General features: G+C 40.0%; 3 protein-coding genes and 1 pseudogene across 7 annotated transcripts; all 4 read left to right on the top strand.

Moving 5' to 3' along the window:
* The first annotated feature begins 2,639 nt into the window (after positions 1–2,639).
* Positions 2,640–3,965, top strand: LOC120108016 (pectin acetylesterase 5-like). 4 transcript variants are annotated; one of them, XM_088713619.2, is made up of 5 exons: positions 2,640–3,136; positions 3,244–3,321; positions 3,411–3,516; positions 3,622–3,767; positions 3,832–3,898. In XM_088713619.2, exons 1-5 carry the CDS (start codon positions 3,122–3,124, stop codon positions 3,844–3,846), a joined length of 360 nt encoding a protein of 119 aa, XP_088569745.1. In that variant the 5' UTR covers positions 2,640–3,121; the 3' UTR covers positions 3,847–3,898. The 4 variants fall into 4 exon arrangements, 2 of the variants coding, with proteins under 2 accessions (XP_088569745.1, XP_088569747.1); XR_016398924.1 differs by having other exon boundaries at positions 2,643–3,136; positions 3,629–3,767; positions 3,855–3,965; XR_015974431.2 differs by having other exon boundaries at positions 2,643–3,140; positions 3,855–3,965.
* A 9,415-nt stretch (positions 3,966–13,380) lies between these two features.
* LOC148699590 (uncharacterized) lies at positions 13,381–57,558 on the top strand. Its single transcript, XM_089928263.1, has 8 exons — positions 13,381–13,619; positions 15,071–15,334; positions 17,040–17,091; positions 17,866–17,931; positions 18,032–18,038; positions 24,312–27,468; positions 30,959–34,858; positions 57,161–57,558. The coding sequence occupies exons 1-7, from the start codon at positions 13,503–13,505 to the stop codon at positions 34,808–34,810; spliced, it is 7,515 nt and encodes a 2,504-aa protein (XP_089784389.1). The 5' UTR covers positions 13,381–13,502; the 3' UTR covers positions 34,811–34,858; positions 57,161–57,558.
* LOC103697381 (uncharacterized) lies at positions 47,891–48,529 on the top strand. The gene has a single exon (XM_008779221.1). It carries the CDS (start codon positions 47,891–47,893, stop codon positions 48,527–48,529), a length of 639 nt encoding a protein of 212 aa, XP_008777443.1.
* On the top strand, positions 53,159–57,558 carry LOC113461325 (fasciclin-like arabinogalactan protein 8 pseudogene; annotated as a pseudogene). Its single transcript, XR_015974498.2, has one exon. The product of XR_015974498.2 is annotated as a fasciclin-like arabinogalactan protein 8 pseudogene (transcript).
* Positions 57,559–72,089: the final 14,531 nt, after the last annotated feature.

The raw sequence follows: 72,089 nt of genomic DNA, 5'->3' as shown, positions 1-72,089 counted from the left end.
GGCAGTGACGGGTGTTTGACAAAAATTTCCATCACCAAATTTAATTTTTAATTCTAAAAATATTAAAAATATTATTTTTGAGTAATTTTAAATTTTAAAAAAAATAAAGGGAGGAAAATTCAAAATGAAACTAAGTGTGCCCGCCGTTCTGCCCAAATTTTTTCGATAACCTAAATTCGGCCATGATCCATTTGCACCCCTACTGCTACTTTCATGCAATGGGATTGGATTTTGGAAGAAGGTGTGGGATTTTTTTTTTGTCCTCGTGAGTGGGGAGCTGGGAGACATCAAGTTCCGTCCAATCAGCTTTATAGATAAAAAATAGTTTCATATGAAATTTGGCTTGCAGACCGACTTACCCAGTCCCGATTTGGAGCCAATTCGAAGCACTTCCCTATCAGCCCGGTCAGTATAACACATTGGCGTCACCCGATTGGAGGTTTAGGGATTTTGGCATCGCGGCTTCCCCTTTCTTCTCCCCTCTCCTCTCCTCCACCTCTGCCCTCTCCTCTTCGGCTCCCCCTTGCCGACCATTCCTGCCTACCCGTCGACGGCGACCACGGCTACATCACGCCCCCCGATCGGCCGATCCAACTCTCACCCGGGACAAGATCATCGCGGCTACATCACCCCGTCGACGCCCCCCTCCTTCTTGCTCGCCGTCTAGGGTTTTCAGAACCCACATTTGGTTCTTCCCGGAGCGAGGTAACCCCTAACCCCATTTCCTTTTACCCCATTATAACAAAATAAAAGAAACGAAGAAGAGGAAGAGGAAGGGGGAAGGAACCTACCGAGGGTCTCCACCTGTGGATCCGGCGCCGCGCTTGATCGCCGTCATGGCCGCAGTTGTCGACGGCCGCGCTAGGGTTCTTCTTTCCCTCCTTGAGGGGTTCTTTTCCTTCCCCTGCTGCAGGTAGGCAAGGCAGAGAGGGTTATTCCTCCCCCCTCTGCTGCGGGTAGTCCCTTTTCGAACTTCTCTATCTGGAAGGGGGAGAAAAGAGACAGAGTGGCATTGGTTTGTGCTATGTATCTGATCTGATCTATTGTTGGAAAAAAATGCAAAGACGGTTGACAGGGTTTGTGCTCTATATGTTCTTTGCCGATATAGTTGAATATTTTTGTAACTAATACTATAATAAAAATCTTATTTTTCTTTTGGATATATGGTCTTGGACCTAAACCTATTCTAGTTTTAGAAGGAGGTCATTGTTAAATGTCTTGCAGATGCTGGCTTTTTCCTTGATGAGTATGTCTCTGACAATATTTTGTGCACTTTATGACTAATTCTTGCACAACACTTCATGGCTATCTCTTGCATGCACTGTTTGAGAGTGGATTTCTCACGTCTTCTAGTTGGTTACCTTAAGACATTTAAGTTATCCACCTCAGGGCATCTAAATGTAGGTAGATATTGTGGCTTGTGTAACTTGGACGCATATGCACCTCTCTTTTGAATACATTCCATAGTAACTTTTTGAAGAGTTGAATATTGCATTGTTTATTTGTTTCTGTCTGGCCATAGTTGGCCATGGTTGACTGTGACATTATTTTGGTTGGTGATAGTTGACCATATCTAGTCATGTTGGACCTTAACCTCAGAAGGTTACTAAAAGCTGACAATATCAGTATTTGTTATTCCTAGATACCCAAAATTTGAATCCACTTTCTAGAAACTAACTTGAGATGAACACATTTTCAGAGCCTACCAGAACTTGACTCTAAGCTTAGTTTTCATCTTGGTGGCATTCAAATCCTAGAAATTATTAAATAGGGAGACATGCTTGTTTGTAGGATCCAATCTTGTAGTACATGAATTACAGATGTAACTTAATTCAATTATGCTTACTGTTTTTCTATGTGACAGAGTGTTCTTCTTTCTAACTAAAAGTTTATTTTAGTTCAGATAGTGAATATGGGTAACTTCACTCATTCTGTACTTTATGTATATGTATTAATCAAAGCTTGACAAAATATGTTCAGGTTAACTTGCCTAAGTCAAACTATTTGCATTTTGATCTGATTTTGAGTTCCAAATTTTTGAATCATGGAATTTGTCTGTTTCTTTGATCATTTTTCGTGAAGAGTTTCAAGATAAAGTGCAAATATTACTGGCCAAATTGATACATCTGAAAATTCAAAGGTGGTGTTTGTGTTCATATTGACTAGATCTACTTTACTTGTTTTTTCCTCTCTTCTTGCAGGATGGATATTTCTCAGAGAAGGTTCATCTGATCTTTCTATGATGATGTTATCCGCCTTTAGGTCTTCTCTCTCAATGAATTCATGTTACAAATAGAATATTTATAGCTTTTCTTCTGATCTATATTTGTTAGGTGGAAATCGTGTAAACTTTTATCTACAATATATCAACACTACATCCTTGCTCTTTTGTTATTCAGTGCATGTTTCTTTGTAAAATTTCAATGTCTTGTCTGTCATACCTTTTTAAAAGTGAAGATGACCCATAATGTGAACTCAGTGATTAATATTCTCCTAGACAGCATGTTTCAGATTCTAAATATATAGAATGGATCATGTGTACCTTTATTTACTGGAAATATGCTGGTCTGTAAGCTGTTCTGATATGCACAGAGACTTAATGATGTGGAGTCTGAAAATGACTTATGAAACCACGTGCTGTATTATTGTTGCATTTTTTTGGCTAGGCTATTTCTTTTGCTATGTTCATCGATTCTATTTAAATCTGACTATATGATGTAGCGGCTTATGCACCAGAATACCAATAACTTTAATATATTTGTCCATTCTTGTGTTTCTTGATCTTCTCTTAACATTCTTTTGAGTATGTAGAGACATATGATTATTCTAAGGGCTACTGGTTTCATCATCAAGCTGCATTTATATATATTCTTGTTTCAATACTGTTTTATTAAATTTGAGCTCCATTCCTGATAGTGTTCTGTGCATAGTATCTTTTTTCTGGTCTACGGTTAACTTTCGTTCTACCTCTGAGATTTCATGCAGAACTACCACTAGTTTTAGTCACTGGCTTTAGAAGTTAAAGAATAGTTTTAATCTTCTTTTATTTGCATAAATGGAACCATCTTGACCAATTTGATTTCAGGATGTAGAAAAGAAATTTCAGGATTGCACCTCAAGGATGGAACCATCTCAGGCAGGTCTTCATTCTGCTTTTTGTTATCATCTACATTACCACCAGTTGATGAAAGCACCCTCTTATGCATTTTTTTTTTCAAATTTTGCGTCGAATTTTCTTTTCAGTGTTTCTTTGCACATGAGATTATTAAGAACATAGACACCCCACTCTTTATTCTCAACCCAGCATACGATGTTTGGCAGGTAATGCTTATCCATTATGCTTTCTTTTGTTTATCAATATGTGTAATTTCTCAAATATCATTTCACAATATGGTTTACAATGTATTCAGATACAACATATATTGGCTCCAGAATCATCTGATACTCAACAATCATGGCAAAGGTGCAAGCTGAACATTCACAATTGTGATTCCAACCAGATTGAATCTCTCCAAGGTCATAACTTGCAAAGTTTCATTTTGCATGATTTTTAACTTTCTATTTCTGTTGGCACTGATGATTAGTACAAAAAAATATCTCCCTTGCATTTTTTATTGGCAGGATTCAGGGTTGCCTTGCTTAATTCCTTGAGTGATTTTCAGCATAACAGGAATGGGGGCATGTTTATAGATTCTTGCTTCATACATTGTCAGACAATAAGCAATATCACATGGCACTCTCCAAATTCTCCAAAAATTAATAATAAGGTAGATATCGTTGCCTTATTTCATTACTTTGTCCACTTGGAAATGCTAATATAACTAATTTTAGACTTATAAATTATAATTGTGCAGACATGAGGAAGAGCAAAGGGAAAGCAACAGGTCCACTGATTGTTCTTTACTTTGATTGGATTTGTTGACATTTATATTGTGAAATAACTATAACTTTTTATTGTTGTGCAGCTATGGTGTTGACCCCCTAATGGATTTTGATGAATACAAAACACTAGAGTATAATTCCATTTATCTTAACAATTTAATTGAGGATTTCATGTATTTTATTAAGAATATTGTTAAGAAATGTCTAGGCAAGTTCCCATGATTTTTTAAGGACTTATTGAAGAATTTTTGAGATGAAAGAAAAAGTTCAGGGACAGCCGAGACATCTCCGGGTTGTCTCAGAGACGTCTCTGGGACAAACAGAAAGAACTGGCACATCTGGAGACGTCCCCGGCACCTGCCGAGTCGTCCCCGCGATAGCGGAGTCGACTCTCTCAGTAGCGGAGTCGACTCTCTCAGTGGCGGCAGAAAGGCAGTTTTCAAGAGATATGCGCGAGACATCCCCACCGTACGCGAAGTCGTCCCCGCAAGTAAAAAGCAGACTTCTCGAGTCGTCTCCGAGGTAGCGGAGTCGGCTCTCTCAGGGTTTTCCAGAGGATGTCATTTTCGGTGATAAGGCAGCGGAGACGTCTCCTGAAAGAGCGGAGTCGACTCTCTCAGAGAATTGCAGAAGACATGTTTTTCGGAGTTATAACAGCGGAGTCGTCCCCAAGGCAGCGGAGTCGTCCCCATGCAAAAAGTGCAAACAAGCCGAGACGTCCCCGTAAAGTACAGAGACGACCCTCTTAGAAAAACAGAAAAACAAGGATTCAAACAATACAATTCCAGAGTCGTCCCCGTAAAGTGCCGAGTCGACCCCAAACAAAGTAAAAAGTAAATTTATACAGCCGAGACGTCTCGCGTTGAAGCGGAGACGTCTCCGGAGCGCCTGGGACGCGACTGACAACTTTTGCAGGTTTGGTTTGAATTTCAAATCTCTTTTACTTTATCTCTAACGGCTATATTTGCTTTTTGGGCTATAAAAGGGAACTCTTAAGTGCTTCTCAACAACTCTTCACCAACCAAAAGCTAGATCATTTAAGAGAGAAGCAAGAGAGAGAAGTTCAAGGGAGTGAGTGCATTCAAGTGAAGAAATCAAGTGCTTTCAATCTTTCCAAGTGATTTCAAGCTCAACCACTCTCTTCCGCTCGGGATTCAAAGCTCATACTCAAGCCTACGCGATTCACATCGGAAGAATCATCATTTCCCACGCTTCCAACGGCAAAAGGATTCTTCCGGGTTCTATTGTTTATCATTGTCATATTTGCTTATTTAGAGCTTTTCAATCCTTTGTAAAACCTTTCATTGTGGTGCTTGTTCCAGTCAAGAGACTTGGAACAAGGGAAAGGCGTCCCAAGCCTAAGTGAAATTGGGGGTTATAGGGTTTGTTGTTAGCCCGGTGTAAAACAACGAGTTGGGTAGTGAACTCGCAAAACTACCGTACTGTAATCGTGGATTATAGTGGAAATTCCCAAAGGTGCTTTGGGGAGTGGATGTAGGAGCAGTGGAGGCTCCGAACCACTATAAAAGCTTGTGTTTGCGATTGTTGGTCTTCATAGCTTTATTTTAGCTTTAGCTTATACATTTGTGTGTTTTATTTTTTAATTAGACAGAAGTTTTAAAACACCCAATTCACCCCCCCTCTTGGGTGACCATCTCTGGGCAACAAGTGGTATCAGAGCAGGTGCTCTGTGTATTTCTTGAAAGACCTAACCGTCTTAGCCAAAGATCTAGATGGCAACACCCTTTAACAATGTTCCTGCTGAGGGGCAAGCAACCAATAGACTTCCACTCTTCAATGGGACAAATTATACCTATTGGAAGACTAGAATGAGAATCTTCATTCAAGCACAAGACTATGCCTTGTGGAGGGTTATAGTCAAGGGACCACAAGAACCATCACACATGGTTAATGGCATTCCAGTTCCCAAACCTGAGGAGGATTGGGATGAGAATGATGATAGGATGGCTCAACTCAATTCAAGAGCCATGAACTCATTATTTTGTGCTCTAGATGTAAATGAGTTTAATAGAGTCTCCACATGTAGTTCCGCTAAGAAAATATGGGATAGGCTTGAAGTTACCCACGAGGGTACAAATCAAGTCAAAGAGTCCAAAGTGAACATTCTAGTTCACAAATATGAGTTGTTTAAGATGGAACCCAATGAAACCATCACATGCATGTTTACACGCTTTACCGATATAACTAATGGTCTAAAGAGTTTGGGTAAATCTTATACTAATCCGGAACTTGTAAGTAAAATTCTCAGGTCTTTGCCGAAAGCATGGGAAGCAAAGGTCACGGCGATCGTAGAAGCCAAAGACCTCAACACCTTGGGGCTAGAACAACTCTTGGGCTCATTGATGACGTATGAGCTCACGATGAAGCAACATGAAGATGATTTGCCAAAGAAGAAGACAATTGCACTCAAGGCTACTTCGAGTGTGTGTGAAGAAGAAAGTAGTGAGAGTGAGGAAGAAAGTGAGGACGAGGACTTGGGTTTGATAGTTAGGAAGTTTAAAAAATTCATGAGGAAAAAGAAACCCTTTCCAAGGAAAAAGTTTGGAGGGAGAAATGATTGGAAAAAAGAAAAAGAAAAAGAAAGAGACCCAATCATATGCTACGATTGCAAGAGACCGGGACACATTCGTTCCGAATGCCCTCAACAAAAGAAGTTTTTTGGAAAGAAGAAGAAGAAGGCATTGAAAGCAACATGGGATGATAGTGACACATCATCCTCCGAGGAAGAGAAGGAAGAGACCGCCAATTTGTGCTTCATGGCATTCGAAGACGACGAGGTATGTCAAAACTCAACTATAAATTTTACTGTAGAAGAATTGTATGAAGCTTTTCAAGAACTTATGGGTGATTGTAGTATGTTAGGAGCAAAGAATAAAGAGTTAAAAGCCTCCAATCAAAAACTGAAAGAAGATATTGAAAACCTATTGATTGAGAAGGAGAGCGTTAAAAATATTAACACCATTGACCTAGAAAATAGAAACTTAAAACTTAGCATTGAAAATAAAACGGGAAAAACACTAATTAAGGAATTAAATCTAAAAGTAAAATCTCTACTTGATAATAATACCTCACTTGCACAAAATGTTGAATCCCTTAAAAAGGATAAGGAAGAACTAGTTAAAGAAAATTTAAATCTTAAAAATGAGGTACATAAATACAAACCAATTGTTGAAAAATTCACACAAAGCTCTAAAAAATTAAATCTTATTCTTTCAAATCAAAGAGCTGTTTTTAATAAAGCCGGATTAGGATATAAAACTAACAAACAACAAAAGTATCTAAAGAATTTCTTTGTAAAAGCAAAAGATGTAAAAACTGAAAAACCTACATGCTTTCATTGCGGAAAGAATGGACATAAAGCCTACTCTTGTATTCAAAGAAAGATCCCAACTAACAAGAGTACATTTGTGAAAGCTAAAAACATAACTAAAGTATGGGTGCCTAAGGGAACCAACTACACTAACCACGAAGGACCCAAGAAAACTTGGGTACCTAAGAGCTTCACATGATCATTTTGCAGATATGCCTTGCAGCCGGGAATAAAAGGAGAATGTGGTATCTTGATAGTGGTTGCTCAAGGCATATGACCGGTGACAAGAGTCTCTTCGTCACTTTGAAATCAAAAGAAGGAGGAGTAGTCACATTTGGAGACAATGCTAAAGGTCAAATCATTGGTGTTGGTAAAATCTCCATTTCACCCTCCTCTTTTATTGACAATGTATTGTTAGTTAATGGACTAAAACATAATCTATTAAGTATAAATCAATTTTGTGACAAGGGATTTAAAGTGTCATTTGAATCATCACTATGCATAATTAGTAGTCCAATTGACAATGAGATCATACTCACAGGACATAGGCATGGAAATGTTTACATGGTTGATCTTGATGATCTCACCATGAAGAATGGCCAATGTCTTGTAGCCATGAGTCCCAAAGTTAATGAGACTAGTTGGTTATGGCATCGTAGGTTAGGACATGCTAGCATGGATTTAATTTCTAAATTGATTACAAAAGATCTAGTCAAAGGACTACCAAAGATAGATTTTGAAAAGAACAAAATTTGTGCTGCATGTCAATTAGGGAAACAAACGAGAAGCTCTTTCAAGTCTAAAAACATAGTCTCAACAACAAAACCCTTAGAACTAATCCACATGGATTTGTTTGGACCCACTAGAACTGCTAGTCTAGGGGGTAAGAAATTTGGTCTTGTAATTGTTGATGATTTTTCACGTTTTACATGGGTTTCATTTCTTGCACATAAAGATGAGTCCTTTTCCGCTTTTATCAAGTTTCATAATAGAGTTTCGAATGAACTCAATCTTAAACTAAAAGCAATTAGGAGTGATCATGGTACCGAGTTTGAAAATCAGCACTTTGAAAAGTTTTGTGACGAAAATGGTATCAATCACAATTTCTCGGCACCTAGGACACCCCAACAAAATGGGATGGTAGAAAGGAAGAATCGCACACTAGCAGATATGGCTCGTACCATGTTGTGCGAATCGGATCTACCAAAATATTTTTGGGCTGAAGCAATAAATACTGCATGTCACATTTTAAACCGTGCATTAGTTAGATCCATCTTGAAGAAAACACCTTATGAGTTAATAAAAGGTAAGAAACCAAATATAAGCTATTTTCATGTTTTCGGTTGTCGATGCTTTATTTTAAATAATGGAAAAGACAATCTAAGCAAATTTAGTGCTAAATCAGATGAGGGGATCTTCTTAGGTTATTCCTCATCTAGTAGAGCATACAGGATCTTCAACAAGAGAACTCTCGTTGTTGAAGAATCCATTCATATTGTTTTTGATGAAGCTAATGGAGATTCTTCTAGAAAAGAAGAAGATGGTGATGCAGGTATACTTGAAGACCGAATGAAGGAATTCTCCATACAAGACAAACAACAAGAGGATGAGATCAAAGAAGATACAATTCAGCAAGATGAAGAAGAAGACCAACCTCCGTTGAGAAATCAAGATCTTCCTAAGGAATGGAGGTATGCACATGGTCATCCAAGGGATCTAATCCTTGGTGATCCCTCACAAGGGGTAAGGACAAGATCCTCTCTAAGAAATACTAGTAATTATCTTGCATTCGTTTCACAAATCGAGCCTAAATCACTAGAAGAAGCTGAAAAAGATGATAATTGGATGAATGCTATGCAAGAGGAATTAAACCAATCTGAAAGAAATGAAGTTTGGACTTTAATGAAAAGACCCCCTAATTTTTCAATTATAGGCACCAAATGGGTATATAGAAATAAACTAGATGAAGATGGAATAGTAATAAGAAACAAAGCTAGGCTAGTGGCCAAAGGCTATAATCAGGAGGAAGGAATAGATTTCGATGAAACTTTTGCTCCTGTTGCTAGGTTAGAAGCTATTAGACTGCTTTTGGCATATGCATGCTTCATGAATTTTAAACTCTATCAAATGGATGTAAAAAGTGCGTTTTTAAATGGTTATATAATGGAGGAAGTTTATGTAGGACAACCTCCAGGTTTTGAAAATCACTTACATCCAGATTATGTGTATAAATTGCATAAAGCATTGTATGGACTTAAGCAAGCCCCTAGGGCATGGTACGAAAGATTAAGTAATTTCCTAATTGAAAACAAATTTAAGAGAGGAAATGTAGACAAAACCCTCTTCATTAAAAGAAAAGGAAATGACTTACTGCTTGTACAAATTTATGTGGATGATATAATTTTTGGTGCTACTAATGATAGTCTTTGTCAAGAGTTTGCCAAGCTTATGCAGGGAGAATTTGAAATGAGCATGATGGGTGAGCTCAACTTCTTCCTTGGGCTACAAATAAAACAATCAGAGGAAGGCATCTTCATCAGTCAGTCCAAATATGTCAAGGAAATGTTGGAAAAATTCAAGATGAAGGATGCAAAGAAAATCAGCACACCCATGGGCTCAAGTTGCAAGCTTGACAAAGATGAAAAAGGTAAAAGTATAGACTGCAAATTGTACAGAGGTATGATAGGCTCATTACTTTACCTTACTGCTAGTAGACCAGATATATTATTCAGTGTTTGTATGTGTGCTAGATACCAAGCATGTCCTAAGGAATCACACTTGCAAGCTGTTAAAAGAATTTTTAGATATCTGGTAGGGACATCTAATGTAGGCTTATGGTATTCTAAACAATCTGACATAAATTTAATTGCTTATTCTGATGCTGATTTTGCCGGATGCAAACTCGACAGAAAAAGCACAAGTGGCACATGTCAATTCTTAGGTGCTAATTTGGTTTCCTGGTTTAGCAAGAAACAAAATTCAGTTGCCTTGTCCACAGCTGAGGCTGAGTACATTGCAGCTGGAAGCTGTTGTGCCCAAGTTCTTTGGATTAAGCAACAACTTGAAGACTTCGGTATCAAAATGGATAATATACCAATTAAATGTGATAATACAAGTGCAATTAATTTAACAAAAAATCCTGTCCAACACTCTAAGTCAAAGCATATAGAGATTAGGCATCATTTTATTAGGGATCATGTGCTGAAAAATGATGTGATGATTGAATATGTATGTACTGAAAATCAATTGGCCGATATCTTTACAAAGCCCCTTTGTAAAGATAGATTCAACTTCTTAAGGAATGCTTTGAGCTTGTATGATCCTAGCAAATAAATTGAACTTGTATTGCATTGCTTTGCTACTCAAACTAGTAATCCACCTCAAGGTAAACATAAGTGAAAGCATGAATTCATCTAAGCTAAATGACGAACTGTTTGACTTTTCGGAGGATGGTTACCCTCCCTTGGACTCTTCATGGAGATATTTTCAGAGCCTATTTCATAGGTATTCGAAATTTGGTCAAACATTCCTCATTTCAATATTAATAATTCAAAAATCATTATCAAATTATTATAGGATGTATTATTAAGGGGGAGGATCACAAACAAATTCACTCTGTGTTTATCAAAAGAAATCATGTTGATTAGGGTGATTAAATAAAAAATTGGAAAAAGATAGAATTCAGTCTGAAATTTTTCAGTGCCGGAGACGTCTCTGGCAAATCGCAGAGACGTTCCCCCAGGCGAGACGTCTCGCCTTAGTCACGGAGATGTCTCGGGGACCGAACGAGGATTTTTAAAATAGGTCGAAACAGCTCGAGCCGACCCGAGCTTTCCCTTTCATCCCCGACAAAAACAAAAATCCTAGCCTCCATTTTTCTCCAACACAAACCCTAGCCTCTTTCTCCTCATTTCCCTAGGATTTCCATTCAATGGCACCCAAAAGAGCTAGGAGGACTGGTGGGAGGCGTCCTAGGGCAGCGGCCGACGGTGAGGAACGGAGGGAAGAACCTTCCGCGCCGTCACCTCCGGTTGCTCCGCCGACCACAACTATTTCCTGTGCAAATCGCACAGTAACAACCGGGAGGTACATAGATTTTCATTTTCTAGATAATGAGGGGTTCTCTATTGGAGAGAGACTCCGAGCCCAAGGGTGGGAGCACCTTTGTACCCTCAATACCTCGACCTACCCCGGCCTTGTTAGAGAAATGTTTAGTAATATGGCTTTAGGGGACTTAGGGTACACTGCATATGTCCGGGGGACATTAGTAGAAATTAATGAGGACATCTTATCCACTGTTTTGCAAATCCCTAAGGACGGTGAGGCTCCAACCTCACATCCCCAAAGGAAAATAGCCCTAAACTTACTTTTAGGACGAGAGGACTGCGGCCCTCTTGATGTAGTGAACTTACAAGACCTAAATGCCGAGATGAGATTACTTTTAAGTATTGTCAACCGGGTCTTGTTTCCTAAAATCGGTCGCTTCGATTTTGTTTCGGAGCGAGATTTAGTTATCATGCACCATATCCTACTAGGGATTCCTCTAAACCTCCCTAGACTCATGTTAAACTACATTGCTCTATGTCATAGGTATTCTAGGTTTAGTATACCCTATGGCATGATATTCACCCTAGTATTTAAACACTTTAAGGTTCACATTCCCGAAAATGAACCTGCAAAACCCTTGAGAAACACCGACTACTATAATGAGGGCACAATGCGAAGAATGGAGTTTCAAAAGGTAGATGGGTCTTGGGTCAAGGTACCAAAAAGAAAAGCTCAAACCCTAGAGCCTGAGATCCCACATCAGGAGTCTGACCACCACTCTCCTCCACCCAGCCACATGGATTTTTCTGATATACCCTCCAGCTCAGCTGGACCTTCCACATCCATGCCACCACCTCCTCCAGTCAGTGGGCCCTCCTTCCTATCAGAAGACCAGATGCGTACCTTAGCATCTGTCATTTGCCAGCAGATGAGGGAGGAAATGAGATCCATGATCTCTACTGAGTTGGCCCCCATCAGAGCTTCACATGAAGGGCTTCTACAAGAGCTGAAGGAAATTAGAGCTCAAATTGAAGCTACAACGCAAGAAATAGTTGGTGTGGGTGCCACCCAAACATTCAGATCAATTGAGCTAAAGGACAGCCTGAAGACCATTTCAAAGAGTCTTAAAGAGTTGACAAGCCCAGAAGGAAATGTGGGCACCTTGGTTGCCCAACTTAGAGGAAGAATTGAAATGGCAACCATAGAATTTGAAGCACTCGTGGCAGCCTTCCATAAGTCACAGGGAGATCAGTTCAAGACCCTAATGGATTCAATCAATGCATTTATAGATGCAGCTTGTAGGGCTTATGAGCAACGTCGCCGATAAGGGACTTTGTGTAGACATCTAGGGATCTTCTTTTTGTATACCCTAGGCTATTTTGAAACACTTTTTGTAGTAGAAATCAATACTTGTAATGATTTCTTCTTTTAACTATGTACTGACTTCAAAGGTTTACAATGATACATGAATACAATTTCTTTTGAAACCTTGTGTATGTGCTACTGTGTATGTGATTCTGTGACTGTGTATGTGTTTCTTATGATGTGCCATAAAAATCTCATAACATACCTTAAGTATTCAAATTCAACACAACTTATCCATGCATATGACACAGGGGGAGCACATCTTGTGATAACTATGTTAAACAAAAAGAGGAGTCTAAAATGAATTCCAAAACAAAGGGGGAGTGATATGAATGACTAAAATTCTTTAATAGAAATAACTTGGACAGGGAGAGCACAACTTGAATCTCCTTGAGTAGTTCATGGAAGGATAATTTGTCCCCTTCATTGTTGATGACAAAAAGGGGGAGTAGATATATAGAAGGGGGAGTAGAACCAAGAGTAGAACCAATATGGATATTGGATACATTGGAATGCAAAATACGAAATTCATACTCCAAAGTTGAATTAGAAAAGATAAAATTGAAAAATATTGGCTTTTAGATAATTGCCCTTCTGGGAAAGAAAGGGGGAGTCAAAAAGAACTTAGCTTTCAAATTTTAACTTAATTCAAATTCAGTTGATATGCTAAAATTGCTTAAGAGCTATAAAGATCAATCTTATGCATAATGATAGAATTGAAAATTGACTATTTTGAATTATGCACACTGTATCTAGCTCTAATCAAAACATTATGCTTGTACATCTGATCAAATACTGTGTATATGTTTAAAATTCGAATTTTGCATATACTCAGTGTTTTGTCATCATCAAAAAGGGGGAGATTGTTGACCCCCTAATGGATTTTGATGAATACAAAACACTAGAGTATAATTCCATTTATCTTAACAATTTAATTGAGGATTTCATGTATTTTATTAAGAATATTGTTAAGAAATGTCTAGGCAAGTTCCCATGATTTTTTAAGGACTTATTGAAGAATTTTTGAGATGAAAGAAAAAGTTCAGGGACAGCCGAGACGTCTCCGGGTTGTCTCAGAGACGTCTCTGGGACAAACAGGAAGAACTGGCACGTCTGGAGACGTCCCCGGCACCTGCCGAGTCGTCTCCGCGATAGCGGAGTCGACTCTCTCAGTAGCGGAGTCGACTCTCTCAGTGGCGGCAGAAAGGCAGTTTTCAAGAGATATGCGCGAGACGTCCCCACCGTACGCGGAGTCGCCCCGCAAGTAAAAAGCAGACTTCCCGAGTCGTCCCCGAGATAGCGGAGTCGGCTCTCTCAGGGTTTTCCAGAGGATGTCATTTTCGGTGATAAGGCAGCGGAGACGTCCCCTGAAAGAGCGGAGTCGACTCTCTCAGAGAATTCCAGAAGACATGTTTTTCGGAGTTATAACAGCGGAGTCGTCCCCAAGGCAGCGGAGTCGTCCCCATGCAAAAAGTGCAAACAAGCCGAGCCCGTAAAGTACAGAGACGACCCTCTCAGGAAAACAGAAAAACAAGGATTCAAACAATATAATTCCAGAGTCGTCCCCGTAAAGTGCCGAGTCGACCCCAAACAAAGTGAAAAGTAAATTTATACAGCCGAGACGTCTCGCGTTGAAGCGGAGACGTCTCCGGAGCGCCTGGGACGCGACTGACAACTTTTGCAGGTTTGGTTTGAATTTCAAATCTCTTTTACTTTATCTCTAACGGCTATATTTGCTTTTTGGGCTATAAAAGGGACCTCTTAAGTGCTTCTCAACAACTCTTCACCAACCAAAAGCTAGATCATTTAAGAGAGAAGCAAGAGAGAGAAGTTCAAGGGAGTGAGTGCATTCAAGTGAAGAAATCAAGTGCTTTCAATCTTCCCAAGTGATTTCAAGCTCAACCACTCTCTTCTGCTCGGGATTCAAAGCTCATACTCAAGCCTACGCGATTCACATCGGAAGAATCATCATTTCCCATGCTTCCAACGGCAAAAGGATTCTTCCGGGTTCTATTGTTTATCATTGTCATATTTGCTTATTTAGAGCTTTTCAATCCTTTGTAAAACCTTTCATTGTGGTGCTTGTTCCAGTCAAGGGACTTGGAACAAGGGAAAGGCGTCCCAAGCCTAAGTGAAATTGGGGGTTATAGGGTTTGTTGTTAGCCCGGTGTAAAACAACGAGTTGGGTAGTGAACTCGCAAAACTACCGTACTGTAATCGTGGATTATAGTGAAAATTCCCAAAGGTGCTTTGGGGAGTGGATGTAGGAGCAGTGGAGGCTCCGAACCACTATAAAAGCTTGTGTTTGCGATGTTTATCTTCATAGCTTTATTTTAGCTTTAGCTTATACATTTGTGTGTTTTATTTTTTAATTAGACAGAAGTTTTAAAACACCCAATTCACCCCCCCTCTTGGGTGACCATCTCTGGGCAACATATGGCCAAGAAAAAAGGAAAACCAAGAGGTAATGGAAAGGCAGCTTTAATACTGGCTGCTACTCAAGTTCCTCCTCAACCTCCTAGGTTGCCTGAGCATGTCGAGGAATGTCATGATGATGATGATTACATTCCTGATGGGGACATGAATGAAGAGGTAGATACAAATGGAGAAATAAATGATGAAGAAATGAATGGTGCAGTGCAAAATCATGAAGAAATGGCAAGAGGAGGTTCTTCAAAAGATGAGAGAAGAGATTGGCTTTGGACCAAGGCATGCAGATCGGGGGAGTAATGGTGATTCTGGTTCTGCTGATCATGCTTCATTAATTATGATTGCTTTTGCCTTAGATGATAGGTCTTTGCATTTCTAGGAAGAATGAAATCTCTGTTGATCTTTATGATATATTTTTAGACTTTAATTTTGATGGATTTAAGACATGTTGATGCCTATTTTGAATGATATTTTAAATGACTTTTGCGTAATGTTGAATGCCTTTGTTATTAATGATATTATTATTATTGTTATTATTATTATGAGCCAATCAATGTACCAAATATACCAGGTTATTACATTGTGATTAGTGACCAAATTTTTGTTACTAAATTGTTTACCAAGTATTGTGACGAGCAGTCATAAACTTAGTGACAGAATTTTGGTTAATAAAAATTGATTTTGCTCAGAGCGTTTGTAATAAATTAGTGACGGTAATCTTGTCTTGAGGGTCAGTGACGGGATTAATGACAAATATAGTGACAAAATGTGTGACCATGTTTGTGACGACTAAATCTGTCACTGAAGGTTGTGACAGATCAGTGACCAAACTTGTGACCATATTCTGCGACAAAATCAGTGACCAAGTTACCTTCGTCACTAACGCCGCAATTGGATAGTGACGGAAAATACGTAATTTCTTAAATATTTAATTCTTGAATTTGTAACGGCTTAGTGACGGCGGTTCTGTCACAGAGGTTAGTGACGGGAATCGCCGCCGTCACTGAGAATTTAGTGACGCGTGTTTTTGTAACCAATTCAGTGACGCAAGCTCCGGTCACAAATTCCGTATTAGTAACCGGAAACACGATATAGTGACGGGAATCTCTGTCACTATACGCGTGTTTTCTGGTAGTGTTATAGATTAGAAATTTATACATTGTATAAATTACATTGTTTATTATTTTTCGGGGAAGACATATTCCAATATTGGTAGAACTGCTCGAGCATCGCAGACTGTTCCTCATACTTCAGGCTCCATGAGTTATGCGAGGCGTAGAGCTGAATTCGTAAGTTTTTTTGAAACTCTTTAAATTTATCTTAAATTATTCTATCATATAGCATGTATACTCTTGAAATATATTTTTTGTTGTAGATGGATGATAATGGGAGGGAGCCTGGTAGGGTGGAGTTTTATAAGATGACTCGCACCCACCGAGATGGCAACTTTGTTCGGGAGGAGTCAAGAGATATAATTGTATGTATTCATTTTTGACTTGTGCTGTATTTTTTTTGGTTCTATTATTGGCATACATTAATTTAAATTTTTTTTGGAGAGATATAGGATAGGGAAACAAATCTTATTTCAGAGCGTCGCGGGGTCATCATCATCCGACGCGACCAATCATATTGAAGCTCAAGTGCTCGCTGAATTGATAGGCCCAGAGCGTTATAGTCGAGTGAGGGGTTATGGCGTTGGAGTTACCCCCACTCAGTTGTCTTCAGTGGGCACATATACAAGAAATGCCAAGAAGATAGTAACACTATAGAAGTTCGTCATCTTCAAACAACTATCGAAGAGCTAAAGCAAAACCAAGCAAATTTGCAGTCTCAGCTTACGAATATTTCATCCATGTTACAACGATTTCTCCCTTCTCAGGTAAATAACTATATATATTTGAATACTTTACATATTATCAATTATGATATATAAGTTAATGTATCACATTATTCCTAACTTCTAAGGTTTTTTTTTTATTTATAGATTCCTAATACTTCAAATGCTTGTAGAGATGATGATGATGGAGCTGAATCCTGTCTCTAATGCATTCTAGACTATTTTTTATGAGTTTGATATGTATATGTTTCTTATTTTTCAGAGAACATTGTAATTTGAAACTTATTAAGCAAATTTTTAATCAAATATGACAATATTCATATTTCGAATGATCTAAGTGTTTATCTCAATGTATCAATATAATACAGGTTTATATTGTTATAATTCATGTTTTGTAATGTGTGTTTTATAATATGAATTGGTATTTTTATTTTTTTTTAAAAAAAATAAGTCCCGACGCTTTTAAGTGTCGGTAAAAGACGTCGTGACACAGCACCGGCACGCTTATGCCGACGCTTCAAATGCTTACATTAATGTCGGCAAATGCGGATGTGCCGACGCTTTAAAGCGTCGGCAATTTTCGACGCTCTAAAGCGTCGGGGAAAACCAGGAGGAAAACCGTGAGGAATTTGTCCGTCGGGTTATCGCCGACGCTATATAAGCGTCGGCAAATCCTGGTTTTTGCCGACGCTTTCGTCCTGCATCGGCAAAAGTTTTTGCCACTCTGGTATCGCCGACACTTTGGCGACGCTTAGCGTTGCGTCGGCGGTACTTTAGCCGACACTTATAAGCGTCGCTAAGGGTCCAAAAAAGCGCCGGGATAGGTTAGTTTTCCTATAGTGTGTAGTTGCCTTCACTTCTCTTGATTCGCTGTCAATTAGAACCAAGTTATTTTGAGTTTTTAGAAGTTTAATTCTTTTATAAGGATACGCCTCCTATGTTACTTGTCATTTGGTTTCAGTTATTTCTACAGCTTATGCCATGCTATCTGGGGAAGCACAATTACACATGGTCATCATTTATGAGAAAACCAGCCCAGGTATATTTTGCAATGGCAACTTTGTGGAAAATGCTGAACCATTTTAATGCAAACATTTTAAAATGTTCTTCTGTTTGCTCTTCATCTTCCCATCTTTCAGGAATAAAGTAATCCAGGACATATATTGTCAAGTGGTTGTGATAGCCTTTGCATGCCAGTTAGTGTTGTTTGCTCGTTTCCAAATTTAAATGAGCCTTTTAAGTAATACTGATCCAGTAAATCCCAGTTATAGTTAGTCAATGCCATTCTAGCGGAACCAAAAAAAATCAACAAAACGGCTTTTAAAAAATGAAAATGCTTGTATTAATATTTTTTAATTTAATATGATGATTTTTAATAAGATGTGGTAGCACAAAGTAATTCAAATGGTTCTTGCATCCGTAGCTCGAGTCTCTTAGGCATTGCATCAATTATGGAATCTATCTTTAAATCCCAAAGCCACTACTGTGTTTGGTCCACAAGAAATGGAATCGGAATCAGAATAGAACATGAATGGAAGACGGAGAATTAGAATCATGATTTTAATCACTTTTTTGGAAGCAGAACAAAGAAATGCATGGAAAAGGAATATTAAATTAAATTCTAATATTTGTTTAGCTATATACTGAAATATATCAGTTTTATATTAATCATTAACTAAGGAACTAACTAATTTTTGTTAACAATCACTATAATTCTTTTGGGGGACCTTCTATTGTATTACATAGCTATATGATGAACATTTTTTTATGTAACAATCAATATAATATTATAATTTTACATTTTCATATTTATTTTGTTATTATTTTTGTTTCTCTTTTTGCTTCATTTTGAATTTTTCATTAATTTAATTCTATTTCATTTCCTTCTCATTCGGATGTGCCGTGGGACAAATTGGTAGAGTCCTGTTTGAATGTGCCAGAAGAGATGGTGACAAGCCAAATGGTGAGGATAGATGTATGCGAGCATGCTGCTGACGCTGGATCAGCTGGAAAGGTAATGGCGATTGAAGGAAGGATAGAGAACGACATGAATCCAAGTGCCTTAATCTTCAAAAACTTTTGCCACCATCACACCACCATTCGAAGGAGATGAATGTAAATAGGAGTAGGGTGTAGCACTTGGCTATAGCAGTATAGATTTAAGTTAAGTTACAATGCCTAAGGTATGAACTATGCTAAACTTAATTAAGATAAAATGCATTGATTTGATTATCTAAAGATTCTAATATAAAGTACAAATTTATTATTTATATTAAAATATAATAATTATACATTCTGATAGTTGCTAGCCATGTCTAGCCTCTACATTTGGTAGTTCTTGTAACTGACACTAGTTATCTTTCACTATGCATATTTATTAGTACGGTCATCTTGTATCAACTATCTGACTGATAATCATATTTTATCAATCTTAGCTTATCCTAACATGACCTGGATTGGTTCTTTTTTTTTTTGACCCATAATACAGTTCTTGTACCTGGTAGTATCTCTATGATTGCTTCGATCGTGTGGATCTACTCATGCATATTATAGTTGTTGCTCAGCTATGCAGCCTAAGAGGGAGGGGGGGTGAATTGAGTTTTTCAAAATTTTAGACTACAAGTGTAGCGGAATGATATTACTAATATGTATGTGATGCGCAATAAGAGAAACGAGCAATATGTAAAGTGATAAGCAAAATGAATAAGGCACACAATCAAAACACCATAAATATAGAAGTTTATGGTGATTCAGTGCCAAACTCAATACATATGTCCACTCCCCAATCTATCTACTTGGGAATTTCAATCCATTAATCGTACTTAAATGATTACAATATCAGATACTACCAACCAAACAATCCTTGCTCTCTAAGTTAGTCACTCATTTTCCGAGCACGAGCCAGCCTTCCACACACTTCATTAATGTACGGAACAAGCTCGCTAAATTTCAGCTCAATCGAAACTTGCCCCACAAGTACAATGAAATACAATGTAACAACAATCAATATACAATGAATACATTTAAAGCTCCTTAGTGAGCAGAAATAAATCAATTAAGACCTCTTTTGAAGTGATGGGAAAAGCCTCTTGATGTCCACATCAGTAGGAAAGGCTCAATAAATTCTTTTGAAAGGATTGGTCAAGTTGGATCTAATGTTTCTCACTCAATGAATGATCTGAATGCTTTCTCACTTAATTTTTCTTATTTCTTCTTGATTTCTCCTTATTGTTTTTCATAATTTGGAGGCTTATTTATGAGAAGAAGCTGCGAGAGAGAGATTACTAGCCATTGAAGACCTCTGAAGAAAGGTTAGAGGCCATTTAATGCTCTTCGTTCTTGCTGAAAAACTAGCCATTACAGCCTACCACCGCAGAAGGGTTGACCTTTGGTCCAGAGGGAACCAGAAAAAGTCATCCTATTAGAAATATAATTTATATACTTTTACTACCTTTGAGAAAATATCATACTAGCAAATATCATGATACTAGGAACATCATTGCACAATCAAAATACTTCATTGAAATAAATATTTTGATACAATTCATTTACAAAAAGTAAATGGAATTTTTTGATTGCTTACATTGTGGCATCCAAACCATTCAAGAAGAAGCTAATGAAATATAGAGTACAAATAAAACAATTATGTCGTTCATTGTATTCCTACAATTAAGTTTCATATCTGCATTATAGTTTGAACCTATAAAAAAAATCCCAAATAAAACAATCATGTCGTTCGTTGTATTCCTACAATTAAGTTCAAAGTAAGGTTGGCCAAAAAAGGGTTATCAACATTATCCCCCTGCATCGATCTCATCATCCTTCTATTTATGAACAACCTGCAAAAAATAAGAGAGATAATTATAAGTTAGACTACACTTTCATATTCATTATTATCAAAGAGTCAAAATGTAGAAATAGCAAGCATATAATTTGATGGTGAAGCGACTCTTGAACTAGTTGCATCACCAATAGTTTTTGTAATGGCCATATTCTCTTATTAGCGGTTCATCACGCTTCATTGTAACCATAATCAATACTTCCCAGAATTCAAGTCTCAGTGCTACCTCACCAATAACTATTGTAGGACTCCTACTAAAAAGAATTCCCCCGGCATCGCAAGAATTAGGTTTCCTGTTGAGACCCAGTAAATAAACTTCACATCCATCCTACAATTTGAAACCCTTTTGTTGATATATTAAACTCATAAGTGATATGACATTTTCAAAGATAAGAAAAAGCCTGTACCTGGGGGATTGTTTTGTTTTGCTCAATAAGAGATCCTTTTCTCTGCTTCTTTTGACTGCCCTGTAAGCTCTTATATTTTGTAACTTATAATTCTAATTAAAAAATTAGAACTAAAGCCAAAAATATATTATGCAAGAATTGATTATTTTAACAAGTGAAACTAAATTTTTGAAGAACTAGTTATCTGATTGAGTGGATGCAAATGGCCGGATGACGAGGATTGTGTCTATTGTTCAGGCAACTCTTTATGGGTGCTAGCAGCATCACCAACCTTACAAAAACCAAAAAATTCAATCAAAAATTGAGGTTTAAAAAATCTAAAGAGCAATATAATTGGACTAGGGAAGCACTTGCTTGTGTTGGATTATCTGGTTCACGTTCTCTTCTCCCACTAGATGCATCCTGGTCATGATTCCTCTTCTTCACAACTTCTAGCCTTGTTGTTAGTTTAGCAATAAGAAAATACAAGAACTTAATTTTCTCTCTCGAGTTAGCAAGTTCCGTTTCAATCTCTGAAGCTTTCCTTTTGCATTCTACTCGGCTACAAGATTCCCTCTTGAAAATGGGTCGGACAAAGCCCGAGTATATGAACATGGCTACTTTTGTCTGCTCCTAGGACTCAAGTATCATCTAATACACTACCAATTTTTGAGCTCTCTTGGCAATCCTTCATTGGTTGCTGTGTTCCTAAATAAGATAAAGATATTAATACATAGTTAGTCATTTGAATTTTCCATTTCATTTATGTGTGTTAAATAACATAATGCATAAAAAAATTGTAGCGTACAATAACATTTTTCAAATATATGTTCATCAAAGATCCATCTTTGCATCGGTGTGTAATAATAAAAACTATCCCTTGTTGGTTCTCTACCATGCTTCTTCCTCTATCATCATGTATAAATTGGAAAGTTTTTGAGTTATCATGGGAATAGGTAATAGACATATAGTAAATCGAAAAATTTAAATGCACAACAATGTAACCATTCTTCTCGAACATATGTAAAGTTTTTACTACTTATCGCATGCGTTATTTCTTGCTTTTCACGACTAGCTTTGTTCTGCACAGTGCGTGTCCGAAATCATTGAGGTTTAATGAACACACTTGTAATATATAAAACATACTATTGATAGGATTGGTAGAATAAGAGAGAAAAATTAACATGTTTTTTAAGTGGATAGAAAACAAATTTAACTAGCCTAAATATTCAAACAACAACATAAGGAAGCACAACTAAAATAATTTGATGCATTAGACCAGCAAGCAGGGCACGTACTGCTAACACCAAATACTTTTAAGAGTGTCCCTTTTCTGCTATCAGATGTTTAGAGGTCTTATAATACTAGTGGAGAATCTTTCTTTGCAAGAAAAAAAACCCATAAATATTTCTTTACTTTCCTTACGTGAAGTTTTTTTTTCTAAATCACAAAAACTGCATGATTTAGTATTGAAGGCATAGAATACTTAAAAACATTTCCTTGCTAAAGAGGAATAATAAGAATTAAAACAATTTTTTTTTGAGAATTAAGAATTACACATGAAAGGCCTGGGTGGCAATACGGGATTAGTTGTTTCAAAGAAAAGTTTCAGGAAAAACATATATCTGAAGTTTTTAGAAACCATCATGCATTTAATCAAAAAAATAAGCAAAATTATATATACATTAAAAAAATAAGATACATCATCAGAAAAAATATAATCTGATGTATCTTATTTTAATGATGATTGATCTGATTCTCATTGTAAATAAGATACACTACCAAAAAATAGGATTATAGTACATCAGATTCTTATTCAATCTGATGTAAAATAAATATTTTTCAAACAAATAAGATTCTAGGCAGAGTTTTCTGCGTATTCTTCTTGTTCAATGAAAAATAGTCAATCTGACAATATCTTTTATTTTTTACAATGAATCATCTTAAGATCACCATGCTAAATGGAGCAAGTGTTATTGTGCCCATCAAGTTGTTAATCCTTTGATCGTAAATCACAAAACGTCCAGAATTATATGACAATAGAACATCACATTGTACAACATCAATCAGGCTTTGGTTAGTCAAAGAACCACATCCTTTGATCAGATAAAGAGCAACATAAGATAGTTTTGGGAAGTAACTTGTCTGTTAAAAATTATTATTCTGAAAAGTAAGATTGTAGACATCAGAAAAAAAAAATTAATTATTTTTTCTAGATTAATGTAAATAAGATACATTATCTCCTTATTTTAATCTGATGATCAATGGGATGCATAATCAAAAAAATAAGAAACATTATTAGAATCAAACAGATAAAGAAGTGGAAGAAATAGAGATTAGATTTTAAATATGCAACTTGGGGCTCTAGGCAAAGCTTGAGCATATCAAAGAAAAAGTGAAAAAGGATCTCTTGGATTGATGATGTGGAGAAGGCATGGAAGGCTATAATTTTGTAATTAGGAGACATTCTAATTAAACCCATAAGTTACACTCATATTCTAATATAGATTCTAACATAATTAGGATGCATAATTGACATGAGATCTAGTAGAATTAAAATGAAAATCCTAGTAGGGATGGGATAAGAAATGCCGGACACCATACCTTTCTGTATTATACATAGAAGAAAAGTCTATCTCTATAAGCTTTGTTTATTCCGATAGCGTGTTTTAATTTGTCCCCATGAATACAAGCAAAGAATAATGAGTTGGCAGACCAAATAAGGATAGACTTAATTTGACAAATTTTGACTTATGTTGGCTAGAAGGGTATATAAGATTGATGGATATTAATTTTAATATGCACACAATCTGCATTTTAATAACAGGAGGATAAATATCATAAAATATATGCGACTTCGTATGGTGTACCTCGGCAAATGCACGCTAGCTTTCACCTGGGCACATGGGCGGTCAATAAAATCAGCTTTCGCAAGTCATCATCCATCCGCTGCAAGTCATCCATTAGGTGGATTTGGGGATGCGGCAACTTGAGTCGGTTACGATGTCGGGCCCAGAAGTTCCCAATTAGCTTTCACGCGGATTCGGATTGCTTTCATATCTGTGTCGAGGGTGATCTAACGGTGGATTCGCACGAAAGATCGAAACCCGATTCATCTTGTCGGGCATAGCCGCATAGCTTCGGAAAAGAGGAACCTGATGCCTTTTCCTTTTCCCATCCACTTCTCTGAAGTGTTGTGAAATCAAGGAGAAGACGCCCAACTCCCATTTTGCTCTTGTATTCCCACCTTTCCCATCTCTTATTCGTCTACCAAGTCAGGATGGACGCCATGTTCCTTTCTCCCCTTGTGCAGGGGGTGCTGGAGAAATCCGTTCTCGTGATCCAGGGTCGCTTGGTGAATATTTGGGGCGTCGAGACGGAGCTGGCCAAGCTCCAGAGCACGCTGTCCGTCATCCAAGCTGTGCTCGAAGACGCCGAGGAGAAGCAGACTACAGACCGGGCGCTGACAACCTGGCTAGCCAAGCTCAAGGATGCCGCCTACGACGCCGAAGACATCCTGGACGAGTTCTACTACGAGGATCTGCGGCGGGAAGTAGCACAACATCACAGGCAAATGATCGAAAAGGTGAAGGGCTTCTTCTCCTCCTGCATCAACTCTCTCTGGTTTCGCATTAGAGTGGCCCCAAAGATCAAAGAGATGGTGGAAAGACTAGATGACATTGCCGCGGAGCGGTCCAAGTTTCACTTGAACACCGCTGGTGGTATTGGTGGTGGTGGTAACGTTGTTATGCGGCTTGGAATGACTGATAGACTGCAAAGCCATTCCTTTATCATCGATTCAGAAGTCATTTCAAGGGAAGAAGACAAAATGAAGATTGTGGAGCTGCTCATCAGTCAAAGTGGAAGCCGGAGTGCTACAGTTGTTCCAATTTGGGGGATTGGAGGCCTTGGAAAGACGACGCTCGCACAGATGGTGTATAATGACGAGAGAGTGGTACAACATTTCCACAAACGGATTTGGGTCTGTGTTTCGGATGATTTTGATGTCCGGAAGATTGTTAGGGCAATTATTGAATCGGCTACTAAGAAAAAATGCAGGGTTTCAGATATGGATCCGTTGCAGGAGGAGCTTAGAGAAATCTTGAGCGCAAAAAGATTCCTTCTGGTGTTAGATGATGTATGGAATGAGAATGAAGAGAAATGGTACGGGTTGAAAGATTTGCTAACCGTCGGCGCAGATGGCAGTTCAGTTATAGTGACTACCCGCAGTAAGATAGTTTCATCAATTGTGGGTACGGTCGAGGCTTATCAATTGGCTCCCTTGTCTGAGCAGGACTGCTGGATTTTGTTCAAGAAGCGAGCATTTGAGAGCACAGAAGAACCCCAGAAGTTGGCAACAATAGGCAAGCAGATTGTCAAGAAGTGTGGGGGCTTGCCCTTGGCAGCAAAAACACTAGGTAGCTTAATGCGCCTCAAGAGTGAGGAGTGGGAATGGAGGTCTGTGATGCAGAGTGAAATTTGGGAATCACGAGATGATGGGATCCTACCTTCTTTGAGGCTGAGCTATAATCACTTGCCTTCCCATTTGAAACAGTGCTTTTCTTATTGCGCCATCTTTCCAGAGCATTATGAAATAGACAAAGATAATCTAATTCAATTATGGATGGCTAATGGTCTCATTCCATCCCAAGGAAATATGGAATTTGAGGAGAAGGGCCATGAAATTTTTACTGAGCTGGCATGGAGGTGTTTCTTCCAGGAAGTAAAGGAAATTAAAAGATGGTATGATAGTGATACAAAAACGATGTGCAAGATGCATGACCTCATACATGACCTGGCATCATCCATCATGGCAAATGAATGTCATATTTTTGACAATCCTAAAAGCATTTCAAATAGAAATAGCAAAATCCGTCATTTGTCCATAAATTATTTTGCAGACCTATCAAACATAGACACCTTATCCTCTGCTAAGACCTTGCGGACGCTATTGTTATTGAGTCATGGTGCACTTGTCAATCCTCATTCCCGGGCCACCTTGTCAAAAAACATGTATTTGCGAGTGCTAGACTTGAGTTACACTAGCATATCAGATTGTCATATATCTATGGAGCGTTTCAAACTATTACGGTACCTGGATATCTCTTTCAGTGATATTGAAACCTTACCTGGAAACATATGTAGCCTCGTTTGTTTGCAAACTTTGAAGCTCATCCACTGTGAAGGTCTTCTCCAGCTCCCAAGAGGAATGAGAAACATGACCAATCTAAGACATCTGTACCTTGATGGTTGTTATAGTTTAAGGTGTATGCCCAAAGGGATGGGGCATTTGAAACATTTACGGACACCCACAAGGTATATACTTGGCAATGAGTCTGGAAGTGGCAGCATAGGAGAGCTGAAGAATTTAAACCTCCAGGGAATGCTAGAGTTGTGTAACCTTAAGAATGTAAATAGTGAAGAAGATGCTCGCGATGTCAATTTAGGTTCCAAACACTATCTTCAAGTACTGAAGTTAGACTGGGGGATGTCAGCTGATCTACAGGAGGAAGGAAATGTGGAGAATGTGCTTGAAGCCCTTCAACCTCCCCACAGCTTAAAAAGGATCACATTGCGGAATTACAGAGGCACCCAGTTTCCAGCTTGGTTGATGCAAGATCCAATGCTCTTTAATAATCTAGTTGAAATCATTCTGACAGGCTGCAACAGATGTGAGCATCTTCCTCAGCTTGGACAACTTCCTTTCCTGGAAATTCTAGAGATGGAGAATATGGATTCCGTGAAGTACATGGGTGGCACCAGTTTCTATGGCAGTGCAGGCACAGACCAAAACAGTACACTGTTCCCTTCACTGAGCAAAATCAGATTGCATAATATGGCTAATTTGGAAGAATGGGAGGGCATTAGAGAGAGACCATCATTTCCTCAGCTTGCTAGCTTGAAAATCAGCAGCTGTCCTAAACTAAAGAACATTCCACTGTTTCCTACAACTCGAAATCTTGAGATAGAATATTGCTCAGCCCTCCTTCCTGCCAAAGGGTTCTTCGGATGTATGAAAACTCTAGAAAGATTAGAAATGCATGAGTGTCCCAAACTGACACTGCATGTGGAGCAGGAGGAGGTTGAGACCTGGGCATCCCTTCAAGAATTGATGATTAGAGGTTGCCAGGAGCCTATGTTTTCATTATCATCACTGGGGCTCTGGAAGAAAATGAAGTCTCTCCAGTCTTTATCAGTAGAATGGTGTGATGGCCTAAATTTCTTGCCAGTTGAGGTTCTCCAAGGTTTGAGCTCCCTCATGTCTGCGAATTTGTTATTGTCGCAACCTAATTGGCTCATCATCATCAGAAGTAGATGGTGGGTTGCAATTGCAGTACCTCACTTCCCTTGAAATGCTTGCCATTACAGGATGTGAGAAGTTAGCCAACCTTCCACAGGACTCACTAAAGCACCTCACCACTTTGAAAGTAATAGAACTAGGTGGATTCCAAAATATGACAATATTACCTGAGTTCCCAGAATCGCTTCTGCAAGCAATGATTGCCAAATGCCCTAAGGTCTTCTGCCTGCCGGCAGGGCTGGGATGCTGCATGGCACTAGTACGCCTTAGAATTCAAGACCTACCAAACCTCAGCTCATGGCCCGAGGGGAGGCAAGGCCTTAATGCACTTGAGGATTTGACTATTATCGACTGCCCTAAGCTGATCTCATTGCCAAACTGTTTGCTACAGTGCCTTCGTAACCTTAAGTGCTTGTGGATTAAATATTGTCCAGAATTGGAGAGACAATGCATGAGGGGAGGAGCGTATTGGGGTTTTGTTTCAGATATCCCAGTCAGGTCAATGATGGCAGCAGCAGAACATAGCGGCAGCAGCAGAACATAGCAGCAGCAGCAGCAGAGGTTGCTCACTCCTCACTCTGATGAGTAAATTTGTTGCCTACTATGGTTATGAATGTAACAGAAGTAAAATTAAACGAACTTCATTCATTTGGACTGGCCAGGTCAGCGATCACGATTATCGACAATTGCGCTGCAGTGCTGCTTTGTTGAAAGCAGAGAAGGATCTACCGTCTGATCTCGACTTCAACGACATTGACAGCTTTGAGGATACCAATCCTGCCTAAGCACCCATGATAAATTTCAGGTTGTTCTTGATGTGTTGTGGTGCCCTTCATCTGATGTGTTCCAACTGTTTGCAATACTTTGTACAACCATGCTGCAATTCTTCTCAAGGTTTTCTCTTTCCTGTTCTTTCTGTGCCGCCTCTAAGTATTTTTAGTTTAATTACAAGGCTCATCCTTTGCAACCATTAAACTTCTTCACCTCTGTAACTTTTAGAGACACTTCTCTCGTTTCCTTTTCTGTAGTTCAGTTTAAGTAAATGTTAGGAAAACCATCAGCAGCTTTCTATAATTTATTGCATGACTGATGATTAGGGTCCTAGATGGCACTCAGTAACCTGACAATTTGTCCTATTATTTGCTAATGATTGGGTAGGCAATGAGTTGTGGACTCAATTTTCAGTGGATCTGGGCTGCAGGTAGAATTTTATATTCCCTCTAGGTTTGGGTTTGGATCATGTCAAATTGAACAACCTGCAATGAGTATTATTCTCACGCCCCGAACCCAGCACCCGGGTCCGGTACGCGACCGGCCGCATGAGCCCTAGAGCAGTGCCCTAAAGATCATGCAAGGCCTAAGATTAACAAAAATTCCAATAAATTCACAACTAATTAATTAATTCAAATAGACAGATTCGAAATGTCATTTGAATTTTCCATTTCATTGTATGTGTGTTAAATAACATAATGCATAAAAAAATTGTAGCGTACAATAACATTTTTCAAATATATGTTCATCAAAGATCCATCTTTGCATCGGTGTGTAATAATAAAAACTATCCCTTGTTGGTTCTCTACCATGCTTCTTCCTCTATCATCATGTATAAATTGGAAAGTTTTTGAGTTATCATGGGAATAGGTAATAGACATATAGTAAATCGAAAATTTTAAATGCACAACAATGTAACCATTCTTCTCGAACATATGTAAAGTTTTTACCACTTGTCGCATGCGTTATTTCTTGCTTTTTATGACTAGCTTTGTTCTTCACAGCGCGTGTCCGAAATCATTGAGGTTTAATGAACACACTTATGATAAATAAAACATACTATTGATAGGATTGGTAGAATAAGAGAGAAAGATTAACATGTTTTTTAAGTGGATAGAAAACAAATTTAACTTGCCTAAATATTCAAACAACAACATAAGGAAGCACAACTAAAATAATTTGATGCATTAGACCAGCAAGCAGGGCACGTACTGCTAACACCAAATACTTTTAAGAGTATCCCTTCTCTGCTATTAAATGCTTAGAGGTCTCATAATACTAGTGGAGAATCTTTCTTTGCAAGAAAGAAAACCCATTAATCTTTCTTTACTTTCCTTGCATGAAGTTTTTTTTTTCTTTCTAAATCACAAAAATATAGCTTTCGTGCTACAAACTTCATGATTTAGTATTGAAGGCATAGAATACTTAAAAACATTTCCTTACTAAAGAGGAATAATCAGAATTAAAACAATTTTTTTTTGAGAATTAAGAATTACACATGAAAGGCCTGGGTGGCAATACGGGATAAGTTGTTTCAAAGAAAAGTTTTAGGAAAAACATATATCCTAAGTTTTTAGAAACCATCATGCATTTAATCAAAAAAATAAGCAAAATTATATATACATCAAAAAAATAAGATATATTATCAGAAAAAATATAATCTGATGTATCTTATTTTAATGATGACGAACTGATTCTCATTGTAAATAAGATACACTACCAAAAAATAGGATTATAGTACATCAGATTCTTATTCAATCTGACGTAAAATAATTATTTTTCTAATAAGTAAGATTCTAGGCAGAGTTTTCAGCGTATTCTTCTTGTTCAATGAAAAATAGTCAATCTGATGATATCTTTTATTTTTTACAATGAATCGTCTTAAGATCACCATGCTAAATGGAGAATCAAGTTGGTAATCCTTTGATCATAATTCACAAAATGTCCAGAATTATACGACAATAGAACATTACATTGTACAACATCAATCAGGCTATCATTAGTCAAAGAACCACATCCTTTGATAAGATAAAGAGCAACATAAAAAGTTTTGGGAAGTAACTTTTCTGTTAAAAAATATTTTTCTGAAAAGTAAGATACTAGACATCAGAAAAATAATTTTAATTATTTTTTCTAGATTAATGTAAATAAGATACATTATCTCCTTATTTTAATCTGATGATCAATGGGTTGTATAATCAAAAAAATAAGAAACATTATTAGAATCAAACAGATAAAGAAGTGGAAGAAATAGAGATTAGATTTTAAATATGCAACTTGGGGCTCTAGGCAAAGCTTGAGCATATCAAAGAAAAAGTGAAAAAGGATCTCTTGGATTGATGATGTGGAGAAGGCATGGAAGGCTATAATTTTGTAATTAGGAGACATTCTAATTAAACCCATAAGTTACACTCATATTCTAATATAGAATCTAACATAATTAGGATGCATAATGGACATGATATCTAGTAGAATTAAAATGAAAATCCGTCCGCTGCAAGGCATCCATTAGGTGGATTTGGGGATGCGGCAACTTGAGTCGGTTACGATGTCGGGCCCAGTAGTTCCCAATTAGCTTTCACGCGGATTAGGATTGCTTTGATATCTGTGTCCAGGGTGATCTAACGGTGGATTCGCACGAAAGATGGAAACCCGATTCATCGCCAGGCATGGCTTCGGAAAAGAGGAACCCGATGCCTTGCTTCCTAAGGGAGAAAGGGGCTTCGCCTTTTCCTTTTCCCATCCACTTTCTCTGAAAGTGTTCTGAAATCAGGGGAGAAGACACCCAACTCCCATGTTGCTCTTCCATTCCCACCTTTCCCATCTCTTATTCGTCTACCAAGTCAGGATGGACGCCACCATGTTCCTTTCTCCCTTTGTCGAGATGGTGCTGAAGAAATCCGTTCTCGTGATCCAGGGTCGCATGGGAAATATTTGGGGCGTCGAAAAGGAGCTGGCCAGGCTCCAGAGCACGCTGTCCGTCATCCAAGCTGTGCTCGAAGACGCCGAGGAGAAGCAGCCTACAGACCGGGCGCTGACAACCTGGCTAGCCAAGCTCAAGGATGCCGCCTACGACGCCGACGACATCCTGGACGAGTTCTACTACGAGGATCTGCGGCGGGAAGTAGCACAACATCACAGGCAAATGATCGAAAAGGTGAAGGGCTTCTTCTCCTCATGCATCAACTTTCTCTGGTTTCGCATTAGAGTGGCCCCAAAAATCAAAGAGATGGTGGAAAGAATAGATGACATTGCCGCGGAGCGGTCCAAGTTTCACTTGAACACCGCTGGTGGTATTGGTGGTGGTGGTGGCAACGTTGTTATGCGGCTTGGAATGACTGATAGACTGCAAACCCATTCCTTTATCAGCGAGTCAGAAGTCATTTCAAGGGAAGAAGATAAAATGAAGATTGTGGAGCTGCTCATCAGTCAAAGTGGAAGCCGGAGTGCTACAGTTGTTCCAATTTGGGGGATTGGAGGCCTTGGAAAGACGACGCTCGCACAGATGGTGTATAATGACGAGAGAGTGGTACAACATTTCCACAAACGGATTTGGGTCTGTGTTTCGGATGATTTTGATGTCCGGAAGATTGTTAGGGCAATTATTGAATCGGCTACTAAGAAAAAATGCAGGGTTTCAGATATGGATCCGTTGCAGGAGGAGCTTAGAGAAATCTTGAGCGCAAAAAGATTCCTTCTGGTGTTAGATGATGTATGGAATGAGAATGAAGAGAAATGGTATGGGTTGAAAGATTTGCTAACCGTCGGCGCAGATGGCAGTTCAGTTATAGTGACTACCCGCAGTAAGATGGTTTCATCAATTGTGGGTACGGTCGAGGCTTATCAATTGGCTCCCTTGTCTGAGCAGGACTGCTGGATTTTGTTCAAGAAGCGAGCATTTGAGAGCACAGAAGAACCCCAGAAGTTGGCAACAATAGGCAAGGAGATTGTCAAGAAGTGTGGGGGCTTGCCCTTGGCAGCAAAAACACTAGGTAGCTTAATGCGCCTCAAGAGTGAGGAGTGGGAATGGAGGTCTGTGATGCAGAGTGAAATTTGGGAATCACGAGATGATGGGATCCTACCTTCTTTGAGGTTGAGCTATAATCACTTGCCTTCCCATTTGAAACAGTGCTTTTCTTATTGCGCCATCTTTCCAAAGGATTATGAAATAGACAAAGATAATCTAATTCAATTATGGATGGCTAATGGTCTCATTCCAACCCAAGGAAACATGGAATTTGAGGAGAAGGGCCATGAAATTTTTACTGAGCTGGCATGGAGGTGTTTCTTCCAAGAAGTAAAGGAAATTAAAAGATGGTATGATAGTGATACAAAAACGATATGCAAGATGCATGACCTCATACATGACCTGGCATCATCCATCATGGCAAATGAATGTCATATTTTTGACAATCCTAAAAGCATTTCAAATAGAAATAGCAAAATCCGTCATTTGTCCATAAATTATTTTGCAGACCTATCAAACATAGACACCTTATCCTCTGCTAAGACCTTGCGGACGCTATTGTTATTGAGTCATGGTGCACTTGACAATCCTCATTCCCGGGCCACCTTGTCAAAAAACATGTATTTGCGAGTGCTAGACTTGAGTTACACTAGCATATCAGATTGTCATATATCTATGGAGCGTTTCAAACTATTACGGTACCTGGATATCTCTTTCAGTAATATTGAAACCTTACCTGAAAACACATGTAGCCTCATTTATTTGCAAACTTTGAAGCTCATCCACTGTGAAGGTCTTCTCCAGCTCCCAAGAGGAATGAGAAACATGACCAATCTAAGACATCTGTACCTTGATGGTTGTTATAGTTTAAGGTGTATGCCCAAAGGGATGGGGCATTTGAAACATTTACGGACACTCACAAGGTATATACTTGGCAATGAGTCTGGAAGTGGCAGCATAGGAGAGCTGAAGAATTTAAACCTCCAGGGAATGCTAGAGTTGTGTAACCTTAAGAATGTAAATAGTGAAGAAGATGCTCGCGATGTCAATTTAGGTTCCAAACACTATCTTCAAGTACTGAAGTTAGACTGGGGGATGTCAGCTGATCTACAGGAGGAAGGACATGTGGAGAACGTGCTTGAAGCCCTTCAACCTCCCCACAGCTTAAAAAGGATCACATTGCGGAATTACAGAGGCACCCAGTTTCCAGCTTGGTTGATGCAAGATCCAATGCTCTTTAATAATCTAGTTGAAATCATTCTGACAGGCTGCAACAGATGTGAGCATCTTCCTCAGCTTGGACAACTTCCTTTCCTGGAAATTCTAGAGATGGAGAATATGGATTCCGTGAAGTACATGGGTGGCACCAGTTTCTATGGCAGTGCAGGCACAGACCAAAACAGTACACTGTTCCCTTCACTGAGCAAAATCAGATTGCATAATATGGCTAATTTGGAAGAATGGGAGGGCATTAGAGAGAGACCATCATTTCCTCAGCTTGCTAGCTTGAAAATCAGCAGCTGTCCTAAACTAAAGAACATTCCACTGTTTCCTACAACTCGAAATCTTGATATAGAATATTGCTCAGCCCTCCTTCCTGCCAAAGGGTTCTTCGGATGTATGAAAACTCTAGAAAGATTAGAAATGCATGAGTGTCCCAAACTGACACTGCTTGTGGAGCAGGAGGAGGTTGAGACCAGGGCAGCCCTTCAAGAATTGACGATTAGAGGTTGTCAGGAGCCTATGTTTTCATTATCATCACTGGGGCTCTGGAAGAAAATGAACTCTCTCCAGTCTTTATCAGTAGAATGGTGTGATGGCCTAAATTTCTTGCCAGTTGAGGTTCTCCAAGGTTTGAGCTCCCTCATATGTCTGCGAATTTGTTATTGTCGCAACCTAATTGGCTCATCATCATCAGAAGTAGATGGTGGGTTGCAATTGCAGTACCTCACTTCCCTTGAAATGCTTGCCATTACAGGATGTGAGAAGTTAGCCAACCTTCCACAGGACTCACTAAAACACCTCACCACTTTGAAAGTAATAGAACTAGGTGGCTTCCAAAATATGACAATATTACCTGAGTTCCCAGAATCGCTTCTGCAAGCAATGATTGCCAAATGCCCTAAGGTCTTCTCCTTGCCGGCAGGGCTGGGATGCTGCACAGCACTAGTACGCCTTAGAATTCAAGACCTACCAAACCTCAGCTCATGGCCCGAGGGGAGGCAAGGCCTTAATGCACTTGAGGAATTGACTATTACCGACTGCCCTAACCTGATCTCATTGCCAAACAGTTTGCTACTGTGCCTTCGTAACCTTAAGTGCTTGTGGGTTAAGAATTGTCCAGATTTGGAGAGACAATGCATGGCAGGAGGAGCGTATTGGGGCTTTGTTTCAGATATCCCAGTCAGGTCAATGATGGCAGCAGTGGAGCATGACAACAGCGGCAGCAGCAGAGGTTGCTCACTCCTCACTCTAATGAGTAAATTTGTTGCCTACTATGGTTATGAATGTAACAGAAGTAAAATTAAACGAACTTCATTCATTTGGACTGACCAGGTCAGCGATCACGATTATCGACAATTGCGCTGCAGTGCTGCTTTGTTGAAAGCAGAGAAGGATCTACTATCTGATCTCAGACTTCAACAACATTGATAGCTTTGAGGATACCAATCCTGCCTAAGCACCCCTGACAAATTTCAGGTTGTTCTTGATGTGTTGTGGTGTCCTTCATATGATGTGTTCCAACCATGGTATGCCGTATCGTACTGAACCGGACAGTACCGGGTGGACTATACGGTATTGTACCGGTTTGGTACTGGTATTGGTACGGGTGACGTACTGACACTTGGTATGAAAAAAAAATTCCGTACTGTACCATACTGACACTTTACTAGTGCGGTACCGGTATGGGGTCCCGTACTGAGACGGCGAACCTTGCTTCCAATTGCTTACAATACATTGTACAAGCATGCTACAATTCTTCTCAAGGTTTTCTCTTTCCAGTTCTTTCCGTGCTGCCACTAAGTATTTTTAGTTTAATTACAAGGCTCATCCTTTGCAACCATTAAACTTTTTCACCTTTTTAGTTTTTAGAGACACTTCTCTCATTTCCTTTTCTATAGTTCAGTTTAAGTAATTGTCAGGGAAACCATCAGTAGCTTTTTGTAATATATTGCATGACTGATGATTAGGGTCCTAGATGGCACTCAACAACCTGACAATTTGTCCTATTATTTTTGCTAAAGATTGGGTGGGCAATGAGTTGTGGACTTAATTTTCAGCGGATCTGGGCTGCAGGTAGAATTTCATATTTCCTCTAGGTTTGGGTTTGGATCATGTCAAATTGAGCTATCTTGAATGTGTATTATATTTGTCATTAAGGGACTTGCTCCCAACCAATTAGTGTGACTGGGAAATCTCTGAAATAACCGTTGTTTTAACTGTCATTTTAACTTCCCCATGTCTCTTGCATCTCTGAAATCTGATATCTGCTCTGTTCTCCACTTCAAGATTCTGAGATATACTAGAAATAATGTGAACTTTCAGGTTAACTGAAATATAACATAATGGATAAACTGCTTAAGATGGTGTAAGTGTAGTCCGATAAAGATCAGTGGAGGCCTTGATGCCAACAGGGGTTCTATTTTGAATACAAGGATCTGAAAGATGAGGGGAAAATTCAGCAATATTAGATGGGAAGTTACACCGAGGATTTCAAAAGCTTAGATTGTCTGGAAACACAGACGTCGATTGGACTAGATGGTGAAGATGGATTCATAAAGACATTGGACGGCTTTGGGTTATTTCTTGTTGACCCATTGTTATAGTTATGGCAACTGAGCATGAATAGTTAATGCTCCTTTTTTTCATATAAATATTTTAATAATTATTTGTATTCACAACAATGTCACATATCTGACATTGTTATCCACTACTGCACCTCCTCTGTCTCATGCATACACCCACCTATTCTTGTTGGTGTGAGCTCAATTTTGTTTTTTCATTTGTTAACTATTGATATCTGTTCATATTATTTTAATTTCCAATTTTCAATATGAACTTTCTTGATGCCCTGCCCTAGTTCTTTTTATTAAAGTTTTTCATTACAGATTTTTTATTACTTTATCTGCACTCTATGTTCTTCTCAGCTACGATGTCAGTGGTATGCCTTCTTTTCTTTTACTGTCCTTCATAGCACATATTCTCACACAGTGCCTCCTTTCTTTTTGCTTCAAGGGATATATTTCCCTTGGAACTGGATTGACTGATTTAAATGGGAAGAAATAACTAATATTTCATACCAGTAGTTTCTTCTCATTTATTGTATTGTTTTCGTATGTTTGACTTCAATTGTTTATCTAAGAGTGTTGCCCAAGGTGACAAGCCAAGAGGGGGGGGGGGGGTGAATTGGTTTCTCTTCTTACCTCTGTCAATTGATGAGTGAGTGAAATTAGAACAATGTACAATACAAACACACAAGAAGTATAGTGGTTCGGTGCTCTCCTAAGCACCTACGTCCACTCCCCAAGCGACCCCTTGGGAATTCACTATAATCTCGTGGATTACAATTGGATTGTTTTCCGGGCTCATAATCCAAAAACCTTTACACTTTGGTTTTCCGGGATCACCAAGAACCTATGTTGGTTTTACGGGCTCACCAACGAACCTTCACAATTGGTTTTACGGGTTCACCAATAAACCTACACCGTTAGTTTTGCGGGCTTACCAACAAACTTTTACAAGGTGATTAATAAAAAGAAAGAAGAAAGTTGAAGCTCCTAGATGAGCAAATATAACATATATAAGCTACAAAGAAGAGTTTAGAGAATAGTTATCGCTTGATGAGACTTCTCTCTTCTTTGTCAAGAATGCTTCACTCTTCAAGGGTGGATGGAGCTCTTAATATCTCTTGGAATCTGCTCCACCACTTTCTTTTGACTCTTGAATGAAGCACTTGGATGAAGAAGATTAGGGCACTTGTCTTTCTTGTGTAAGCTTTGATATTTTTCAAAAGGATGTTTCCTCTGATGAATAGTGTCACTTTAAATAGTTTCCTTCATCCATTGGACAAGCCCCAATGGTTAGAATTCAAAAACTAGCCGTTACTCACTGTTGGGAGGTCAAAAAGTACTTCTGCAGAACTAGCCGTTATGCTTCTGCCCGTGCTTGGGTCGACTCAACTTTTACTGGGGTCGATCCAACTTTCACTTGGGTCGACTCAACTTTTACTGGGGTCGACCCTCTCAGAACCACAGAACCTTGCATTTCAGCCTTCCTTCACTTGGGTCGACTCAACACCTTTTTGGGTCGACTCAAGGTTCAGTTGGGTCGACTCAACTTCCACTTGGGTCGACCCTCTCAGGATTTCCAGAGAACCTATTTTTGAATGTCATTGCCTTTGGGTCGACTCATGTTTACTTGGGGTCGACTCAAGTTTCATTTGGGTCGACCCTCTCAGGGTTTCCAGAGAACTGTTTTCTTGAGGCTTGAGGATTGGGTCGACTCATCCTTTTCTTGGGTCGACCCAAGTACTGTTCATCCGTGCCATTTTTGCAGAAGTGTGCCAGATGGTTGCTTGATGTGCCGGGGTCGACTCAATCAATCTTGGGGTCGACTCAATCCACACTTTGCTGCAACTTAAGGTTAGATTCATCCATATAATCAATGAAATAACCTTTAAACAATTTTGAATATATGTCATGGTAGTGCTACATACTCCAAATAATGGAAATTACTATTGTCCACTTAAAAGTATGTTTCACTTGAAACTTTGCCGAATTAAAATTTAGAATTCACTATCCCTTTCCTATCACAAATTTTATCTCATTAATAATCATTGAAATACATCTTAATCTCATTATACTAATGTATCGAGAGTGACAGACTTATTAATGATGTATCGAATTAACTTGTAACATACTCTTAATCATTGTATTAATCATCAAAATACCACTATCATCCTCAATCTCCCCCTTTTTGATGATTACAAAATATTGAGTATGAGCCTATTGATACTTATCTTAAAATTAGTTTTAGAAGGGCTCAAGTTGCTGATTTTCAGCTTTTCAAATTTGAGAGTGAAGTCTCCCCCTATTTCATCCAAATATTTCCAATTTGACCTTTTGAATTACTCCCCCTTTCTTTTATATTTCATTAAAGATGAAACTTCAAAAATTTGAGATAAAGTATGAGTTTCAGATTATGTATCGAGGTGTGAAAGGTATGTGCCAAATTCTGAAATTCTATGTGCCAAATTCTGAAATTCGATTTAAATCTTAGACTTTAACATTTTCATTGTTACAAATTGCTCCCCTTTAAATGTATATCCTTTCCTATTATAATTTTCAACTTGTTTGTCAACTTATTTCTCTTTCCTTGCTTCTCCCCCTTTTAGTTATCATCAAATAGGTGCATGGGAATAGATAAGTAGACACAATAATTAACAAACATTTCAATTTCATGGATCAAAATGGAACATTGTAGTACAATAATGTCAAAATAAAACAAATACAATGTTCCTCAATCAAAGTACAAAGTACATGATCAACACAATACATATGAGAACTAGATACATATCCTAGGCTCTAATCATAATGCTAATATCAGCCTAGAGGGTATCTAATGGCTGTGATCTAGTCTTCATCCTCCTAGCATAAGTGGCGAGGGGAGGTCGAGCCTGATGGGACTGAGTCTGGCGTGGAGCTCGGTGAGCTGGATGACTCTGTGCCGAAATCTCTGACTCAGCTGCCTGGGGCACAGATGGTCCATGAACCTCTCTCTCTCTCCGTAGAGCTTCTATCTGCTCTCTAAGATCGCTAATCTCAGCAGTCATAATATCCAATCTGCTCGTCAGTCCATCAGTGATAGTCCTCGTCTGAGCTGACATAAGCTCAGTCATCCTACTTCAAAACTCATCTGTGTATCCCGCAGGAACAGATGACGAAGGTCCAGCCTCTGAAGGTGCTGTAGGATGATCCGTAGGCTCCTCATCCTCAGGGATGGGGTCTCCAATCTCTGGTGCATCACCCTGAATCCCAGCTCCTGCACGTACCCACTGCCCGTTCACCTTCTCATAACCCATGCGAATAAGGGATCGTGCAGTGTATGTGTCAGTGAATAGTAGATGCCTGGAGATCTCTCCCTCTACTGATATATCATGCTGTCGGAAGATCAGGGTGAGTATCATACCATAAGGCAGGGAGACTCTGGAATTGCATATGACCTTTCTCATCTGCCTGAGTATCATAGCTGGGAGGTTCAGGAAAATGCTCTGAATAATGTGCTCCATGACGACCAGGTCTCGCTCAGAAATGAGATCAAATCTTCCGCTTTTCGGAAATAAAATCCGACCTATGAAGTTGTGCAACAACCTCATTTCAGCTGAAAGAGAGCTTGCTATTACATTTTCTGAATAATCAAAGTCTTCATTCTCAAGAATCAACTGCAAGGCTCTCAACTTATTTTCGGGCTTTTCTGGAGTTGCTCCTTCGCAGGGGAGATGAAGCAACTCACTCAAACTCTCTTCTGAAACCCTAACCCTTACCCCTCGGAGTTCAGATATAAGCCCTCCCATTCCAGTTTTCAGGAAGGCATAGAACTCACGAACCAATCCTGGGTAGATCACCACATCTAGGGAGCAAAGATACTCCCATCATTGCCTTCGGATCCATTCCCCCAAACGGAACCCTTCTTGATCCAAAAACTCGGAGTGGATCCATCTTTCCGTGGTAACTGGTCTCCCCGCAAATTTCGCAAGTTGGACTGAAGGGGAGGGAGGAGGAGGCTCTACATGTGTCTCACCTTGTGGAGACACTGTAGAAGGCTCTGTAGCAACTCTATCCGCACGGGTGGTCCGTGAAACCCTCCCGGATCGCTTGGCTACGGCTCTTTTGGATCCCATTTCTTCAAGATCTTGATCTAATCTACTATTTGGAGATGATTGGAAGAGATTTGAGAGTGGAGAATAGAGTTTTCGGAAGAGGACAAAGAGAATACAGTGCCCTAGATAGCTCACGGGTCCCCCTTTTAACAGTGGGGTCCCGTCGTTGGGTCGACCCTAGATTTTTCTTGGGTCGACTCAACGTTGGGTCGACCCCATTCTTGGTTGGGTCGACCCAAGTTCAGAAATTTTTCTTTCTCTTCCTTTTCCCTTAAAAAAAAATTTCTTTTCTTCCAATCCTTACAAATTCTTACTGGGACAATGATACATGAGTTAGAAATTTATAGATGACTAGTTTGACTAATGTTTCATGGGTTTTTAGAAATGGGAGGAGAGTATCATGATACGGCTTGCTCCTTTTTATATCTCCTCAATCAAAAGGATCACATATGCCTAATTCCCTCCTTAGCATGCAAAATCTATCTAGGTTTTGTGAATATGTCAGCTAATTGTTTCTCAGTACATACATGCTCAATACATATGTTTCCATTTTGCACATGATCTCTAATAAAATGATATCTTATTTCAATGTGTTTGGCTTTAGAGTGCTGAACCGAATTTTTAGTAAGGTTGATGGCACTAGTATTATCACACTTTATAGGAATGTTATTTAGTTTAACTCCATAGTCCTCTAGTTGTTGCTTAAGCCATAGTACTTGAGCACAACAACTGCCGGCAGCTATATATTCAGCTTCAGCCGTTGACAGTGCTACTGAATTCTGTTTTTTGCTAAACCATGATACTAAGTTATTTCCTAAAAATTGACATGTTCCACTAGTGCTCTTCCTATCTAATTTGCATCCAGCAAAATCTGCACCTGAGAAGGCAAGCAAATCTAGACAGGAGTCTCTTGAGTACCATAATCTTATGTTTGTAGTTCCTCTTAAATATCTAAGGATTCTTTTAACAGCACTTAAGTGTGACTTCTTAGGATCTGATTGGTATCTAGCACATATTCCCACACTAAACACTATGTCTGGTCTACTAGCAGTAAGGTAGAGTAAGGATCCAATTAATTCTCTATAAAGCTTCATATCAATACTTTTTCCTTTCTCATCTTTGTCTAGCTTACTAGTGGGATTCATTGGGGTGCCTACTCCCTTGTGATTTTCATTCCCAAACTTCTTTAATATTTCCTTTGTATACTTAGTTTGATGAATGAAGATACCTTCTTTAGTTTGTTTGATTTGTAACCCGAGAAAGAAATTTAGTTCTCCCATTAAACTCATCTCGAATTCTCCTTGCATTAAATTAGCAAACTCTTTGCAAAGATTGTCATCTGTGGCACCAAAAATTATGTCATCTACATATATTTGTACCACTAGCAGATTTTTGTCTTCTCTTTTAAGAAGAAGTGTTTTGTCTACATTTTCTCTATTGAAATCATTATTCAGTAGAAATTTGCTTAGTCGATCATACCAAGCCCTAGGTGCTTGTTTTAGTCCATATAATGCCTTATGTAGTCTAAACACATGATTTGGCAATTCATGATTTTCAAAACTAAGAGGTTGCTCTACATATACCTCTTCCTCTATAAAACCGTTTAAGAAGACACTTTTTACATCCATTTGATACAACTTGAAATCCATGAAACATGCAAAAGTTAGAAGTAACCTAATAGCCTCTAATCTAGCCACGGGAGCATATGTTTTCTTAAAGTCTATCCCTTCTTCTTGATTGTATCCCTTAGCTACAAGTCTAGCTTTATTTCTTATAACTACCCCATTTTCATCTAATTTATTTCTAAAGATCCATTTTGTTCCAATTACAGAGTTATGCTTTGGTCTCTCAGTTAATGTTCATACATTACTTCTTTTGAATTGATTTAATTCTTCTTGCATAGCATTTATCCAATTGGTATCTTTTTCAGCTTCTTTATAAGTCTTAGGTTCTAACTGTGAAACAAAAGTAAGATAATCATTTAAATTTCTAAGAGAGGATCGAGTTCTTACCCCTTGAGATGGATCACCAATGATTAAGTCTTTAGGGTGTCCATATGCATATCTCCATTCCTTTGGCAAGTCTTGAGATTGTGGTGGCACGCGATCATTTTTCTTATCTTGATTCGGCACGTCATCAAGATTCAATTTTTCAAAGTTAATAATTCCTGCATCATCATCAAGGATATTTTCTTTCCTAGCAGACTCACTATCAGACTCATCAAATATGATATTAACTGACTCTTCGACTACAAGAGTTCTTTTATTAAACACTCTGTATGCCCTGCTAGATGTGGAGTATCCTAAGAAGATACCTTCATCTGACTTGGCATCAAATTTACTTAGATCCTCCTTGCCATTGTTTAAAATGAAACATGTACATCCAAATACTCTAAGATATTTAGCGGTTGGTTTCTTATTCTTCCAAAGTTCATAAGGAGTTTTCTTGGTTATAGGTCGTATTAAAACCCGATTTAGAATATGGCAAGCAGTGCTTATAGCTTCAGCTCAAAAGTACTTTGGAAGATTTGACTCGCACAACATTGTGCGTGCCATTTCTGCCAAGGTCCTATTTTTCCGTTCAACAACCCTATTTTGTTGAGGCGTTCTAGGTGTTGAAAATTGATGTGAGATACCATTTTCATTACAAAATTCTTCAAAGTGTTGATTTTCAAATTCAGTTCCATGATCATTTCGAATTGCTATTAAGGTGAGCTTCTTTTCATTTATGATATTATTATAATGTTTCAAGAATGCTGAAAATGCTTCATTCTTATGTGCCAAAAATGAAACCCATGTATATCTTGAAAAATCATCTACTATAACTAGTCCATACTTCTTCCCTCCTAGACTCGCAGTTCTAGTGGGTCCAAATAGATCTATATGTATGAGTTCAAAAGGCCTAGTCGTTGATACTATATTCTTTGATTTGAAGGATGATTTTGTTTGTTTTCCTAATGAGCATGGTCCACAAATTTTGTCCTTTTCAAAGATCAATTTTGGCATATCTTTTATTAATTCCTTCTTGACTAGTTTTGATATTAAATCCATACTAGCATATCATAGTCTACGATGCCAAAGCCAACTTGTTTCATTTTTCTTTTCTTCATTAGTAATTAAACATAATCCATTTTTCTTGCCTAATTCATGAAGATCTACCATGTAAATATTTCTTTGCCTTTGTCCTATAAGTACAATGCTATTATCTTTAGGATTTGTGATTATGCATACTGATGCTTCAAATGTGACTTTAAACCCTTTATCATAAAATTGGCTTATGCTAAGTAGGTTATGTTTCAAACCATTAACTAATAAGACATTTTCTATGAAGGTAGATGGAGTAATGAAAATTTTACCCTTTCCAATGATAAACCCTTTTCCATTGTCTCCATAGGTTACTACTCCACCCTTCTTAGACTCCAAGGTGATAAATTGGTCTACGTCACCGGTCATGTGTCTTGAACAGCCGCTATCTAGATACTATCGTTTATCCACCTTATTAGCTGCAAGACACCCCTGCAATCAAGATCAAGAATGAGCTTTAGGTACCCAAACTAAGTTGGGTCCTTTAGGGTTAGTACTTGATGTTCCTTTTGGAACCCAACTTTCTTGGATTTAAGCTTATAATTGTTACTCAATTTGTTGTAGCTAGACTTTCTATAGTTACATTCATATGCTTTATGTCCTAATTTATTGCAACAATGACAAGTTATATTTTCATTTTTAGCTTTTACAAATATGTTCTTTAAGTATTTTTGTTTTCTATTTGTTTTATATCCTAATCCAGCTTTATCATATACAGCTTTTTGACTATAAAGAATCATATTTAATTTGGTTGAGCTAAGTGTAAACTTGTCTACTAAGGATTTATATTTTTCAGCATCTTCTTTTAACTTGACATTTTCAGCAATTATATTCTTGGTTTCATTTGTGAGTCTCCTACTTAATGTTTCATAATTATTAGATAGTTTCAGCTTATCTTTGATAAGGGATTGATTTTCTTCTTTTAGAACTTTATTTTTATTGATCAGTTTTTTGTGTTCTTCCATGAGTTCTAAAAATGTATCATGTAATTCATCAACAGTAAAATCACATTCAAGTTCAGAATCTACCTCATCGTCATTGGCCATATGGCAGATTTGGGCCGTCTCTTGATGATCTTCCTCTTCCGAACTTGACTCCTCACTTTCACTCCATTCAGCCATGAAGTTCTTCTTCTTAAGTTTCCTTGCCATCCACTTTAATTCCGGGCAATCTATCTTAAAATGCCCGGGCTTGTTACACTCATAACAAATTGGTGTTTTCTTTTCTTTCTCTTTGTCCTTACCCTTTTCTTTGCTTGAGCTACCTTTGAAGAAGGGTTTCTTTTTATGAAATCTCTTCTTACCTCTCATAAATTTTTTGAATTTTCTTCCAAGCATAGCCATTCCTTCTTCATCAAGTTCATCATCATTATCAGATTCTTCCGATTCAGTTTCTTGTTTTGGAGTGGTAGACTTTAGGGCAATGGTCTTTCTTCTCTTGACCTCATCTTCTGAATTTTGCCTCATAGTCAACTCATGGGTCATGAGTGATCCTAGAAGTTTCTCCAATTGCAGTGTATTGAGGTCCTTTGCTTCCTGAATTGCGGTTACCTTGGCCTCCCAAACTTTTGGTAGAGACTTGAGAATTTTTCGCACCAATTCAGAGTTAGTATAAGACTTTCCTAGACTCTTTAGCCCATTTATGATTTCCGTGAAATGAGTAAACATTTCAGTTATGGACTCAGTGGATTCCATTTTAAACAACTCATACTTATGTACTAATATGTTTATCTTTGACTCCTTAACTTGATTAGTTCCTTCATGTGTGACCTCAAGTTTATCCCAAATTTCTTTTGCGGAGATGCATGTAGATATTCTATTGAATTCACTTACATCTAGTAAGCAGTAAAGTACATTTATTGTTTTAGCATTTAATTGTGCTAGTCTTCTATCATTCTCATTCCAATCCATTCTGGTTTGGGAATGATAGTGCCCTCTATACTAATTGTGGGTGTGTGAGGTCCTCTAATTATAATATACCACATTTCATAGTCTAGAGCTTGAATGAATATCCTCATCCTAGCTTTCCAGTATGTGTAATTAGTGCCATTAAATAGAGGAGGTTTATTTGTGGATTGCCCCTCACTCATAGAACATCCCACTTGGGTTGTCATGATCTTTGTCTCTTGATTGTGAGATCAACAAATACTATATGAGCACCTCGCTCTGATACCACTTGTTGCCCAAGGTGACAAGCCAAGAGGGGGGGTGAATTGGTTTCTCTTCTTACCTCTGTCAATTGATGAGTGAGTGAAATTAGAACAATGTACAATACAAACACACAAGAAGTATAGTGGTTCGGTGCTCTCCTAAGCACCTACGTCCACTCCCCAAGCGACCCCTTGGGAATTCACTATAATCCCGTGGATTACAGTTGGATTGTTTTCCGGGCTCACAATCCAAAAACCTTTACACTTTGGTTTTCCGGGATCACCAAGAACCTATGTTGGTTTTACGGGCTCACCAACGAACCTTCACAATTGGTTTTACGGGTTCACCAATAAACCTACACCGTTGGTTTTGCGGGCTTACCAACAAACTTTTACAAGGTGATTAATAAAAAGAAAGAAGAAAGTTGAAGCTCCTAGATGAGCATATATAACATATATAAGCTACAAAGAAGAGTTTAGAGAATAGTTATCGCTTGATGAGACTTCTCTCTTCTTTGTCAAGAATGCTTCACTCTTCAAGGGTGGATGGAGCTCTTAATATCTCTTGGAATCTGCTCAACCACTTTCTTTTGACTCTTGAATGAAGCACTTGGATGAAGAAGATTAGGGCACTTGTCTTTCTTGTGTAAGTTTTGATATTTTTCAAAAGGATGTTTCCTCTGATGAATAGTGTCACTTTAAATAGTTTCCTTCATCCATTGGACAAGCCCCAATGGTTAGAATTCAAAAACTAGCCGTTACTCACTGTTGGGAGGTCAAAAAGTACTTCTGCAGAACTAGCCGTTATGCTTCTGCCCGTGCTTGGGTCGACTCAACTTTTACTGGGGTCGACCCAACTTTCACTTGGGTCGACTCAACTTTTACTGGGGTCGACCCTCTCAGAACCACAGAACCTTGCATTTCAGCCTTCCTTCACTTGGGTCGACTCAAGGTTCAGTTGGGTCGACTCAACTTTCACTTGGGTCGACCCTCTCAGGGTTTCCAGAGAACCTATTTTTGAATGTCATTGCCTTTGGGTCGACTCATGTTAACTTGGGGTCGACTCAAGTTTGGGTCGACTCAAGTTTCATTTGGGTCGACCCTCTCAGGGTTTCCAGAGAACTGTTTTCTTGAGGCTTGAGGATTGGGTCGACTCATCCTTTTCTTGGGTCGACCCAAGTACTGTTCATCCGTGCCATTTTTGCAGAAGTGTGCCAGATGGTTTCTTGATGTGCCGGAATCGACTCAATCAATCTTGGGGTCGACTCAATCCACACTTTGCTGCAACTTAAGGTTAGATTCATCCATATAATCAATGAAATAACCTTTAAACAATTTTGAATATATGTCATGGTAGTGCTACATACTCCAAACAATGAAAATTACTATTGTCCACTTAAAAGTATGTTTCACTTGAAACTTTGCCGAATTAGAATTTAGAATTCACTATCTCTTTCCTATCACAAATTTTATCTCATTAATAATCATTGAAATACATCTTAATCTCATTATACTAATGTATCGAGAGTGACAGACTTATTAATGATGTATCGAATTAACTTGTAATATACTCTTAATCATTGTATTAATCATCAAAATACCACTATCATCCTCAAAAAGACCACCCAAAATGATGCTATTTCTATAATTATTATGCCATTATACACCATATTCTTCTCACCTCGGATAATTTCCTTAAACTACTTCTAGGATCTTGAAATTCTCATCTATCTACTTTCAGATTAGGTGTAATATCTCTTTTCCATCGCATTATAAAATTCTTATTTTTGTTCTCCAGTGCAGTATCTATAGATGGAATATTACTTGTGACAGCATTCTATCACAAATTTTGTGAAGGTTGCAATGTTGATTAGGCTTTATCCTTCCATCGGCAGAGTTTCGCATATAACTTGCCTATCTGGATGATTCATTATACAGTTTGCACCAAGATGGTGCGTGTTCGGTTGTTGACAAACTGATACACTCTTTTATAGGGAAACAGTCATTTAATTTTTCACTCCATAGTGCTGTAATTGTCTTCACTTCTCTTGATTTGCTGTCAATTAGAACTAAGTAATTTTGAGTTTTTAGAAATATCATTCCCTTATAAGGATACTCTCTTCCTATGTTATTTGTCATTTGGTTTCAGTAGTTTCTATGGATTATGCCATGCTGTCTGGGGTAGCACGGTTACAAATGGTCATCATTTCTGAGAAAACAGTTGGTTATTAAACTTGTTATTTAATATTAGTAACTTATGGTTTTATTTTGTAATTGCATTTTAGTCATGTGGGAGTTACATGTCTTTTGGGTTTTTAGTCATGTGGGAGTTATATGGAGTTATAAGGGATTTATTTAGAGGGAGTTGTTTGAGATTTATTTGGGGTTATGAATGATGTAATGACCAATTCAATTAGGAAGATTAAAAGACCATCTAATGATGCCTACAAATATCCATGTACTCTAGTTGTTTTTTAAGAAAAAATAAGTGGAATACCAGTTATTCATGTGTGCCTAAAATCCTCTCCACTTTTCTTCCATAGAATAATTTGTGAGTGTGAATCCTCTTGATTTCCAACAAAGTGGTATCAGAGCCAAGACTTTTCTTGTGAGAAAGAGTGATGGCAAATGGAATGCTTCCGTTTCTTATGCCGCGGTTCACCAAGGATAACTATGAAAATTGGTGTATCCGTATGAAGGCAATCTTGGGATCTCAAGATTTGTGGAAGATCGTTGACAAAGGCTACATGGAATCGGAGAATGAAGATTCCTTGACTCCAGCTCAAAAGGAGTCCTTACAAGCCACAAGAAAGAAGGATCGGAAGGCCATCATGATCATCCATCAATGTTTGGATGATGGCATGCTACAACGAGTTGCTAATGCAACTTCTTCGAAGCAAACTTGGGAGATTCTCCAAAACTCCTATCAAGGAGTTGACAAAGTCAAGAAGATTTGTCTTCAATCTTTGCGTGGTGAATTTGAGGCCTTACATATGAAAGAATCCGAATCAATCTCGGATTACTCTTCAAGGGTGTTGACCGTCGTAAATCAACTAAGGAGGTACGGCGAAAATGTGAGTGATACGAGGGTTATTGAAAAAATCCTTCGTTCACTGGATCCCAAGTTCAATTTTATTGTTGTAGCCATTGAAGAGTCCAAAGATCTAGACTCCATGACAATCGATCAACTCATGGGGTCACTACAAGCTCATGAAGAGAAGGTTGTCAAGAAACAAGGGACTTTAGAGCAAATGTTATAAACAAAAGTCTCTTTGAAAGAAAAAGAAGATCGTAGTTGGAAAGGCGAAAGAGGTCGTGGACGTAGAAATGGACGTGGTAGAGGAAGAGGTGGTCGTGGATCATCCAACAAAGAAGAAAAGAAGCAAGAATGGTATCAATCAAGAGGACGTGGAAGAGGAAACAATTCGAGATCAAATGGAGGGAGGTATGATAAATCTCAAATTCGTTGCTATAATTGTCAAAAATATGGTCATTTTGCTTCGGAGTGTAGAAGTTCTTCTCAAAATACCGAAGAAGCTAACTATGTTGAAAATGAAGAGACGGAGCAAACTTTGTTGTTGGCATGCAAAGGAGAAAAAAATGGAGATCATAATTTATGGTATCTTGACAATGCGGCTAGCAACCACATGTGCGGTGACAAAAGCAAATTTGTGGAGTTGGATGAAACTGCAAGCGGTAATGTGGTTTTTGGAGATTCTTCCAAAGTATCGATCAAGGGGAAAGGTACAATTTTGATTCGCTTGAGAAATGGTGATCATCAATTTATTGCTAATGTTTTCTATGCCCAAGCATGAAAAATAATATTTTGAGCTTAGGACAACTCTTAGAGAAAGGCTATGATATTCAAATGAAAGATCCTAGTCTTTCGATAAGAGATCAAAACGGAAGTTTAGTGGCCAAAGTTAAAATGACAAGAAACCGCATGTTTTTGCTCAACCTTCAAATCGTTGTTGCTAAATACTTGAAAGCTTGTGTTGAAGATCCAAATTGGCTTTGGCACTTGAGGCTTGGGCACTTGAATTTTGATGGGCTAGAATTATTGGCCAAGAAGGATATGGTGAATGGGTTGCCTTTTATTGACCACCCAAATCAACTTTGTGAAGGATGTCTCTTTGGCAAGCAATCAAGGAAAAGCTTTCCAAAAGAAGCCAGCACAAGAGCAAGAGAACCACTACAACTTGTTCATTCAGATGTTTGTGGTCCATTCAATCCACCATCTTTTGGTAAGAACAAGTACTTTCTCTTATTTATTGATGACTTTAGCCGGAAAACTTGGGTGTATTTTCTTAAAGAAAAATCGGAGGTGTTTGAAGCATTTAAAAGATTCAAGGCACTTGTTGAGAAACAAAGTGGTTTTGATATAAAGGCTATACGATCCGATAGAGGAGGTGAGTTCCCATCAAATGCTTTCAAAAATTTTTGTGAAGAAAATGGAATTCACCATCCTTTAACGGTTCCAAGATCCCCGCAACAAAATGGGGTTGCGGAGAGAAAAAATAGAACCATCCTTAATATGGTTCGGAGTATGTTAAAAAGCAAGAATATGCCCAAAGATTTTTGGGCCGAAGCCGTTAATTGTGCAGTGTACTTATCCAACTGGTGTCCTACTAAGAGTGTGCCAAATCAAACACCACAAGAAGCATGGAGTGGAAGAAGACCAAGTGTCTATCATTTGCGTGTTTTTGGAAGCATAGCCTATGCACATGTGCTGGATGAAAAGCGCTCCAAGCTAGATATCAAGAGTGAAAAATTGGTCTTCATCGGTTATGATGCAAGGTCCAAGGGCTACAAGTTGTACAATCCAAGAAGTCACAAGATCATCACTAGTAGAGATGTTGAATTTGATGAAGCAAGTTCATGGGATTGGAATTCTCCAAAAGAAGAGTATGACTTTTTTCCTTTCTTTGAAGAGGTGGAGCCCCTTTCTCCACCTTCAACACCTCCATCATCCGCTCAAGTGCAATCATCTCCATCATCAAGTGAGGCAAGTTCAAGTGAAGGACCAAGAGGCACAAGGAGTCTTCAAGACATATATGATGCCATGGATGAGGTAACGGAAAGATTAAGTGATTTAACACTTTTTTGTCTTTTTGCCGGTAGTGAACCTCTAAGCTTTGAAGAAGCAACTCACGACAAGAAGTGGAGAGATGCTATGAATGAAGAAATCAAAGCCATAGAGAAGAATGAAACTTGGGAGCTCACCACTCTTCCGGAAAGGCAAAAGGCAATCAGAGTCAAATGGGTGTACAAGCAAAGAAGAATTCAAGAGGAGAAGTCGAGAGGCACAAGGCAAGACTTGTTGTCAAGGGATACAACCAAAGGCCTGGGATCGATTATGATGAGGTATTTGCACCCGTTGCTCGTTTGGAAACTGTTAGATTAATTATTTCTTTGGCGGCACAAAACAATTGGAGAATCCATCAAATGGATGTGAAGTCCGCTTTTTTGAATGGTTTTCTTGAAGAAGAGGTTTATGTGAAACAACCTTTGGGATATATTGTGAAAGGGCAAGAAGACAAAGTTTTGAAATTAAAAAAAGCCTTGTATGGCTTGAAGCAAGCACCAAGAGCTTGGAATACCAAAATTGACAAGTATTTTCAAGACAACAAGTTCACCAAATATCCTTATGAGCATGCCCTTTACACAAAGGTCAATGATAATGGAGATATATTCGTGGTTTGCTTGTATGTAGATGACTTGATTTTTACCGGCAACAATTCTATTATGTTTGAAGAATTCAAGCAAGCTATGTCTCAAGAGTTTGAGATGACGGACATTGGCCTTATGGCTTACTACCTTGGCATTGAAGTGAAGCAAATGGAAGATGGAATGTTCATCTCTCAAGAAGGTTATGCTAAAGAAGTTCTCAAAAGGTTCAAGATGGATGATAGCAATTCGGTGAGCACCCTCCTGGAATGTGGAGTCAAATTATCAAGATATGAAGATGGAGAAAAGGTAGATCCTACATTCTTTAAAAGTCTTGTTGGAAGTTTAAGATATTTAACTTGCACAAGGCCGGATATTCTATTTGGGGTTGGCTTGTTAGTCGGTATATGGAAGCTCCTACTTCATCCCATTTGAAGGTGGCCAAGAGAATTCTCCGCTACATCAAAGGTACCTTTAATTATGGTCTAATCTATTCATTTGTTGATAACTTCACACTTGTTGGATATAGTGATAGTGATTGGGCCGGAGATGTGGATGAAAGAAAAAGTACGACGGGATATGTTTTCTTTATGGGAAGTGCGGCTTTTACATGGTCTTCAAAATAGCAACCTATTGTGATACTTTCTACTTGTGAAGCGGAGTATGTTGCCATCTCAAGTTGTGTTTGTCAAGCTATTTGGCTAAGGTATTTGTTGAAGGAGCTTCATATGTTACAAGAAGAACCAACGGAGATTTTTGTGGACAACAAATCAGCAATAGCATTAGCCAAGAATCCGGTGTTTCATGAGCGAAGCAAGCATGTCGATACAAAGTATCATTTCATTAGAGAATATATGGCTAAGAAGGAAGTGAAGCTCTAGTACATGAAGTCTCAAGATCAAATTGCCGATATTTTCACTAAGCCCCTCAAGAGTGAAACATTTTGCAAGTTAAGGAGTTTGCTTGGAGTTGCAAAACCAAGTTTAAGGGAGGGTGTTGGTTATTAAACTTGTTTTTTAATATTAGTAACTTATGGTTTTATTTTGTAATTGCATTTTAGTCATATGGGAGTTACATGTCTTTTGGGTTTTTAGTCATGTGGGAGTTACATAGAGTTATAAGGGATTTATTTAGAGGGAGTTATTTGAGATTTATTTGGGGTTATGAATGGTGTAATGACCAATTCAATTAGAAAGGTTAAAAGACCATCTAATGATGCCTATAAATATCCATGTACTCTAGTTGTTTTTTAAGAAAAAATAAGTGGAATACAAGTTATTCATGTGTGCCTAAAATCCTCTCCACTTTTCTTCCATAGAATAATTTGTGAGTGTGAATCCTCTTGATTTTTAACAAAAACCAGCCCAGGTATATTTTGCAATGGCAACTTTGTGGAAATTACTGAAGCTTTTTAATGCAACCACTTTGATATGTTACTCTGTTTGCTCTTCATCTTCCCATCTTTCAGTAAAAGGTAATCCAGCACATATATTAGCAAGTGGATGTGATAGCCTTTGCATGCTGGTAAGTGTTGTTTGCTTGTTTTCAAATTTAAATGGGCCTTTTAAGTAATACGGATCCAGTAAATCTTAGTTAGAATTAGTCAATGCCATTTTAGCAGAACCAAAACAATCCACAAAACAGCTTTTAAAAAATGAAAATGCTCATATCAATATTTTTTCGTAATTTAATATGATGATTTTTAATAAAATATGGTAGCACAAGGTAATGTAAAAGGTTCTCACATTGATAGCTCAAGTCTCTTAGGCATTGCATCAATTCTGGAATCTATCTTCAAATCCCAAAGCCACTCTGATGTTTGGTTCACAAGAATGAAGAATTGGAATTGGAATTGGAATGGAACATGACTAGAAGACGGGGAGATAGAATCAGGATTCTAATCCCTTTTTTGAAAGCAAAACAAAGGAATGCTTGGAAAAGAAATATTAAATTAAATGCTAATATTTGTTTAGCTATTTACCAAAATATATCAATTTTATATTAATTATTAACTAAGGAAAATTTTGTTACCAATCACAATAGTTCTTTTGGGGGACTTTCTATTGTATTACATAGCTATATGATGAACTTTTTAAGTAACAATCATTATACTATTATAATTGTCAGTATTTTACATTTTCATATTTACTTTGTTATTATTTTTGTATATTTTTATTTATATTTTTAGCTTTTTACTTCATTTTTTATTTTTCATTAATTTAATTCGATTTCTGTTGGTGTGCTTTCCTTCTCGTTTGGACATGCCATGAGACCTGTTAGTGGAGTCCTGTTTGGGTGTGCCAGAAGAGAGTGGTAAATAGAGATGGGCATCGGGCTAAGCCTGGCACGGGCGCCATGGACAGACGGGCCGTGCCAGGCTTAGCCTATGGCTCCAAACTCGACTCCTACACCAAGACCGTCCGCGAGGTCCCCTACAACCTCTCTGTCCTTGAGATATCTGCGCCCATCATCTTCCCTGGCCTCCTCGCCGCCCCCTCCGCCGCCTCCTCCAACCTCACCGCCCTTCTCGAGAAGGCCGGCTGCAAGACCTTCGCCTCCCTCCTCGCCTCGTCTGGTGTCCTTAAGATCTTCCAGTCCGCCATGGATAAAGGCCTCACCCTCTTCGCCCCCAACGACGAGGCCTTCAAGGCCTCCGGCGTCCCCGATCTCCACTCTCTCTCCAGCGCCGAGCTCGTCACCCTCCTCCAGTACCACGCCCTCCTCACCTACACCCCCAAATCCTCGCTCAAAACTGCCAAGGGCCGGATCGCCACCATGGCCTCCACTGGCACCGGCAGGTACGACTTCTCCGTCGTCTCCCGCGGCGACGACGTCTCCCTCGACACCTCCCGTGTCGCCAGCACCGCATCTGTCCATTGGTTCAGGCCCTTATGGGCTGTTCCGGGCTGGCCCGCGGGCCGTGCCGTGCTTGGCCTACGAATCGTGCCAGCCCAGGCCCTTATGGGCCGTGCCGGGCTCGGCCCGCGGGCCAGAAATTCTTAACCCAACCCGGCTCCTTTTTATGAGCCGTGCCTAGCACGACCCGTTACTGTAGCAAGCGCTTCATGCCGGGCCGTGCCGGGCCATGGGCGGCCCGGCCCAATGCCCACCTCTAGTGGTAACAGACCAAATGGTGAGAGTAGATGCTTCCGAGTGTGTCACTAGCATCGGATCAACAAGCAAGGTGATGGTGATTGAAGGATGGATAAAAAATAGCATGAGTCCAAGTGCTTGGCTAGGTAGTATAGATCTAAGTTAAGTTATAGCGCTACTCCTAAGGTATGAACTATGGAAAACTAAGATAAGATAAAATATATTGATTTGATTGTCCAAGGATCCTAATACAGAGTACAAATTACTAAAATATAATAATTGTCCATTCCGGTAGTTACTACCCATGCATGGCCTCTACATCTAACGGCTTTAATAACTGACGCTAGTTATCTTCCAGTATATTAACCATCAAATTGATAGCCATATATCATCAGTTTTAGCTTATCCTAACATGACTTGTATTGGTCGTCTCTATTTTGAGCCCATAATACAATTCTTGTACTTGGAAGTATCTCTAAGATCGCTTTGATCATCTCGATCTACTCATATGTATTGGAGTTGATCATGGATAGATCTTGAGCTCTCACCCTCTTTCTTCTATCTGTGCATTCACACTTGGTGAAATTTATTACGGCTAAACTCTATCCAGTTCAGCAAGAGTCACATGACCCTCATCGATTATGAATCATCAAACTTGATCCAAGTGGCACCTGCTCTTGGTGCCACCTAGATTGCTAAGATGGGTGCAAACATTGCTCGTCACATCTTGTTGGCCAATGATCAAGAGACCAACTGAATGTCTGTCATCATCCCTTCGGTACTTGTAGAATAAAATCCCGCAATTATAATCTCGATTTGCCATATGTCTTCCTTCACAGAATACTCTTATGGACTAGAATGGCCCACACATTACTCAAAGGATCTTCCGTGTCCATAGAGATCCGGTGTTATCTTCTGCATTAATGGGGATTTTGGTTTATCTTCTAATAAGGCACACATTATCTCCATAAATAGGCATTGCATCTTTCTCTCGACGCTTATCTTTCTTCCTCCTAACTAGATGATATATAATACTATAACTCCTGACAGCTACTGAAAACTATAACTCCTAGAGAGAGCAAGAGTATCCTACGAACCGCCATCCAATGTTTTCCAAAAAGAGTGGAAGAGACTAAAAATTTGAAAGGCCTATAGAATGGAAACTATCATAGTAAGGCATTATCATTTGTACTGGCCTTTTGGCCAAAACATTTGTGAAATCCCTAACTAGATAATATATAATACTATTTATTTAGTTCGTTTTCAAATCGAATTTATCATTTCGATCTTCAAGCAGCTTTTCGTATAATATTGAGACCCATATTATCCATAATCCACATGAGGATCTTTAATTATATATATTGCTGGGTATTAGGCCAAAGCGATGTCTATATTGTCATGCTGCCTCTTGGCATATAGAGTATGCATCACATAGAGAAGCTCCAAATGCACCCCTTGATAAGGTCGCCCCCCTTGATAAGGTTTCCCCCTAATCCTTGTGATGCAAATTGTTGGTGCTGTAAAGCTATTAAAATTTTGCTCTTTATTCCTGGACAAGCGGTCAAGAATTATTCTCGGCATAGATTTGCTAACTTCACTAGCAATCTTCTACAATTCACTATGACCAATAATCTCAAATATTAACCAAGTATTGACTGAAATATCCTTTGACTGTTCAATTTGACGTAACCTTGCTGGCATGATTTTTGTGCTCCCTTGATTAATGAATTCCAAGAGTTCTATTGAATAATATTCAGCAGTTACCTCTTGATGAGCTGAAACATCAAATTCGGGTTTTTCAGAAACTGTAATACTTCCATGTAAAATTGATTCATCCACCACAAGTATAGGATCAGTTTCCTCTTCGACGGGATAAACTGCAATGGACTGTGGTTGAACCTCAAATTCGGGTTTTTCAGGAACTGCAATACTTCCATGTAAAATTGATTAATCCACCAGAAGGATAGGATCAGTTTCCTCTTCGACAGGATATACGGCAATGGACTGTGGTTGAACATATCAGCTTTTTATTATAGGAACAAGCTTTTTAACTCATTCCGCTATTGAAGCTGTAAATAATTCATACCGCTCCACGAGTGGCCTTAGCACAACGGCCACTTTCTTTGTAGCTACTTTCTTGACTTTCTTTTACAATGGCATGATGGTAGTTACACAGCGTCTTATTGGAACCAATGTGATGATGACTACACAAGATCCCACTGAACGTGCCACTAAGCTTACTAGGCTTACTATTCTTTAGTTGTAATTTGACTATATTAGTGGTCGTATTAAATTATAAAACATGCGACATGGCATATTCTATACTAGTCAATATATCGTACCTTCATTCTTGCTTTCTTCAAATGATTGATCATCCTGTATCACTTTCCCATGATATCCTTAGCTGGCACTTTAGTTTATGGGTACCAACAATCCTACTACCTTCCCTATGAATATGAATAATGTCTTTTACATTTTAGGAAGTTTTTGGAAAGAACAGGAAAAGCCATAAAAAATTTAAAGGGGAATGCTTACTAGTGCTCCATCAAGATGTAACAAATCTAAAAGAAAACTGCAAGTAAAATAAAAGTTATTGGGGAGAATACAATGACATTCTCCTCATAAATGATTATGCCTCAAATCCAAAATGGTAAAATGATTATGATGTTTGGTGACATTTTGACGCAATTATGTGAAAATTCTTGAAAACCTGTCTTATCTCTCCTAATCTCCAACTATATCAAGGTGGCAGACTGCTTTACTGTACATTTTTTAGTCTCTTTTTTTGGAATTATTCCCACTCTAAAAAGTAATACTCCTTTATCAATGGATGAGCCGAAGGAGACAAGAAAAAAGGAAGAGTATGAGCCAAAGGATTCAACTAGAATTAGAAGAAAGGGCGTCTCACTGAAATGTAGCAATTGCCTACAATGGGGGCATAATTTTAGCACTTGCAGAGGGTCCAGGAAGGAGAAGGTAGAGAGGAAGGTTCAGGGAAGTAGATCTAGTTAATCTAGTTGAGACAGCAGCCAAGTGGGTGGTAAAAGAGAGAGAACAAGTATTACTATTACTGTCACTCAGCCACTATTACTGTAATGGACTAATGGTTCATATTTGGTTTATTGTTTCAGGTCAGAGAGGTTCCTCGCTCTCAGAGACCATCCAAGAAGAGAGCTGTTTGCTCCCAGCCAGCAGCAGCCTCCCTGCCAGCACCCTCACAGCCAGCAGAAACCTCCCAGCCATCACCCTTGCAGCCAGCAGAAACCTCCCAGCCATCACCCTTGCAGCCAGCAGAAACCTCCCAGCCATCATCCTCACAGCCAGCAGCAGTCTTCCAGCCAACACCCTCATAGCCATCATTATGTTCTTGTATACATGGTGTCTGACAGTATGTTTGTCCTACAGCTATTATGGTAGAGAGGAGAGAGGATTCTGTTTTGGTGTACATCGTGATACTTTTGATTGTAATACGTTGTGATACTTTTGGTGTACATTATGATATATTCTAATGCCTTTGTCGTACAATGAATGATGAATTTTGTTTTGATTCTGTTTAGATTCTTCTATTTTGAATTATTTGTGATATAGCAAGTGCAACAGGTTTCCAAGTGTTTTGATTCTTCTCTAGTGATTCTATTTTGAATGTTAGGTATCAGTTGATTATCTGGAAGGAATCCAAGTGTAGTTATGCAGATATATTTCTACAGTCTGGATCTACTAGGTGGTGAGGTTCCTCCTAATTCACCTCACCAAATCAGCCAAATCTTGAAGGCCAAGGCGGAGCAAGAGCAAGGCTCATGTCCGCCCAAAGGCCTTCTTTCATTCCTTGGGGCACAACCGAGGTTCGGCCATCCTTGGCAAGCAAGGGCTGGACCATTGGCAACACCGACTGGGCACAGCAGTGGCGCGCCCAAGGCCGCAGACCTTCGGCTGGGGCGCCACTGCAACCGAGACATCCGACAGGCCACAAGGACCAAGCGCAAGGCAAATCCATTGGCCGGCAGGGCCAAACCAGAATTCCAGCTGCGCGCAAGGATTGGACGCCTTTGGTCCAAGCCATTGCGCGCGCACACCAGCAAGCCATCAATATCCGGACGGGCACAGGCGCGGCCAAGGCAAGCCCAGCACAAGCCAAGGCACGCGCAAGCCACAGAGGGCCAACCGACAGCAGCGGGCCGCGCGCGCCAAGGCACAGCAGGCACGCGGGCAAGAGGCAACCAACGGGCGGCAACCGCCGCGCGCCCAGGGAGCGCCGTGCGCAAGGGCCCTTGGCGCCAAAGACCGTCGCGCGCACAGGCCTGGAGCAACGGCCGGCAACCGGCAGCGCGCGCGGGCCCTTGGCGCCCAAGACCGGCGCGCGCACGCGCCAGAGGCAACGGCAGGCAACCGCTGGCACGCGCAGGCGCGTGGCCGCCAGCGCCAGCGCGCGCGCGTGCCATGCGCTGCAGACAGCAACCGCCCGAGCGCACCAACCACCAACCGACCGAGCCCATGCGCGCGCGGGAGCCAACATCGAGCAACCGGCAAGCCGCCAGGCGTCCAGCGCCCAGACGCCCAGAGCCCAGGCGACCAGCGCCCCGACGCCCAGCGCCCAGGCGACCGGCGTCCAGACGCTCAGCGCCCATGCGCCCAGCGCCCATGCGCCCAGCGCCCATGCGCCCAGCGGCCAGACTGACAGAACCAACGCAGCCAAGGGATCCGACCACAAACCAGAAGGTCAGGCGAAGGAAAACCAAGGCAGCGCCTGGTTTGCCCATGCCAACGCGCAGCCCGCCAGACCGCGCGCGGCACGGGCAAAGCCAGTGCGCCGGGCCATGACAGCAGGTTCCATCTTCTGCAGAGGCAAGTGCCAACAGCAGCCAACTTCAGCCTCTGCAGTAGCCAAAGCTTGGCCAACAGCAAGAAACCGCCAACATCCAAAACTGCAGGCCAAGGCCACAACAGCAAGGAACCGCCAGCAACCACCGCCAAGCCAAGCAAGCAGCCAACCAAATGGCAACCGAATCAAGACAGCAAGCCATGCAAGGGAAGTTCCCAAGGAGTTGCCATAGCATGCAAACAGCCAGCCGAATGGAAGCCATTGTAGGCCATTGTAGGGAGTCTACAAATAGAGCCAAATGAAGTGGGGGGAAAAACTTTTGAACCATTGAATAGTTAGCCACTTGTAAGTGCATTCGGCCATAGGCTTGGGTAGGCATTATTGCCTAATTTCGGTCCTAAGGGACTTGGGCCAAGGCAGGGTAAATCAACCCCCCTTGGATTTGGCTAAGGAAGGGAACCATCAATCCCTCCTTAGATATTGTATTTCCTTTTCAAATTGAATCAAAGTTGCCTTTGATGCCTCTGCATTCTCAAATGAGTTGTCTTCATTGGCAAGTAAAGCTTTAGATTCCGAGGAGGAGTGCAAGACTCCATCCATAGCCGAGCATACTTGGAGTTTGGAGGAGCAAAGTGCCGATTATCCCTTTTGACTTAGCGCTATCTACATTCGGTCAAGGCGGCACACCTTGATTTGGGCCAACGCCAAAGGCTAAGAGGGAACCCATTGGTGTGGAAAGTGCATGACCGACACTTGGTCCCCAACCAATTTGGTGCTTTCATTGAGAGATCACTTCATCAAGAAGATCATCTTGAAGGTAGCGCCATTGCCTTTGAATACTTTTGAAGGATTGTTCTGAATCTACCACAAAAATTATCATGGAAGCCGAGGGTAGCCAAAGGCTTGAAGCCCTTGAAATTCAGTCCAACCGAATCACCAAAGCCTTGGAAGAAATCTCCCATTCCATGGCTGAAATAAGGAGGGATACCAATCATAGTTTGGAGAGGTTGGAAAGGAGGATTTCGAGTGGAGAAAAAAATAAGAACAAGGAGTCTTGGCCGCATGCTAATGAGCAGGACCAAGGAAGGGGAAGTGAGGAAGAATTGGCAAGCAACTATAGTGGTTGCCGGGTTAGAGAAAGAAGGAGTGAAAGAGTAAGAAGAGGGAGTCGAGTGGAAGGATTTGGGGTGTGTGTGGACCGGTTTGGAAGAGGAGTGGAGTATGAAGAAACATATAGTGTGAGGGAGTCCGATGAAGAGCCCCGGATTGCCACTAGACCGAGTGGGAGAAGAAGAGAAGAAAGGGTGAGAATGCATCACCATGGAGATGTTGAAGAAGATGAGGGAGAGCCTAGAAGAGAAGTAAGAAAACCAAGGATAGACTTTCCTAAATTCAGTGGGGGAGATCCTTTTGAATGGATGGACAAGGTGGAACAATTCTTCTATGTCTATGAAGTTCCACATAAGGAGAAAGTCACACTTGCTAGTTTTCATCTTGAAGACAAGGCAAGCAAATGGTGGAGATGGTTGAGATCCATCTATGAAAAAGAAGGAAGGAGATTGGGGTGGACTGCATTTGTAAAGGAGTTCATGACTCAATGGGGGCCATCCCCTATTGTGAATTATCATGGACAACTAGCAAAGATCAAGCAAGAAGGAAGGGTGCGGGCCTATGTTGAAGACTTCTGCCACTTGCAAACATTGGTGACGGGTTGGTCCGAAGAAGCCTTGATGGGAACTTTCATTGATGGCTTGAAACCTTGGCTTGCCAAGGAGGTCAAGTTGAAGCAACCCAATTCCATGCAAGAGGCCATGCGCATTGCAGAAATCCTAGATGATGGCTTTCTGTCCGAGAGGAGATTGATCAAGGAGTCCATCAGCCGGGAAGCCAAGGCCATGCCAACCAAAGTGCCATGGAAGACCAAAGATGCAGTCGGCAGCAACCCAAAGAACAACCAGCCACAAGTCAAGCGGCTGTCAAGGGAGGAAGTCCAAGACTTCATCAAGAAAGGATTGTGCTTCAAATGTGGAGAGAAATGGGGCCGTGATCACAAGTGCAAATCAGGGCAAGCATTCCTAATTGAAGTCCAAGATGCAGAAATTGAAGTTGCAGAAAATAGCCAAGCAAGTGATCCGGATGAAGAGCAATCCCACATTCAGCCAAGTCAAGTGCAGGCGGAGGAAAGTGATGCAGAACTCTCCTTGAATGCCTTGACAGGGGTGCCAAAACCAAGCACAATGAGGTTACTTGCATGGGTCGGCCGAAATGAAGTCTCACTGTTAGTGGACAGCGGATCATCCCACAATTTTATCAATGCAGCCATTGTGCCAAGGTTGGGGTTACATCCTACAAGCATTCAACCATTTGAAGTGAAGGTGGCCAACGGGGAAAAGCTAACATGCAAGGAAGTCATTCAAGGAGTGAAGATGAACATTCAAGGGGTAAGAATCATGGCTGATCTTCATGTGATTCAATTAGTAGGCCTTGACATAGTCCTTGGAAATGCATGGTTACGACAAGTGGGGAAGGTGATCACTGATTTTGGATCCATGACAATGGAATTCAAATTGGGTAGTCAAAAGAAGAAGTGGGTTGCCTTAGGGAGTAGTGAAGTTAAACCATGTGAGGCTTATACCTTAGAAAGACTTTGCAAGGGGGGTGCCCTATGTGTAGCCATAATGTTAGCCACTCAAGACCAAACCGAACCAAAGCCCATGAAAGAGGAGTTAGAAGGAGTCCCTAGTTCGGTGAGGCCATTACTAGAAAGACACTTGAAAGTCCTTGAAGTACCAAAGACCATACCCCCTCAAAGGTTATATGATCATCCTATACGCCTTAAAGATGAATCCAAGGCCGTGAATGTGCCACCATATAGGTATGCCCACTTCCAAAAGGGAGAAATTGAGAAGCAAGTTGACGACATGCTTAAGCAAGGGCTCATTAGAAGAAGTTCTAGTCCCTTTTCATCACCCGTCCTCTTGGTTAGGAAAAAGGATAACACATGGAGATTTTGTACCGATTATAGAGCCCTTAATGAAGCAACAATCAAAGACAGATTTCCAATACCAACAGTGGATGAAATGTTGGATGAATTGCATGGTGCCACAATCTTCACTCGGCTAGATTTAAGAGCCGGATATCATCAAATCAGAATGAAGAATGAAGACATTCACAAGACTGCATTTAGAACACATTCGGGCCACTATGAATATCTAGTCATGCCCTTTGGTTTGTGTAACGCACCATCAACATTCCAAGCGGCAATGAATGACATCTTCCGGGCTTATCTAAGAAGGTTTGTGATTGTGTTCTTTGACGACATTCTGATTTATTCTAAAACAGTGGAGGAGCACTTGGAACACTTGGAGTTGGTCCTAAGAATCCTAGAGGAACATCAATTCTACATCGAGGCATCCAAGTGTGCATTCATGCAACATGAATTGGAGTATTTGGGCTATATCATTTCGGGAGAAGGAGTCAAGGTAGACCAAAAGAAAATTGAGGCCATGGTAGATTGGCCTTTTCCCCAAAACATCACCGCAATGAGAGGATTCCTTGGATTGACCAGCTACTATAGAAGGTTTGTCAAAAATTATGGGTTGATTGCTAAGCCCTTGACAAACATGCTGAAAAAGGGAGAGTTCACTTGGACGGATGAGGCAAGAAAAGCATTTGAAGACTTGAAGAGGATGATGACCCAAACACCGGTCCTTGCCTTGCCTAATTTCAGCATTCCCTTTGAAGTTTACACAGATGCAAGTGGAGATGGAATTGGGGCAGTGCTAGTTCAAAACAGAAGACCCATTGCATTCATGTCAAAGGCATTAGGACCACAGAAAAAAGCCAGCAGCACCTATGCCCGAGAACTCATGGCTGTGGTACATGCAGTAAAAATCTGGAGGCCATATCTATTGGGGCGAAGGTTCACCATTGTGACTGATCAACAGGCTATCCGTCATCTCCTAGAACAAAAGATAACCACGCCCGAGCAGCAAAAGTTCTTGGTGAAACTATTGGGATTTGAGTATAACATTGTCTATCAACCAGGAAGGGACAATAAGGTAGCCGATGCCTTGTCAAGAAAAGAAGGAAGCCCACTGTTTGAGATGGAAGATTATCGACCCATCACCCTTGAGGGCAAGGGAGTTCTTCAAGAGGGGGGGAATGGTGAGGTTCCTCCTAATTCACCTCACCAAATCAGCCAAATCTTGAAGGCCAAGGCGGAGCAAGAGCAAGGCTCATGTCCGCCCAAAGGCCTTCTTTCATTCCTTGGGGCACAACCGAGGTTCGGCCATCCTTGGCAAGCAAGGGCTGGACCATTGGCAACACCGACTGGGCACAGCAGTGGCGCGCCCAAGGCCGCAGACCTTCGGCTGGGGCGCCACTGCAACCGAGACATCCGACAGGCCACAAGGACCAAGCGCAAGGCAAATCCATTGGCCGGCAGGGCCAAACCAGAATTCCAGCCGCGCGCAAGGATTGGACGCCTTTGGTCCAAGCCATTGCGCGCGCACACCAGCAAGCCATCAATATCCGGACGGGCACAGGCGCGGCCAAGGCAAGCCCAGCACAAGCCAAGGCACGCGCAAGCCACAGAGGGCCAACCGACAGCAGCGGGCCGCGCGCGCCAAGGCACAGTAGGCACGCGGGCAAGAGGCAACCAACGGGCGGCAACCGCCGCGCGCCCAGGGAGCGCCGTGCGCAAGGGCCCTTGGCGCCAAAGACCGTCGCGCGCACAGGCCTGGAGCAACGGCCGGCAACCGCCAGCGCGCGCGGGCCCTTGGCGCCCAAGACCGGCGCGCGCACGCGCCAGAGGCAACGGCAGGCAACCGCTGGCACGCGCAGGCGCGTGGCCGCCAGCGCCAGCGCGCGCGCGTGCCATGCGCCGCAGACAGCAACCGCCCGAGCGCGCCAACCACCAACCGACCGAGCCCATGCGCGCGCGGGAGCCAACATCGAGCAACCGGCAAGCCGCTAGGCGTCCAGCGCCCAGACGCCCAGAGCCCAGGCGACCAGCGCCCCGACGCCCAGCGCCCAGGCGACCGGCGTCCAGACGCTCAGCGCCCATGCGCCCAGCGGCCAGACCGACAGAACCAACGCAGCCAAGGGATCCGACCACAAACCAGAAGGTCAGGCGAAGGAAAACCAAGGCAGCGCCTGGTTTGCCCATGCCAACGCGTAGCCCGCCAGACCGCGCGCGGCACGGGCAAAGCCAGTGCGCCGGGCCATGACAGCAGGTTCCATCTTCTGCAGAGGCAAGTGCCAACAGCAGCCAACTTCAGCCTCTGCAGTAGCCAAAGCTTGGCCAACAGCAAGAAACCGCCAACATCCAAAACTGCAGGCCAAGGCCACAACAGCAAGGAACCACCAGCAACCACCGCCAAGCCAAGCAAGCAGCCAACCAAATGGCAACCGAATCAAGACAGCAAGCCATGCAAGGGAAGTTCCCAAGGAGTTGCCATAGCATGCAAACAGCCAGCCGAATGGAAGCCATTGTAGGCCATTGTAGGGAGTCTACAAATAGAGCCAAATGAAGTGGGGGGAAAAACTTTTGAACCATTGAATAGTTAGCCACTTGTAAGTGCATTCGGCCATAGGCTTGGGTAGGCATTATTGCCTAATTTCGGTCCTAAGGGACTTGGGCCAAGGCAGGGTAAATCAACCCCCCTTGGATTTGGCTAAGGAAGGGAACCATCAATCCCTCCTTAGATATTGTATTTCCTTTTCAAATTGAATCAAAGTTGCCTTTGATGCCTCTGCATTCTCAAATGAGTTGTCTTTATTGGCAAGCAAAGCTTTAGATTCCGAGGAGGAGTGCAAGACTCCATCCATAGCCGAGCATACTTGGAGTTTGGAGGAGCAAAGTGCCGATTATCCCTTTTGACTTAGCGCTATCTACATTCGGTCAAGGCGGCACACCTTGATTTGGGCCAACGCCAAAGGCTAAGAGGGAACCCATTGGTGTGGGAAGTGCATGACCGACACTTGGTCCCCACCACTAGGGTACCTCTAGTTTGCCATTTTCAAACTACAGAGGGTGTGTGTGTCCGCAATAGCTTAAAAGTAGAGGGATCCCAGTGAAACAGAAACAAAACTACAGAGGATATTGTTCCAACAGAATAAAAGAAGAGGGGATGTCAGTGGATCTACTGAAAAAGTCGAGGGGGCCTTAGTGAAACAGATAGAACAGTAGAAGGATTGTGAGTGGAATAATGTAAAAGTTTAGAGGGTATCTTTATTAGATAAATATGTGTCGTCGGTTATTCATTTTGGAGTTGACATGTGCAAGGTATTTGGAAGATGCTTGGGATCAGAAAACTTTGGAGTGCCTTCAATGCAAACTAGATCCTAGTATATCAGGTAAAGCCATTTAATTAAGCTAAATATCATTCTCATTTCATAGATAGTTTAGAAATTACAAAAAAAGTTAGGATAGCCCTCAAAACATATAACTTGGGACAATCCCAAAACATCCAACCTGCAACATTCCTCGAACTACGAAACATTCAACTAGGGATCCTTAACATATCAAACATTCAAAATCAAGGTACCATAAAACAACTAGCCACAACAACCCAAGACATTAGCATATCGAACACCGCCAATTTGATCCTTCTTTTGCAGCACGAAAATTGGGCGTCAAGCTTTCTATTTTGCTGCATGATCTTGTTAATGATCTTCTTGCCTCTAGCATTTGAAGGTGGATCGTGCCAACAGAAGAAATCACAATGCCTATGTAAGACCCAGTAAACTGAGTTAGGGCCACTTGATCAGCCCAGTCCTTTTGGCCCAAACGAAACAAAAAAAAAAAAAAATGCATGTGCTGTGCCCGTGTGAAGAAGGAAGAGACTCCCAAGACTCCCTCTTTGAGATGGTCGGACGGAATTGGGAGTCTTTTCCTCTCTGAGATGGTCGGACGGAATCCGACTCTAAGCCTAATTCCAGTTACGACCAAGGCCTATTTAGAGTCCTCCCCGGTACCTCTTCCACTCACCGGAGATTTGCAGCCGAGATCGGAGCCCATGGCTGGAGATTCTCTTGGTTTTCTCTCCAAATCTCGATCGCTGTGTCTAATCACCATTGGGAACCAAGTTCTAAAGGAGGATTTCAGGACCAGTTGGATTGTCCATTCATTGCTCATGCAAGGTAAGTAATGATCTACCTTTTCTAAATTTTTTATTTATATAATATTATTTTTATAACAAAAAAATTCTTAATCAATTTATATATGACTTATGAATTTACAAGATGGTCTTTTGAATGAAAAATAGATATGTAATTCGAAGTAATATTTTTTGGACTATTGTTACATTGTTGGATTAAGATATATATGTTATTTTGTAAAAAAAACTTTGATATGTATAATATTTGAAGTCTTAGCTTGACTAAATTCTGGACCCTACTAATTGGAAGTTATGCATTGGCACTTCGATTATTATTATGCTCATTGATGTTGTTTCTCACCCTATCACAATATATAAATGTGGTAACCTGGCAGCCTCCGTAGGGTATAAGTATGGTATTCTGATCCACTCCATAGGGTATAAGTATGGTTATATTTTTGGCCTAGCTACAAGATATAAGTGTGGCCATAGTTTAAAGGCTGTTGAGTTGAATGTGATTTGTTTCGTATTAGATGATTACATATATGAATATTTCAAAGATATGGAATTTGATGGATTTGTGCTTTCAAATGGAATTGATTATTCTTTAAACTAAATCATTATAATTTGTATTTATATTTCATGTCATTAAATGAATTATCTTGTTAAGGTATTCATTATTTACTTAGGCCCTGTTGGGGGGAGCTTTTGGAGGGCCAAAAAGCACTTTCTGGCCCTCCAAAAGTACTTTCAGATAAAAAATAGTGTTTGGTAAAATTTTCGGAAAGCTATTTCAGCTTTTGCGGGAAGCTGAAAACAGCTTTTGAGATTCCGAAAACGCTGTTTTCAGCTTTGTCGGGAAGCTGTTTTTTGGACCAAAATATCCCATTTAAATCTCACTTTTTTCCTCCAAAACCCTCATCCCGCCTCTTCCTCTCTCACCCATCCCCTTCCTCTCCCTCTCTATCTTCTTCTTCCTCTAAACGCCGCCGTCACTGTTCCTTCTTCCTCTTCTTTTTTTTTTTCTTTCTTTTTTTTGTTTTGGGAGCTCGTGGTTGCCCATGGTTGTAGCCACCATGCCGGCCACCACCCATGGCCGGCGACGCCTCTATATTTCAATGAAATAAAATAATAAATAAATAAATAACTAAATAAAATAAATAAAAAGGAAAATAATGAGTGAGTGGCAAATAATCTGATCTAAATAAATAAATAAATAAATAATATTAGTAATTATTTAACCAATTTTATCACGTAGCTAGAAAATTTATTAGAGAGATAAATGGTTATTAGAAGGATGAAAACTTAATTTACACTAATAATTATAATATTTTATATATTTATTATTGTATTATACTATAAATATAATATAATATTACATTATATCATAATACATTGATATGTTATGTTAAATAATTTAATATTATATTAAATTATTATTCTATAATACATAATGTTATAGTACTATATTATAATAATATTTTATTACATTACATTAATATTATACTATATCATATATTTATGTATTAATACATATTATATTTTATTATGCTCTATTGTATAATACTGGTAATGTCTTTTATGGTTATTTTGTCACACAAAAGTACTTTCTCAGTTTGTTTACCAAACACATGTTAAAGTGCCACAGCACTTTAGAAATGTAGTTACCAAACAGCAAACAGCTTTTTATAAATGCTCTGCTTCAGACAGCTCTACTTTCAAAAGCTTTACTACTAACAGCTCCCCCAAACAGGACCTTAGTTGTCTAGCTCATTATATAATTTCTTATTGTTTTTACATATTCGAAGAACTAGCATAACCGAGGTTCAATATGGGAGAGTGACTAGAAGAACTTTGGCACATATTATCTTAGATTAGAGTTTGTTTAAATTGATGTACTACCTTAGAATATTATTATAATTGTGAGATATTTAAATTTTGAGTTAGTTATTAAAATAAAGTTGCATATTATCATTTAAGGTTGTTCTGTTGCATGTTTATGATATCATGATAACATGCTTTGCATGCTTATAGGAAGAGTTTTCTATGAGTATGCGGCGGTTGCCGCGACTCTCTGCTCATGATCTCGGGTTAGTGGCGTGGCAATTAATATAGTATTAGAGCATAAGTGAATGAATCATAAGTTATAGAATCTGATATAACATGAGTGTAGGTGGGTAGACATTAGAGATAGTGGGATATTTGTTTGTGATGATTATGACATAAGTTATTCTAATAATTGATAATTAATTGATAAGCTTATTAAGGGTTTGCTGCTATCTGATGAAAATAGGTTAGGATACCTCCACACCAGATGAAAAAGACTGTTCGAGGTGCTGCTAGAGAGGCATCAAACCAACAAGATGGCGGTACTCCCACCCAAGTTGGTGGCACTCCTAAGCAGGAAGGAGCCATCTATTCTGCCAAGAATACTCAGAGAGGATAGCAAGAACTAGGCTTAGGTCAGATTATGCAAACTTTAGTTGGTATGATGCAGATGTAACAACAAATGTCGCAGCAGTTGCTCCAACAGCAACAGACTTAACAACAACAAACACAGCCGCATCATGCACAACAACAACAAGGATGAGGGGAGCAGCGTCGTAATAGAGCAGAGTTCAAGAAGCTGGCCCCTCCACCTTTCAAGGGGACTATAAAACCTTTGGAAGCTGAAAATTAGCTTATAGAGATGGAGAAAGAATTCACCGTTCAAAGATGCCATGATGATGAGAAGATTTTTTATACATCATATATGTTGCAAGGTGGGGCATTCAACTGGTGGTAGATGTTGGAACATAAATATGAGAAAGATAGGGAACCACTCACTTGGAAAAAGATTCCAAGGAATATTCTATGATAAGTATTTCTCTCGGAGTGTGAGGACATAGAAAGAGCAGGAGTTTATTCATCTAAAACAAAGAAGTTTGACTTGTAGAATGTGAAGCTAAATTTACAGAGTTGGCTAAATTTGTTTCAAGGTTAGTCGAGAATGAGTTAGATCGAGTGCATAAATTTGAGATGGGACTGAAGACTAAATTAGAAAACAAGCAGTACCTTATGAGTTGATTACCTATGCGTCTGTGGTCAACAAAGCATTAATAATTAAAAGGGAATGCAACAAAGCTCGTGCCGAGAGAGAGAGAAATCGAAAGAAAAAAAAGGTCAAACGAATCTCAAGGAAAAAAAAAAGGTCAAACGAATCTCAAGGATAAAGTAATGTAAACATCGGGAGTTCAAACAAGAGATTAACAAGTGTTAATTCTAGGATGACAGATCGCATCAAGTGTTGTAGATGTGCTAAAGCTCATGCTGACAAGAGTTGCCATTGGATCACCAGTGCCTACTTTTGATGCAGTAAGATAGGTCATAAAATTGCTTTATGTTCACAAAGAAATGAGGATCAATCTGTCAAGATAGCTAAACAAAATAAGGATGGAAGTCAAAAGCCCTAGACCCAATGAAGAGTCTATGCTCTTACACAACAAGATGCACAAGCTACTAATGTGATAGTGATAGGTACAAATCTAATTCTAATATTTATTCATATGTATTGTTTGATACGAGTATTACTCATACCCACTGCTTTTGTTAGATGACTTATTATATTGTTAGAATAGAGTAAGTGGTTGCCAAACATTTCCTTAATGACTATCAAAAGAAAAATATGAACATTCAAATTTCTGAAGCCTTTATATCAATGCATGCACTAAAAAGTTGGTAATTTTAGAAAATCTAGACATGTTGCCCAGATAGACAACCCAAGAGGGGGGGGGGGGGTGAATTGGGTTTTTAAATTAACTTAGCTAATTAAAACTTTGTGGATGATTAACTAAATACTATAGCCAGTTATTTAATTAAAGCTAAGTGCTGTGAGTAATGTGTGGGGAAGAAGATGAGAGACAATGCACTACAAACACAAAGTTTTATAGTGGTTCGGAGCTAACCCTTGCTCCTACGTCCACTCCCCAAGTCTCACTTGGGAATTTCACTATAACCCCCTTGGATTACAGCCGGTTGTTTTGCAAGCTCACAACCGAACTTGTTGTTTTACGAGCTCACAACGAACTCGGTCGGTTTTTCCAGGCTCACCGACTAGAACCACTCCGATTGTTTTCCCGGGATCACAATCAAACCCTTACACTCGTTGGTTTTAAACCGGCTCACCAACCAACCTTAATCCCCTTTATTCAATCCCCCGATTGAATCAAGTAAATACACGAGATAGAAGAAAACAGAAAATAGCTTCTCAAAAAGCAGATTTAAAACAATATAATCGTAAAGGAGTTAGAAGCCCTCAAACGCTTTTAAGATGGTGAAGAGGTGTGGCTTCTGGAACTCCGGTCTCCTCTTGAAAGAGTGATCGACTTGAAAGCAGGAGGAGGAAGCTTTGAATGCTGGGAAGATGTTGGTGGAGCAGTAAATGCAGATCTTCCCTTTTTCTCGTTGAAGAGCACTTAGAGAGCTTGAAGACTTGAATGCTAGGAGTGGAATGTGTGTTCTCTACCTTGCTACAGTCTTCTGTGGCTATTTAAGCCAACCCCCACGGAAACTAGCCGTTACTCTGCTTTTTCTGGCCGTTCTGCACACTCTGCGCAGCCTGACAATGTGACCGTTGGTGGGTTGGAGTCGACTCGCGCGATCAGGAGTCGACTCGGCTGTAGCAGGAGTCGACTCGAGCTTTTCCGGAGTCGACTCGGCAACTGTTCTCAGTTTGAATTAAAGTTGCCGTCTTGACTGGGAGTCGACTCGTCTTGACCCGGAGTCGACTCGCCAACTTCTGGCGCTGACCTGGCAATTTTGGAGTCGGCTCATCCTCTGTAGTCCGTGGATCCAAATTTGAATTTTGTCCACTCGAGTCGACTCGACTATCCTGGGAGTCGACTCGAATCTCAGAGCCCGAACTCCCGATTCTCTGTCTTTTGGCTCATCCAGTCTTGGAGTCGACTCGAACTTCCTTGGAGTCGACTCGGCTCTCAGTTTCCGAAAGTTGGTCTTCTGCCTTTTGACGTGAAGCTTGTCTTGGAGTCGACTCGAGCTGTCTGGGAGTCGACTCGAATCTCAGAGGCAGTAACATGGTCTTCTGTCTGTCGATGGTCGCACAGTCTCGGAGTCGACTCGCGTACTGCGGGAGTCGACTCGAATCTCAGAGTCCATAAAACGCTCTCTGACTTTTTCTTTGTGTACCGCTGGGAGTCGACTCGCGTTCCACTGGAGTCGACTCGAATCTCAGAGTCCATAAAACGCTCTCTGACTTTTTCTGTGTGTACCGCTGGGAGTCGACTCGCATTCCGCTGGAGTCGACTCGAATCTCAGACCTGAAAAACTGCTCTTCTGTCCTTCTGTCTGTTTTCAGTCGGAGTCGACTCGTACTGATCAGGAGTCGACTCGAGCTCGTGCCAGTGACCTTGATACGCTTGGAGTCGACTCGTGATACTCGGGAGTCGACTCGAGTCTCAGACATTGGTTCATGCAGACTTTTTAACTTATCCAAAATACTATGAACCAAGTCTAGAAACACTTGGACAGGATTTTCACTGAAACACTCAATTGAATTCATTAGTAATCACAAGATATACTCAATTGCTTTGAGCTCATCAAAATCAAATGGGGTTTTAATCAATCACTCCACAATCTCTCCCTTTTTGATGATGACAAAACTTTGAGTATATGTAAAATGAATTACTCATAAAACAATGAAGTAAAATCCATAAATGAATTCAAATGTCTGATAATTTAATTTATCCAAGTTTGAAGGGAGTGAAACATTAAATTTCGGAGTTAAAGCTCCCCCTTTCATTTGGAATTATATAAGCCTTCATATTATGCAATCAATTGTTTGGCTTATATGTCATTAATGTTTTAGCTTGATTAAAATTCAGATTCTCTCCCTCAACATATGCATTCAACTATATTTTGATTTTCTGAATTTCCTCTTCATGCTTTGAAGTTTTTTTTGAACTGAATTTTATCTTTAGAGGGAAAATCTGTCAATTTGTTCTTGAGTAGGATTCAGCTAATCTCCGAATATCCCTTGAATAGATTCTGGAGATTACTCCATTAGGAGCCCCAAAAGAGAGATAATGAGCCTCGAGGTACCGAATCCACTTAGAACAAATTTATGTGTGTTTTTAAGAGTTT

The sequence above is a fragment of the Phoenix dactylifera genome, chromosome 17 (genome assembly GCF_051530095.1).
Source record: "Phoenix dactylifera cultivar Ajwa chromosome 17, Ajwa_hap1_PhDact_Kaust_v1.1, whole genome shotgun sequence".
Lineage (NCBI taxonomy): Eukaryota > Viridiplantae > Streptophyta > Magnoliopsida > Arecales > Arecaceae > Phoenix > Phoenix dactylifera.
Note: the sequence above shows the minus strand (reverse complement) of the source record. Positions and strands in the feature narration are given on the sequence as shown.

Coding starts and splice junctions, on each gene's coding strand:
- LOC120108016 (XM_088713619.2), top strand. Junction 3,322..3,410: donor CAGCATACGATGTTTGGCAG/GTAATGCTTATC, acceptor CAATGTATTCAG/ATACAACATATATTGGCTCC. Junction 3,517..3,621: donor CCAGATTGAATCTCTCCAAG/GTCATAACTTGC, acceptor TTTTATTGGCAG/GATTCAGGGTTGCCTTGCTT.
- LOC148699590 (XM_089928263.1), top strand. CDS start 13,503: ATGGATTTTGATGAATACAAAACACTAGAGTATAATTCCATTTATCTT. Junction 15,335..17,039: donor GAGATTGGCTTTGGACCAAG/GCATGCAGATCG, acceptor TTTTATTTATAG/ATTCCTAATACTTCAAATGC. Junction 17,092..17,865: donor TGATGATGGAGCTGAATCCT/GTCTCTAATGCA, acceptor TTATTTCTACAG/CTTATGCCATGCTATCTGGG.
- LOC103697381 (XM_008779221.1), top strand. CDS start 47,891: ATGGCAAATGGAATGCTTCCGTTTCTTATGCCGCGGTTCACCAAGGAT.